Raw genomic sequence first — 72,089 nt, forward strand, 5'->3', positions numbered from 1 at the left:
GAAGCCTCATACCATGCAAAAGTGAAGTGAAGTTGCTCAGTCATGTCTGACTCTTTGCCACCCCATGGACTGTAGTCTGCCAGGGTCCTCTATCCATGGGATTTTCCAGGTAAGAACCCTGGAGTGGGTTGCCACTTCCTTCTCCAGGGGACCTTCCTGACCCAGGGATTGAACCCATGTCTCCTGCACTGCAGGCAGACTCTTTACCATCTGAGCCACCAATGCAAACCCACAGGTTATTACGCCAAGTAAAACCAGAAATTAGATGCAAGCTTTCTACTGGGAGAAGATCCTTTCTTGTTGCACACCTGGGGCCAATATGAAGACACTCTGGCCACCAACAAGTGGGGGGGAAGTGCATAGGATCGACTTCCTGGAGGTGAGTCAGAACACCAAGTAATGGCTATGTCCCAGCCTTTCAGTTGCAGGTTTTGAAAAAATAAGTGAAGACCAACCAAATGAGAAAAGCAAAGGATAGAGCAAAGGAGTCGGTGAGTCACCATCATCTGAGTTTGCCAGAGACTCAAAGGCAGGCAGAAGAGAAGAGATTTATAATGGAAAACAGAGAGGGCTTCAGGGGTGCCTTGTTGGCCTGGGGAGACTGGGGGTGGGTTCACTGGAAGTGGGGTGTCCTGTGTGGTTGCATAGGTGTACATATTTGGTTTTCTCTGGATGGTTCTGAATTGGAATTGGGGACAAAAATTAGGGAAACTGTCGGTTATTAATCAAGGCCTGGCCAATTTTGGCTGATTGTTACAGAAGTTGTTCAGCTTCCTGGGTTGTCACAGTAACTAGAGATGGAAGACTGGACTCCAGCAAGTCTGACTGACAGCAGGCTGATTCTTTGGCTGGTCCCAGTCCACCAGGGCCTTGGTCAGTTAAGCTGTGGGTCCAAGTTTTATTTTTACTATATGGTCTGGTCTTTGTCCCTTTCTATTTTCAGTTTCTCAGTTTGGAACACACAATATAAACATGCTGCTTAGAAGCACAGAATTAGGTAGCTGAAAGAAAACCTAGAATCCTGTGCTGCAGCCCCAGTTGTTGTGTGAATACACACACACACACACCTCTGTCTTCATGATTCGGGGGGATGTTCTCTCAGGCAGCCTCTCTTCCAAAAATTACATAAAATCCCCACACATCCGGGAAAGTCCTCAAAGGCAGACAAGCTATCCTAAATGAAAGTTACTCCTCCAGCCCCACAAGCTTTCTCAAACGGGGGACAGAATTCAGCACTTCTTGGACTGTATTCTCTCACCCCACTCGGCATCCACTCCATTTAAATCCCTCTGTCTTTTCTGGGAGTCTTGTGTGTACTTAAACTGTGGGGGTGGGGGGAGTGACTTCTTAGAAGTCAGACAGGGGGTCTTTTTGGTCTTCTGGTATCTGTCTTTCCAGACAAATTTCGAAATCCATAAACACAAGAGCTACGAATTAGCTTGCGAAACCCGTAATCGAGGGCTGCGGATTCTGGGCACTAACACGGCCAAGGCTGGCCCTCGCTCGCCCCCAGCACCCCCCTCCTGGCTCAAGCCAGTCCAGATGCACTAACTGGGCCGGCCCCGCCTGGTCCCTGCGTTGGTGGTGCTCCCAGGCGCCAGCCGCCGGCGCTGCTGTTTTCTGCCCCCCAGCGCTGCGGTCTGCGCCGGAGATGCCGTCTGCGCGTGTCCCACCAGCCCCGCAGGGACGCAGACCCTCCGCGCCCAGAGAAGGCTTTCCGTAGCTCTGTCCGCTCCCTCGGGTCCCAGAGAACGCGCATGCTGCCTGAGAGGGTCAGTTTTGTCGTCATTTCATTTTAAAGCGATTTTATCAGACTCAGAGGGAGGGGCGCCGGGGAGTAGAAGGGCTCTCTCCCACTGGAGCCCTGGCGGAGCTGCAGGACAGGGCTTTTCCAGGAAGGGTGAGCACTAGGAGTCTCGCCCTCCGCAGCCGAGGGACCCCGTTTGCCTCTCTACCGGTCTCGCTCTTACAGGCAGGGTTCCATCGGCCACCTGGAGGCGCCCTTGATAGGTGGAAGCCGTCCCCTCCGCTCGCCTTCCCGCCTCCTGGGGCTCCCCCTACTGTGTCCGAAGGCGTCCCCCTCAGCACTCAGATCAGGATGCTAAGCTCTGCCCCAGCCTGACCTGGAGGCCCACACACCACATTTTGGGCTACGGTCTGCTGTGGAAACTTAACTGTCCAAGTCAAATATCATTGACCGGGCAAACAAAACCAAACTGTGCCATGTCCTCTAAGGTCATTTGGAAATGTTTTGTGAATCTGCTACAGTTTTGCATGATCGAACAAGTGATAGTTTGGGAGCATAGATTGAGATGGCCTATGAATTAAAAGGTTTTACAGGTATGTAATTTTTGGCCACATCCTCTCCAGCTTGTAAGATCTTAGTTCCCCAACAAGGGATGGGAGGGCACCCTCTGCAGTGAAAGCACAGAGTCCTAACCGATGGACTGGGAGGGAATTCCCTAAAGAGTTTTGTACCGTGTTTCCAACAAGCCAGATTTTATTTTTAGATATTATATTACTAAATCTAGGGACCTAGAAAGCAGAGGAAAATTGTATGTCGGTGGGGGGTTGGCAGGAGGGTTACAGTTACAGAATGCAGGGTTGGTAACAGCCAGCAGATAAAGATGCCAAGGAGCCATTGCTCCTATGTCCAGCTGTGTATGAGACCAGCCTGGGTGGAAGGCTCTGGCGGAATTTGGAGATAACGTGGCATACCATTTTGTACTTTCTATTCTCCAGAAATTTAATGACTAAAAGGAAAGACTGATGGAGGGATATTTGGTCTCCAGATGCATGAGTGTTGGAAACACATGGGCAATAATTCTGTTAAAGAGAGATGGTCTTAATGTGTGAAACGCAGACTGTCAGGCTGGCTACATAATTTGTATGGCACAGTCCAGTGGTTAAGAATCTGCTTACCAATGCAGGGGACTTGGGAAGATTCCTGGTCCTGGAATATTCCATGTGCTGCAGGGCAGCTAAGTTCAGAGAGCCACGACTACTGAAGCCCGTGTGCCCTAGAGCCCTGTTCTGCAATGAGAAGCCACTGCAATGAGAAGTCCACGCACCACAATTAGACAGTAGCCCCTGCTTGCCACAACTAGAGAAAGCCTGCATGCAGTGAGACCCAGCCAAAAATTAATTAAGAAATCTGTGCCGCACAATGCAGAGTAAAAGAGGTAGACAAACCCCCCATCAAAAATTATTAAGAATTTCAAGATGGTGACAGGAAAGTTTTAAACCTAGGGTGGACCCTGTGTGACTACCCATGCCACAGCCTGTGAAACCACCCTAGAAAGTATGGAAATGCTAGAAATGCAAAGAATTCACCAGTGTGGTTACAGGGTACTGTGCTATGCTTAGAAGGTATCAAGAAGCAGTTATGTTCAGAGAAATATTCTAGCAGCTCTAGGGAGAGACGTGGAAAGTAAAACTTATTTCAAGGTATATTCACCAGGGAAATATGGTTCTGCTGAGATGTCCAGTGAGGGTAACATCACTTGTCTTTTTCCTAGTAGTCCCGGGGAGACTACATGTATGTGTGTGGCCAAGCCCCTTTGCTGGTCACCTGAAACTGTTACAACATCGTTAATCAGCTACGTGCTGTGCTGTGCTGAGTCAGTCAGTCATGTCTGACTCTCTGTGGCCCCGTGGACTGTAGCCCACCAGGCTCTTCTGTCCATAGGGGTTCTCCAGGCTTTACCTGAATACAAGATGAAAAGTTTATAAATGCAAAAAAAAAAAAAAAGAATACAGGGCACAAGGACACACACCAAACCACTGAAATAGTTTTATCTGTTGCTTTATTTTTTTAATATTTCAAAAGAATATATTTTATAATTCTAAAATATTAAAGCACCCTCTTCCAAAAAAAAAAAATGAGGTATGGCAAGAAGAGAGGGATGAGACTGTCACTATGAGTGGATGCAAAGAAGCCTTCCCTATAAACTCACTCCTACCTAGAAGTTTCCAGAACTTTCTTTCACCTCCAAATGCTGTTGTTCTGTTCTGATGGTCGCAGTTTTTCAATAAGCTGATAGAAGGAGCTAACATGGGTGCATTCTAATGCTTATTCCCAAAAGAGCAATGGAACTTGCTATATAGTCTCTGGTCTTTCATTCAGTATGTTAAAGATGGACTCTGAAATACCCTATTGCATTTTGTTTATACTGATACAAAAGGCCCATTTCTTCACATCAATTATATGCAGAAAGCAACTTTGCTTTAAAAAGTATTTGACCCATTGCTTTTCCCATAACCAAAAACATGAGAATAAGAATTTAGTTTAAAAGAATGAAAAAATGCCAATTACAGGAACATGGATGAAAAGTTTATTAGTATGATAGAGATTATCATACTAAGTGGAGCAAGCTAGGAGGAGAGAGACAAATATTATATGTAGAATCTAAAATATGACATAAATGAAGTTCTTTACAAAACAAAAATCGACTTACAGACAGAAAACAATCTTATGGCTACCGAAGGGGAAAGAAGAAGGAGAAATAAATTAGGAGGTTGTAATTAACATATAAACACTACTATATATAAAGTAGATAGCAAACAAGGGCCCATTGTGTAACACAAGGAAATGTACTCAATATTTTTCAATTGCCTATAATGAAAATTAATCTGAATATATATATGTATTACTGAATCACTTTGCTGGACACCTGAAACTAACATGATATTGTAAATCAACTATACTTCAGTTTAAAAAATAAAAAAAATTTGTTTAAGAAGAAATTGGCAAATATTGGCTCTTATAAGTGTATGAAAAAACTATGCAAATGGTTTACTTCTAATACCTCTAAAATAGCTAAGTTAAACCTTTGGGCTAAAAGCTTCCTGTAGATCACTCCTGACAGCTGATGGAGGAAAGTCCAAATACCTATTTCCCTCCACAGCATTTACTGAGCAGTCATTTATGAAGGTTCCTGAGAAATAATGAATTCTCACTTAGTTGCTCACTTCTAGAAGACTGGATTTTGCTGAGTGGACAAAAAAGTTGAAAGGTATTTATGAAGGTCTGTTGGAGAAAACATTATGAAGGTCTGTTGGAGATGAAAAATTTGTTTATGTCAAATGTCTTCATAAGGTTCATTATTCAATACAAACATCCAAATGGACAAAGGTGGTGACCCACCATCAATTTCTAGGCTGTTCTTGAGAATCTTCTGCTTCTGACAATAAAATATCCTTGATTTAATGCTTTATTTCACCTGATACTTCCTGGCTTAGACTTTGTGTTAGTTTAGAGAGGAAAGAGGCAAAGTAGTAACGGAATGAGAGGCTAGAGGGTCATGGAATTAAAAGAAGAGGATCTGAAAGGAAGAAAGTATTCAGATTTAAAATCTGCCTGTGATGCAGGAGACCAGGGTTCAATCCCTGGGTTGGGAAGTTCCTCTGGAGAAGGAAATGGCAACCCACTCCAGTACTCTTGCCTGGACAATTCCATGGAGAAGCCTGGTGGGCTACAGTCCTTGGGGTGGCAAAGAGTCGGACACGACTGAGCGACTAACACACAAAGAGGCCAAGAAACAGTCATAATAATGGCAATTAAGCTATAATACTTACTCTGTCAAGCACTTTCTAGCAACATTATTATCCCCATTTTACAAATGAGGAGATTGAGGCAAAGATAGGTTAAGTAACTTGCCTAAAACCATGGGCAAGTAAGTGGGAGGGCCAGGAGGTAGAGCTGGACATTCTAATCTAAACCACCAACTGCCCCCACGCCCAATCTGGGGTCGCAGCACAAAGACCAAGAATTCTGGGATGCAATGAATGAAGAAAGGGATTTGTTTCCAACCCAGTTGAAATGTCAAAGACTGATAATTTTAGCCCCAGATGGAATTTTTAAATGTCAGTACCTGATTACTTCTGGTCCCATCAAAGCAGAGAAACCCCATCGCTTCCAAGTCTTCCCCTCACAACTGTAAATCCCTGGATGTAACCCAACGAGTGCACCTGGAAAAGCTGGCAAGTGGGAGGAGAAGTGTTGCTGCTTCCCAGAGTCCTGGTAGGGCTGCAGAGCCTCCCCAGAGCCACTGCAAGCACAGACACAGAGAGCCTTAAGCAGGCTGGCCCTCCAAGCCAATAGCCAGAAAGGCAGAGCTAAGGATGGAAAATCGTTTGGCACTATCCACCCTCCATCAGCCAAGTGCCAAGGGAGAGAACTGCTCCTTCCCTGGCTTCAGTTGGCCTTCCACCTACTCCCTGCACCGTGGAGCAGGTGACAATCTTCCTGTCATGGGGCTGAGTGGTGAGCTCACTCTCCATCTCTTACCAGAAACACAGGTGGACACCAATTTCCCTCACCACAATCTCTTCAGAATAAGCTGTCTGTCGCTTTCCCGGTGACTCAGACAGTAAAGAATGTGCCTCCAAAGCAAGAGACCTGGGTTTGATCCCTGGGTCGGGAAGACCCCCTGGAGAAGGGAATGGCAGCCCACTCTAGTATTCGTGCCTGGAGAATCCCATGGACAGAGGAGCCTGGTGAGCTGCAGTTCATGGGGTCACATAAAGTGGGACCACTGAGTGACTGGCACCCCAACAGGGCGAGTCAGCCCTCTGCTTCCCTCCCTCAGCCCAGCAGGGGCTGAGCTGATCCCACCACCACCCCAACTTGGAGGCAATGTGCTGGTGTGTCATACAACGTTTCACCCAGGAGGGGTCAATAGCAGAAGGAAGGCCAAGCGTTCACCTGCATCCCCACAGGGAGGCAAGTGAGTCAGCGTGCTCCACTTTTGTAGTGAAGCATTGGTAGGGCTCAGTGGAAAGATGAATACATACACCCAGGAGGATGTTGCACCTCTGTGTTGCACCTCTACAGGCAGATACCTGCTAAAAAGATGATTATGTAGGATCAAGGCTCATACTATAATATCCCAAAAGGCTAGGATGCAAGTGAAAGTCATGCATCAAGCTAAGAACTGGGAGGATAACAACATGAATGACAAAAGGCAATCAACAGACCAAAAAACCAAATGTTGAAGTTCTCTGACAAGGATTTTAAAGCAAACATCATGAAGATGTTTTAATAAGAACTTACTGATTCTCTTGAAACAAATTGAGAGAAATGGAAAATTACAGAAAAGAAATAATAGTTATCTTAAAAGTATCAGGTGCAAATTACAGAACTGAAAAATATAATAACTAAAATAAAAAGCTACCTGGATAAATTTAATAGCAGAGTGGAGATTGAACTCAGGCCATGGCAGGAGAGTGCTGAGTTCTAGCCACTCGACCTCCGAGACCAGTGGCCAGTGACAAGGCCTTGACCTATCAGCTTTTTAGAAATGAATTCTCACAAAGAGACAGAAAGCAGTGAAACAACTCAAGTGTTTATTAGGAGGAAAATAGTATCCGTGAATAGGTACATATGGGTGGACTCAGAGAGAGGTGCCCTCATGGCTGTTTGAATCATTTATGTGAGGCATTTCTTCCAGGTTTCCCTTGGCCAATCATGTTGCTTTACCTGACAAGATCCATTTTCAAATTAAGGCATTGTTGACTGGTTCCCCAAGGTTTGACGGAGCTATTTTTTGGATGGGGGGCATTTGTCAGTCCCCCATGCCTACAGATTCAAGAAGTTGAATGAACCTCAAGTAAGAAAAAGCCAAAGACATGCCAAGACACATCATAATTAAATGTCTGAAAACCTAAGACAAAGAGAAATCTTCAAAGCTTCAAAGCAAATGACATGTTGTTTTAAGGGAAAACAATTTGAATGACAGTGTATTTCTCCTCTGAAGTCATAGAAGCCAAAGTGAAGAATTCAATGTGTGAAAGCCAGAAGTGTAAAACAGCAGGGCTGTCCTTGCTTTTTTCAGAGTAGATGCCACCTTCCACTTGATCACCTACCCAATTCTTACCTCCCACAAGCAAAGAATGTCACCAAGACCTCTTTACAAAACATAACATTTAGTCAAGCACTTTTACCCGAGTATCCAAAAATATAAAATTTTAAACCATCTCCATTTCTTTTTTCAAGATCTGCTGTTACAAGTGACTTTCATTCATGCTTTAATATACCAACTCTATCTCATGTGTAGCGTCATACACACAGTGTATGGAATTCACACACAGTGAATATGGAATTGATAGAAACAACACATTGGACAATGAGCATAGTGCTTCTCAGACTTTAATTAGCAAAGCAGTTCCTGAGTCTCTGCTAATTCAGTGGGTCAGGATGGTGGTGGAACTGAGAGCTGAGTCTGATTTCCTTTTTTTGAACAATCTGCCTTTTATTTAAATGTAGAATTAGAGTTTTATTTTACTTACTTTATTTTGTATTTTTAAACCCAGTAAAGTGAGAAACGTTGTATACAAGTTAGGAATAATCCAAAATTAAAGCAGAAAGCCACAACTGGAAAAATAAAAGTGGTCTTTCTTTGATATTAACTATATAATATAAACCTATCAACTCCATATAAAAAGTTATGGCTGATTCATGTCAATGAATGGCAAAAACCACTACAATATTGTAAAGTAATTAGCCTCCAACTAAAAATAAATGGAAAAAAAATAAAAATAATAAAAATAGAAAATCAACATTTAACACACACACACACACACACACACACACACAAAGTTTACCAACAACAAAAAAGGCCATATATATTTTTGCTACAATTTATACCTTAAGTTCATTACTTGAATGCCAACAATTAAATTAAAATCTCTTGAGAAGTTGTTATCATATTTTAAATTCCATAATATTGGTATCTTTGATTTTGTCTTGCATAATTTTCTAATTTTATAATGCAATGTTGCTTGTTTCTATGTACTTCTAGCTTTACTGAGATATAATTGGCAAATACAGTTATAAGATATTTAAAATGTACATTGTGATTTTTCAGTGCATGTATGCATTATGAAAAGATTCATCTCATCTGATTAGCTGACACATCCATCACTATATATCTTTGGTGAGAACATTTAATTCTACTCCCTTGGGGAATTTCAATTATACAATACAGTGTTATCAACTATAGTTGTCAGAACTTATTCATTGTGTAGCTACAATTTGTATACTGTTGCAAAGGCAGTACAAACATTTCATGTACCATTAACCCAATTTTCCCAAATGGTCATATCTTACATGATTACAGTGTAAAAAAAGTCCAAGAATTTAACAGTGATATGATGTGAGCATATAATCCGTGTCATTTTATTGCATATGTACTTTTGTATAACCATTATCACATATAAGAGACAGAATTTTTCCATTAGTACCAAGATAATTTTTTTTCTACATTTTCCTCACCTGTAGTTTGTTTACTATCTCTATAATTTGCTCTTGTTTCAAGAATGTGATATATTAATAAATGGTATTATATGGTGTGTAACATTTTAATGTTGGCATTTTATACTCACCACAAAGTGCTTGATATATATCCAAGTTATTATATCAATAATTCATTCCATTTATTGCTAAGTAGTATTCCATAGTATGGACTTACTCTAATTTGTTTAGCTATTCACCCATTAGAAATATTTTGATTGTTGCCAAATTGGGGCTATTACAATATAGTAATATTGCTAAGAACAATTATGTGCAGATTTTTGTGCAAATATGTCTCCAATCCTCTGAGATAAATCCTAAGCATTGTATGATAGTATATATCAATTTTTTATATCAATTTTTTAAAGAAATTGTCAAAGTGTTTTCCATAGTAGTTGTACTATCTTGCATTTCTACCAGCAACATATGAGAAATTCAGTTTCTCTGCATAAATTGTAGGTTTGGTATTGTCATTTTTTTTTTTTCTTACTTTAGCTGTTCTAATAGGTATGTATGTGCATGCATGCTAAGCTGCTTCAGTTGTGTCCAGCTCTTCGCTACCCTATGGACTATAGCCCACCAGGCTTTTCTGTCCATGGGACTCACCAGGCAAGAATACTGCAGTGGGTTGCCATGCCCTCCTCCAGGGATCTTCCCAACCCAAAGATTGAACCCACACCTCCTGTGTCTCCTGCATTGGCAGACAGCTTCTTTACCACTAGTGCCACCTGGGAAGCCCAATAAGTATGTATTGACATCTAACTGTGATCTTAATTATCATTTCCCTAATAGCTTATGATAAAAGTGAAAGTCGCTCAGCTGTGTCCAACTCTTTGTGACCCCCATGGACTGAATTCTCCAGGCCAGAATACTGGGGTTGGTAAACTTTCCCTTCTCCAGGGGATCTCCCCAACCCAGGGATTGAAACCAGGTCTGCCACATTGCAGGCGGATTCTTTACCAGCTGATCCACAAAGGGAGCCCAAGAATACTGGAGTGGGTAGCCTATGCCTTCTCCAGCGGATCTTCCCAACCCAGGAATCAAACTGGGGTCTCCTGCATTGCAGGGGATTCTTTACCAGCTGAGCTATCAGGGAAGCTCCTAATAGTTTATGATGTTGAACATCTTATGTGCTTATTTGCCATCTATATATACCTGTATATCTTTTTAAGTGAAACATCTCTTCAGGTCATTTGCTAATTTCCTGACTGGTTTCTTTGTCTTTCAGTATTGCATTTTAAATATTCTAGATATGATTCTCTTGTCAGATACATGATTTGGGAATACATTCTCCAGTCTTTACTTCATCTTCTCATATTTTTAACAAGGTATTTCCCAAATTAAAAAAAAATAATTTTAAGAATTTCTATTCATCAATTTATGTTTGCGATACCCTACAATTTTGCTGAACTCAGTTCTAGGACTGTTTAGTATATTCTCTGAGATTTACAATATAGACAATGTCTTACACAAGTAGAACAGTTTTTTTTCTCCCTTTCTGATGTACATAGCTTTAATTTCTTATTCTTGCATTATTGTGCTGGCTAGAACTTTGAGTACTATGTTGAACAGCAGTGGCAAGAGTGAACATCTTTGCTTTGTTCTCACCTTAGAAAAAGAATTCAGTATTCATCATTACATATGATATTAGTTGCAACATATTGTAGATGATTTTTAATAAGTTGAAGAAGTTCCCTTCTATTCCTATGTTTCTGAGGGTTTGTAACAAAAAAGTGTATTGAATTTTGTCAGATGCTTTTTTGTGTGAATTGATATGATTGAGTGATTTTTCTTCTTTAGCTTATTGATATGATAATTTTCAAATATTGAACCAATCTTGCATCACTGGAATAACTCCCTCTTGGTTATGGCTTATAATGCTTTTATATATTGCTGAAATATATTTGATAATTTTAAAAGAATTTTTGTGTCTATATTCATGAAGGATATTGGCCCATAACTTTCTTTTTGAACTGTGTTTGCTTGGTTTTGGTAGCAATGCAACACTGGCTTTATAATTTAAGCTAACAAAGTTTCTAAAAAATATTGTGTAGCATTGGTATTATTTCTTCATTAAGTTTTCAGTAGAATTCTGCAGTGAAATCATCTGTACCTAGAAATTTGTTTGGGGGATGTTTAAAATTATGAGAAAAAGCAAGAGAATTCCAGAAAAACATCTACTTCTGCTTTATTGATTACACCAAAGCCTTTGACTGTGTAGATCACAACAAACTCTGGAAAATTCTTCAAGAGATAGGAATACCAGACTACCTTACCTGCCTCCTGAAAAATCTGTATGCAGGTCAAGAAGCAACAGTTAGAATTGGACATGGAACAATAGACTGGTTCCAAATAAGAAAAGGAGTACATCAAGACTATATATTGTCACCCTGCATATTTAACTTATATGCAGTGTACATATGAGAAACGCTGGGCTGGATGAAGTTCAAGCTGGAATCAAAATTGCTGAGAGAAATATCAATAACCTCAGATTGGCAGATGATACCACTCTTATGGCAGAAATTGAAGATGAACTAAAAAGCCTCTTGATGAAAGGGGAAGAGGAGAGTGAAAAACTTGGCTTAAAACCCAACATTCAAAAAACAAAGATCATGGCATCGGGTCCCATCACTTCATGGCAGATAGATGGTGAAAGAGTGACAGTCTTTACTTTCTTAGGCTCCAAAATCACTGTAGATGGTGACAGAAGCCCTGAAATTAAAAGATGCTTGCTTCTTGGAAGAAAGGCTATGACCAACGGAGACAGCATATTAAAAAGAAGAGGTGTTACTTCGCCAACAAAGGTCTGTCTAATCAAAGCTGTGGTTTTTCCAGTAGTCATGTATGGATGTGAGAGTTGGACTATAAAGAAAGCTAAGCACCGAAGAATTGATGCTTTTGAACTGTGGTGCTGGAGAAGACTCTTGAGAGTCCCTTGGACTGCAAGGAGATCCAACCAGTCCCTCCTAAAGGAAACCAGTCCTGAATGTTCATTGGAAAGACTGATGGTGAAGCTGAATCTCCAATACTTTGGCCACCTGATGCGAAGAACTGGCTCCCTGGGAAAGACCCTGATGCTGGGGAAGACTGAAGGCAGGAGGAGAAGAGGACGACAGAGGATGAGATGGTTTGATGGCATCACCGATTTGATGGACATGAGTTTGAGCAAGCTCCGGCAGGTGGTGATGGACAGAGAAGCCTGGGGTGCTGCAGTCCACAGGGTCGCAAAGAGTCAGACACGACTGAGCAACTGAACTGAACTGAAAATTATGCTTACCTTTTTTACTAGCCATGCTGCTGCCGCCAAGCCGCTTCAGTCGTATACAACTCTGTGCAACCCCATACATGGCAGCCCACCAGGCTCCTCTGTCCCTGGGATTCTCAAGGCAAGAATCCTGGAGTGAGTTGCCATTTCCTTCTCCAATGCATGCATCCAAGCTAAGTCACTTCAGTCGTGTCTGACTCTGTAATAAGGCTATTCAAATAATTACTTCACTTTGGGTAAGTTGTGGTAGTTTCATATGGCCTGTATCAGATTTTGGTTCTTTTGATTTTCCCAACTGTTTTTTCTGTTTTAATTTTATTGCTGTCTTCTTTTATCTTTATTATTTTCTACTTCTGCTTCAGTTCAGTCCAGTTGCTCTGTTGTGTCCGACTCTTTGCGACCCCATGAACCGCAGCACGCCAGGCCTCCCTGTTCATCATCAACTACTAGAGCTTGCTCAAACTCATGTCCATCGAATCAGTGATGCCATCAAACCATCTCATCCTCTGTCATCCCATTCTCTTCCTGCCCTCAATCCTGCCCAGAATCAGGGTCTTTTCAAGTGAGTCAGCTCTTTGATGCTCACCAGTCGCATTAGGTGGCCAAAGTATTGGACTTTCAGCTTCAGCATCAGTCCTTCCAAGGAACTCCCAGGACTGATCTCCTTTAGGATGGACTGGTTGGATCTCCTTGCAGTCCAAGGGACTCTCAAGAGTCTTCTCCAACACCACAGTTCAAAAGCATCAATTCTTCAGCACTCAGTCTTCTTTATAATCCAACTCTCACATCCATACATGACTACTGGAAAAACCACAGCTTTGATTAGACAGACCTTTGTTGGCAAAGTAACACCTCTTCTTTTTAATATGCTGTCTCCGTTGGTCATAGCCTTTCTTCCAAGAAGCAAGCATCTTTTAATTTCAGGGCTTCTGTCACCATCTGCAGTGATTTTGGAGCCCAGAAAAATAAATTCAGCCACTGTTCCCACTGTTTCCCCTTTTATTTGCCATGAAGTGATGGGACTGGATGCCATGATCTTAGTTTTCTGAATGTTGAGCTAAATTTAAGCCAACTTTTTCACTCTCCTCTTTCACTTTCATCAAGAGGTTCTTTAGTTCTTCTTCACTTTCTGCCTTAAGGGTGGTGTCATCTGCATATATGAGGTTATTGATATTTCTCTCAGCAATTTTAATTCCAGCTTGTGCTTCATCCAGCCCAGCATTTCTCATGATGTGCTCTGCATATAAGTTAAATAAGCACGGTGACAATATACAGCCTTGACATACTCCTTTTCCTATTTGGAACCAGTCTGTTGGTCCATGTCCAGTTCAAACCGTTGCTTCCTGACCTGCATACAGGTTTCTCAAGAGGCAGGTCAGGTGGTCTGGTATTCCCACCTCTTTCAGAATTTTCCAGTTTATTGTGATCCACACAGTCAAAGGCTTTGGCATAGTCAATAAAGCAGAAATAGGTGTTTTTCTGGAACTCTCTCACTTTTTTGATAATCCAGTGGATATTGGCAATTTGATCTCTGGTTCCTCTGCCTTTTCTAAAACCAGCTTGAACATCTGGAAGTTCATGGTTCACGTATTGCTGAAGCCTGGCTTGGAGAATTTTGAGCATTACTTAGTAGCGTGTGAAATGAGTGCAATTGTGCCGTAGTTTGAGCATTCTTTGGCATTGCCTTTCTTGAGATTGGAGTGAAAACTGACCTTTTCCATGGCCACTGCTGAGTTTTCCAAATTTCAGGGACGGCGGCTGAGAGGAGCTACCCCATATCCAAGGTAAGGAGCAGCGTCTGCGTTTTGCTGGAGCAGCTGTGAAGTCATACCCCACGTCCAAGGTAAGAGAAACCCAAATAAGATGGTAGACGCTGAGAGAGGGCATCAGAGGGCAGATAGACTGAAACCACAATCACAGACAACTAGCCAATCTGATCACATGGACCACAGCCTTGTCTAACTCAATGAAACTAAGCCATGGCGTGTGGGGCCACCCAAGATGGATGGGTCATGGTGGAGAGGTCTGACAGAATGTGGTCCACTGGAGAAGGGAATGGAAAACCACTTCAGTATTCTTGCCTTGAGAACCCCATGAACAGTACTTCTGCTTACTTTGAGCTTATTTTGGCCTTTTTGTAATTTCTTAAGGTGGAAGGTTACATTATTGATTTGACTTTTCCTCTTCTCAAAGTATTTAGTGATATAAATTTCTCTCTTCTTGCTGAATAGCTGAGTTTCACAAATTCTGATGTGTTGTATTTTCACTTCTATTCATTTCATTTAGTTGCTAAGTCATGTACGACTCTTGCGACCCCATGGACTGTAGACCACCAGGCTCCTCTGTCCAGAGGAGATTGCCTGGGATTCTCCAGGCAAGAATACTGGAGTGGGTTGCCATTTCCTTCTCCAACATTTCTGTTAAGTTCAAAGTATTTCTAAAATTTCTGTGAAATTTCTTCTCTTTTAAAATATGTATTTATTTATTTTTGGCTGCACTGGGTCTTCATTGCTGCAAATAGGCTTTTCTCTAGTTGCACCCAGCAAATGGGGGCTACTCTGTAGTTGTGGTGCATGGGTTTCTCGTTGTGGTGGCTTCTCTCATGGTAGAGCACTGTCTCTAGGGCACATGGGCTCAGAAGTCATGGCACACAGGCTTAGTTGCCCCACAGCATGTGGAATCTTCCCAGACCAAGAAACCAACCTATGCATTGGCAGGCAGGTTCCCATCCACTGGACCAATCGTCTCAACATCTGTTGCCGTTTTGTCAACTAATTTTAGGTAATATTCTAAAGCTTTTGTTGTCATTCCATTGACTTCACAGCATCCTCATCAGAAGTAAATTCTATTTCAAGAAATCACTTTGCTCATCCATAAGAAGAAAATTAAAATTTTATCTTTATAGTATAGCAATTCAGTCACAACTTCAGGGAAGTCTGAAATTTCCTCTTTAGCCAGCAGAATATTGAAGAGTGTGCTAGTTTTTTTCTATGTCTTGAGGTTTTCCTGTTACCTCTCTGTTACTGATTTATAGTTCTGTTCTCTTGTGGTCAGAAAGCATACAGCTACACCTTAGTTCCAGACCACCGAAATAAAACCAGTATTGCAGAAAAGGTAGTCATATGAATGTTTCTGTTTTTCCAGTAGACATAAAAGTTGTGCTTATGCTATTCTGCAGTCACTTAAGTGCACAATTGCATTATGTCTAAAAAATGTACATATATACAAATTTTAAAATATTGTATTGCTAAAATGTACTAACCATCTGAGCCTTAAGCAAGTCATAATCTTTTTAATTGTGGAGGATCTTACCTTGATGTTGATGGCTGCACACTGATCAGGGTGGTGGCAGTTGAAAGTTTGGGTAGCTGTGACAATTTCTTAAAATAAGATAATAGTGAAGTCTGCTGCACATAATTTCTTTGCAGCATGCCATACTGTTTGATAACATTTTATCCACAATAGGACTTCTTCCAATATTGGAGTCAATCGTCTCAACATCTGTTGCTGTTTTGTCAACTAATTTTAGGTAATATTCTAAAGCTTTTGTTGTCATTCCATTGACTTCGCAGCATCCTCATCAGAAGTAAATTCTACTTCAAGAAATCACTTTGCTCATCCATAAGAAGAAAATTAAAATTTTATCTTTAGATTGCAGCAATTCAGTCACATCTTCAGGTGCCACTTCTAATTCTAATTCTTTTGCTATTTCCACCATATCTGCTGTTACTTCCTCCCCTGAGGTCTTGATCCCCTCAAAGTCTTCCATGAGGGTAGGAGTCAACTTCTTCCAGACTCCTGTTAATGTTAATATTTTGACCTTTTCCAATGAATCACAAGCATTCTTAATGTCATTTAGAATGATGAGTCCTTTCTAGAAGATTTTCAATAGACTTTGCCCAGATCCACTGTCTACAGCAGTTATAGCATTATGAGATGTATTTCTCAAATAATAAGACTTGAAAGTTGAAATTACTTTTTGATCTATGGGGTGCAGAGTAGATATTGTGTTAGCAGGCATGAGAACAACATTCATCTCGTTGTACATCTCCACAAGCATCCTTGGGTGACTAGGTGCACTGTTGATGAGCAGTAACAGTTTGAAAGGGATCTTTTTTTTAACTGAACAGTAAATCTCAGCAGTGGGCTGTGGGGGAGTGGTGAGCTGGCTCCCTGCTTGGCCATCTTGACACCACTCTGGTAGGGGAGGAGTAGTTGGAATGCAAGTGAGGAAAGCTAGACTCTTCATTCTATATTTGCTGGTGATGGAGGGGTTATGGCCTCACTTTTTTTTTTTTTTAATTTTGTAGTGTGTGGCCACAGTAGAGTGTTTGTTTTCTAAAAGTTTTTGTTCTGGCAAGGTTCTAATTCTTTGCCTAGAAATAAAGTTTTCTTTGGTGATTGTTTTGTGACAGTTGGTGTTTCTGGGTTTCCAGCATCTCTAGTTTTTAGTCTGGGATATATGAGGCAAAAATAAAACCCACGTAACTAACTATCATGTTAGCTTTGCTGAGTTTTAAGCTGTGCTTAGCAGGAGAAATACAGAAACATATATCTATCCCATCATTCAAGAGATGGAAATCATCAACGGTTTGAGATTGATTGATTGGTGCTGGAACAAGTGGACATCAAAGTAAAAACTAAACCTTGGCCCTTACAACACCGTATACAAAAATTAACTCAAAATTGACATTAGACTTAAATTTAAGAGCTCAAATTATAATATTTCTTGAAGAAAAACTGAGACAATATTTTGTTGTTGTTGTTGTTCAGTTGCTAAGTCATGTCCACCTCTTTGAGACCCCATGGATTGCAGCTTGCCAGGCTCCCCTGTCTTTCACTATCTCCTGGAGTTTGATCAGACTCATGTCCATTCAGTCAGTGATGCTATCTAACCATCTCATCCTCTGCCCACCATCTTCTCCTATTGCCTTCAATATTTCCCATGATCGGTATCTTTTCCAATGAGTCCACTCTTTGCATCAGGTGGCCAAAGTATTGGAATTTTAGTTTCAGCGTCAGTCTTTCCAATGAATATTCAGGACTTGTTTCTTTTAGGATTGACTGTCCTTACAGTCCAAGGGACTCTCAAGAGTCTTATCCAGCACCACAATTCAAAAGCATCAGTTCTTTGGCATTCATCCTTCTTTATGGTTCATCTCTCACATCCATACATGACTAGTAGAATAACCATAGATTTGAGTATATGGACCTTTGTCAGCAAAACGATGTTTTGCTTTTTAATATGCTAAGTTTGTCATAGCTTTCCTTCCAAAGAGAAAGCATCTTTTAATTTTATGATTGCAGTCACCATCCACAGTTGATTTTGGAGCCGAAGAAAATAAAATCTGTCACTGCTTCCACTTTTTCCCCTTCCATTTGCCATGAAGTGATGGGGCCAGATGTCATGATCTTAGTTTTTTTTGAATGTTGAGTTTTAAACCAGCTTTTTCACTCTCTGTTTCACTTTCATTAAGAGGCTCTTTAGTTCCATTTCACTTTCTGCCATTAGAGTGGAGAATATTTTAGTAACTGTGAATTTGAGATTTAGTGGATACAATACAAAAGTCCAAATGATAAAAGAAAAAAAAATCAGTAAGTTGTTTTATTCAAAGTTCTTAAAAATTTTTGCTATTCAAAGATACAGTCAAAAAATGAAAAGGTCATCCAAGTCTTCACAAAACTATCTAAAAACCTTTTATTTAATATATACAGAACTCTCATAATTTAATAAGAAAAGACAAACATCCCAATTAAAAGTGAGCAAAATATTTGAGCAAATACCTCACCAAGGAAGATACACAAAATGGCCAACATTCACATGGAAAGATGCTCAGCATCATAAATCATAGAGAAATGCAAATAAATATCACACAGAGATAGTACTACATACTCACTATAAGTGCAAAAATAGAGAGAACTGATCACAGCAAGTATAAGCAGGCTGTGAATCAACCAGAACTCCTCATACGTTGCTGATTCAAATGAAAAATTAAATAACCACTTTGGAAGACATTCTGGCTATTTCTTAAAAACTTCAATATGCCCCATCCCTATGACCCAGAAATTCAACTCCTAGGCATTTACCCAAGAAGAATGAAAGCAAATGCTCACAGAAAGAAAATGCAGAAACATTCATAGAAGCTTATTTATAATAGCCCTAAACTCGAAATAACCCAAATGCCCATCAAGAGGTGAGCAGATAAAATTATGGTGCATCCATATGACAAAAGGGAAATGAAGTTGCCTTCTTGGGAAAGGGGGAATTTATTGCTAGAAGAGGCAAGAGGAGGTTTACCCAGAAACATGAAGAAATTTCTGTGGATGGATATGTTCATAATATAAATTTAGCTTGTTTTATCAACCTCGTCAATTTGTACAATTTAAATTTGTGCAGCTTAATATCAGTTTATTATACCTCAATAATGCCAACTATAACAGTTAGTTGTGCGTTTGGGCTGAGGATTAAATGTGACAACATGCAAAGAAACTAGCTAAATGTTTCATGTCTCTTTTGATTTTCATTCTCCTTCTTCCTCTGCTCTTTCTTCCCCTCTCTCTCCATATTGGAGATTCAGTAAAGTACAAGAGGAATGTATTTTCCTTTCCTTTTTGCGGGATCTAACAGAATGTTCTGAATACCACAGATATTACATCAAAGCTGAAACAGCTGGGTCAGTGAGAGCTCTTTTGTTATATTGGTTTATAATAGGAGTCACAGAGTAAGCAAAACGTCACTGTTAGGACTTAGTCTTTTACTAAATCATTTTATTTATTTATTTAAAACTTTTATGATCTTTAATACTAAATCATTGTAATTTAAGAACTTATGTTTCCTTTTTCTTACTTTTAATTCTTTTCTGCTGACTTAACTTCCTTAAATCCTCATCTTCATTTTTCTTTCCATTTCTATATCTATGCTGCTGGGTTCTATTGGGGCTTGTCTTGAAATCCTTTTAAATTACTCATTCTTGATCTATTTTCCACATGCTTGTCACAGGAGGCTTTAAACAAATTACATCTAACCTTACAAAATGGTACTAATATCTTATTCACTGACATTCAACCTTTTGTACCATACCATTCATTCTTCTCCTCTCTTGGCTGTCCTCTACGTCCTAGTGAAGCATCAGATGGATGCCCTTAGAAACCGCAGAAAACAGCAGCATGTGGGAGGAAGGACAGTGACTCATCGGCCCATGAATATTGACTTCTAAAAAACCATGTGAGTTTGCTTTTTAATATGCAGTCTAGGTTGGTCATAACTTTCCTTCCAAGGAGTAGGCGTCTTTTAATTTCATGGCTGCAGTCACCATCTGCAGTGATTTTGGAGCCCAAGAAAATAAAGTCTGCCACTGTTTCCACTGTTCCCCCATCTATTTGCCATGAAGTGATGGGACCAGATGCCATGATCTTAGTTTTCTGAATGTTGAGCTTGAAGTCAAATTTTTCACTCTCCTCTTTCATTTTCATCAAGAGGCTCTTTAGTTCTTCTTCGGTTTCTGCAATAAGGGTGGTGTCATCTGCATATCTGAGGTTGTTGATATTTCTCCCGGCAATCTTGATTCCAGCTTGTGCTTCATCCAGCCCAGTGTTTCTCATGATGTACTCTGCATGTAAGTTAAATAAAACGGTGACAGTATACAGCCTTGATGTATTCCTTTTCCTATTTGGGACCAGTCTATTGTTCCATGTCCAGTTCTGACTGTTGCTTCCTGACCTGCATACAGGTTTCTCATGAGGCAGGTCAGGTGGTCTGGTATTCCCATCTCTTGAAGAATTTCCCACAGTTTGTTGTGATCCACACAGTCAAAGGCTTTGGCATAGTCAATAAAGCAGAAATAGATGTTTTTCTGGAACTCTCTCTTTTTCAATGATCCAACAGATGCTGGCAATTTGATCTCTGATTCCTCTGCCTTTTCTAAACCCAGCTTGAACATCTGGAAGTTCACAGTTCACGTATTGCTGAAGCCTGGCTTGGAGAATTTTGAGCATTACTTTACTAGCCTGTGAGATGAGTGCAATCATGTAGTAGTTTGAGCATTCTTTGGCATTGCCTTTAGTTGGAATTGGAATGAAAACTGACCTCTTCCAGTTTTGTGGCCACTGCTGAGTTTTCCAAACTTGCTGGCATATTGAGTGCAGCACTTTAACAGCATCATCTTTTAGGATTTGAAATAGCTCAACTGGAATTCCATCACCTCCATTAGCTTTGTTTGTAGTGATGCTCCCTAAGGCCCACTTGACTTCGCAATCCAGATATCTGGCTCTAGGTGAGTGATCACACCATTGTGAATATCTGGGTCATGAAGATCTTTTTTGTACAGTATTCTTGCTACCTCTTCTTAATATCTTCTGCTTCTGTTAGGTCTATACCATTTCTGTCCTTTATTGTGCCCATCTTTGCATGAAATGTTCCCTTGGTATCTCTAATTTTCTTGATTAGAAAAAAATCAAAATCTAGCCTATCCCATTCTATTGTTTTCCTCTATTTCTTTGCACTGATCACTGAGGAAGGCTTTGTAATCTCTCCTTGCTATTCTTTGGAATTCTGCATTCAAATGAGTATATCTTCCTTTTTCTCCTTTGTGTTGGGGTCCTTTAATGGACCGGAACCTTGTGGTGTGGAGTCGACGATAAGAAAGTGAAAGAGAGAAAGAGAGAGAGAGAAAGAGAGAGAGAGAGACAAAAAAGACCCGGGGACCTAAGCTCTGATGGAGCAAAAGTGCTTTAATGATTTTTCTATGAGTATATATAGGCTGCAGTACAAGAAACTTCTTTCGGGAATGATAGAGATCAGAAAACCAAATGTACAGCAACCATTACCAAGGGAACAAGGGGTAATGTTAGTCACAAGGTCAGGAGACAATCTATATCTCAAGTAAGGGGAAGGAGATTGAGCTGTTTTGTCCTAAGGAGAATGTTTACTAAAGGAGACTCATGCTTGCCTCACACAATGACCTCAGTCCCTGGGAGCAGCGTGCTGTTCCGCTTGAAGAGGGACAAAGGACTCATGAGAGACAGCACGTAGGAATCCTCCCGTCAAACATTCCCTGACAATTCCCCCTTATTTATTGATAATATTTGTAAGAAGAGTTCTGACCATCAGAGTTTGTTTAGTTTTGACAATCTTTGCATGAAGGCAACAGTAGACAACAAATATAATTGTTAAGACAATCACCAAAATTATAGTTCTAGACCCAATGCTATGAGTAAGGCTTTGAAACCATCTATGTGGGTCTAGCCCAGATAATTGATTGGCCAATTGTATAGCTAAAGTTCCCATACTAGTGGAAGAGGGCAGATTATTAGAAAAGGTTTTACATATTTCTTTTTTGTAATAACTGTACATTCAGAAAGGCATTATCATGTATGTTTTGTAAATGAAACTTGATTTATTCCCAGTTGTAGGCACTATTATTAAAATGAACAGGAGTAACACAAAATTGAGTAGAATTCCAGTCACATTTTAGCATCACCTGTTTTTGTACATCTGTTAATTGATCTCTAACCCATTCGATGGCTGTTTTCAGTTCCTGTATTTCTTTTTGAATATCCTCATCTATTTGAGACTGAGTGGCCCACATAGTATGAGCATTTTTAGTCCAATTTTGGATAAAATTATGTGTTTGAATTGAGGTTTGTAAAGTAACGCTAGTGATGACAGCAATGGTGCAAATAGTTATTAATCCTATAATGCCAAAAATCAGCCATCCAATGAATCGTTTACATCGCTAGAGCAATTTAGTAAGCAACCGGGAAGCAAGTCCAGCCATGGGACCTTCTTCCCAGGGCCGTTGGAGATTTATTGGTAACCATAGACTAAGTCGAGATCGAAGAATTAAAAGAGAATCATATCTTAAGGAAATAGAGGAGTTAAGACAAGTATATAATCTGCAATTTATGCAAGTGACAAAACGTATAGTCTTATTGAATTGTAAGTTTCCTATAGCTATAACAAAAGGAAATGGAACATAGGCTTGTATAAAATATGATCGATTATAGCGAAAGAAATAATTGCTATAGCTATGATTGGTCCCTGTGGAATGTCTGGTCCAAGTCCCAAGTTCTTCGGTGTTTGCAGCAAGTTTTCAGATGTCCAATTGTTTAGGCCCAATCTGTTTATCAAAGATGATTCGAGGATGAGGTGGGGGCCATTCCATCATCAAGCTAGCCAAGAAGTCCTCTGTCATGGTAATGTTCTATTGTAGTATTAGTAACCTTCTATGTTACTTGAGTAATATAATCATACATAGTATTGTTAATATCATCTGAGCAGTTCAGTAACCACATACTATGGGTTCCCCAATTGACAATTGTATGATTAGCTATAAACATTAATTTTCCTGGTTTGGCCTGACATTTGTCCCAGTGAACAGGAACATATTTAAAGTTCTTATTAGTAAACCCTTGGCATGTTGTTCTTTGTTCTTTCCCTAATTCTTTCTCTAAAGTTTCAGTAGTATAAACATGGTTCACTGACAAAGAAAGGGCAGTAAATAATCCAAGTAGTGTCCGAAAATCCTTTTCTGGAGGCAGGACGAAAGCCCAAGTTTTTCGACTAACGTTTATACATAATTCTGCTGGGCCCATACATAAAGGAAGGACTTCATAACCTAGAATGATATTAATTAGTTTTTCTTTTTCTTCAGGATGAGAGGGCCCCTCCAAGTTCTAAGGAGGAGGCATATGTGTTGACTCATTAGTGGATATGATTGGTCTTATATCTGTCCATTTTACAACCTACAATAAAAAAGGGGGGTTAGGTATATAAGCCCAGTAAGTGTGATCAATCAGGTCAGCCTGAGCGGGGGAAGCAAAAGCAAGCAAAGCAAGCATAGCGAAGAAAAATATTTTTAGGATTCCGAGGCATTCCCTGTTGAGAAATCAGGTTTTCAGTTTAGTTAGTAAGGGTTTTTATCTGTCCCCAAGTAGAGAGATCATAAGGTCGATGACGTCGAGTGCAGCGTTTTTTGGAAATTTTTAATGTCGCCATGGCTTATATTGGAATTCTTTCTTCCTGGGTTTTTTGCTGTTTCATCTCTAGTCTCAATGCTGGGGGCCCCCTTAGGTTGAATCTTCTGAAGAGAAAGTCATGTGAGCTCGTTGGATCCATCTGGAGAAATAGAAGCATATCTTTTCCCTGTAAGATTAGTTTCTTAGATTTCTATTGATTAGTTAACCCGTCTTGATATCAAATGGGCAAAGGAAAGGAAGTGTCCTATAATGTTTTAAAACTTCTTTTTTTGTTTGTTTGTTTGTTTTTTGCTTTTGTCAAAACATCTCTTTGTGGTAAGTTTAAAAACTATAAAACAAATTAGGCTATATTAACAATAGTTATAAAAAGAGAGAAAAGCGATAATGATGAAAACATTCTTAGGAAATATTTCAGTCCAAAAGAAAAAAAAATCATTCAGAAATCTGTTTGGGACTGGTATTTGGCTGTGGTTTGTGTTATTTGGGGCAAAGGATTAGGAGTAACCATTCAAATATTTTTTCCTAAGTGAAATTATTGAAAACGTGATGTAGAACAACTTGACAAATGAAATGTTCCTCACATCCAAATATATTTGACCTTGTCCTTGAAAAAGAAATGCAACTTAGCAACTGTTGAATCTCACTGTTCAGTGTGTTAAAGAGGATGACTACACTTCCAAGACAGACCTGAAAAGAAGGCAAACATTCCACATTTCTGATATTCTTAGGAACTAATAATCCATTCGGGAAATGGTGTCTTTTTTTTTTTTTTTTTTTAATGCCGTTTTTGTCCTGCTTTAAGAATCTTACAGATTGGGAACAGAAATAAAGTCACATCAGCAATAGTTATAGGCTTAAAGACTACACTACACCAGAATCTAGCAAAGTTTGCTCTGGACAAGGAAGACAAAAGTGTTCTTGTGTATTTTCTCTTATTTAATTTTTTATTTGCAGCTACAGTGTGTAATGTGTTTGTCCAATCATGTCTTGTGTTTGTGGGCTATAAGGAATGTCTGCAATCTGTTTAATAGAGAATGAATGTAAAAATTGTTTGAACTGTTTAGAAATATAGGCAGAGTCATTGTCTGTTTTTATAGAGTTAGGTGTTCTCATTATTGTGAAGTAAGGTGGGTTATAACATGTTGTGTAGTCTTACCTTAGAGAGGTGTTGCCCCTAGAAAAGAAGAATTTGTATTGATAGAGACATGTAAGAAGGAAGAGGAAGAAAGTTCAGGACAATGAGTTACATCAATTTGCCATAAAATTTTCCTTCATTTGTCATAAGCGTTTTTTAAAATTCTAGCACTAAATATCTTTAAAAGTTAAAAGGCCAAAACAAAGTATGATAGCATAATAAACAAATCCAATGTTTATTTTAAATAAACATACCATACTTTGTGGTTTTCATTGTGATCCACCCAAGCATTTCAACTGCATTTTCTAATATAGTTGCAGTCTGAATGTATCTGCTGACCAAAGTTAATCCTGTTAAATATTGTTTTCCCAGAATTTTTCTCTTGTTTCCAATTTGGTTTAATTTGGAGAAAGAACATTTGCTGTAGCTAGAACGACAATGAAAAACTAGTCTAGTAAAGTTTATGTGAATACCACTTTATTCTATAATAAATGTTTCAACAATTAAAAAAATATTTTTGTATTCATCATTTTATTTGCCATTTCTTATATCTTTCTATTAAAAGCATATATTTTACTTTTCTATAGCAACCATGAAATGTCTTGTATGTTAGCATTTTATAGACCGTTGAACATATTTCTCAAATCATATTATATTATATATATATCCATTCATATGTAAATATATATTTATATTCATTAACAGCTCAAAATCTCTTCAGCTCTTCTGCAAGAAAAACCCCTTTTAAGAGTAAGCCAATGTTCAGCAATTAATGCTTCAAAATCCTAGTTCATTTGGAAATGACCCAGCCATTCAACAAACTTCTACTACTTAGTTCAGCACAACTCTAGAAACCTAAGTCACTTCAATCCCAAGAGACGGCTCCAGATTATAGATAATAGATCATTCTATCAAAAATACAATTATTTCTAAGAGCTTATCTAAAAGTTTTATCTCATCTATATATTTGTGTGTGTGTATATATATATATATATATATAAAGAGTTACCTTTTTGTTGACAAACTTAGTTTACCTTAAACCAAGGCATAATAAAAGTATTATATAATGTTGATGACTCAAGACATGTCCCAACTAAATTAACAAATAATTATATTTAAATCACATTCACATTTAAATAAACATTATACCCAACATTGAACATCCTTCAGTTCATGTAAAGCTGAATCCAAATAAAGCTCATTAATTCCACACTATCCAAAAACAAAGACATACATTGAGATATAGATAATTTTAGATACATAGGCATAGTTCTCTGTTTGAAATTTAAAATATCCTTTTGTTTTATTTATTTTGAGTTCCACCAATTTGTTAATGGCTGGAGTCCTAGATAGAGTGGGCTGTGTATCCCAAGGACATGATAAGAGTTAACTTAAGGTTTTTTCTTAGGCCTATTTTTGTTTCCCAGGCAGAACTGTAGCTTAAAAAAAAAAATATTTTAACAAGTTAACCTTTTCCTAACTGCACATGCAAGAAGAACCGGTTTTGCAATTTCAAAAAATATTTTATTTTCATCAGTTTCCTCCGGAGTCTAAAGAATATCATAGCCATTCAGTGTCAAAAATGTCATTTCTCCTTTTTGTAGCTATAGTATATTATTAATGATATATGCATGAGGGAATTGTTGTCACATAGGAAGTAAAGCCCTGGCTACAAAATTCTGACAAACACTAGGACTGTTATGGAGACGGCAATGCCACCCTATTTCAGTACTCTTGTCTGGAGAATCCTAGGGATGGGGGAGCCTGGCGGGCTGACATCTATGGGGTCGCATGGAGTAGGACACTACCGAAGTGACTTAGCAGCAGCAGTAGCAGGACTTTTAAGCATACCTTGAGGTAACATAGTCTGCTGAAATCTTTTATGAGTCCCAAAATGATTAGGATAAGGGAGAGAGAAAGTGAATCTCTGCCGGTCTAAAGGGTGTAAAGGTATATTTAAAAAGCAATCTTGTGAATCAGTAATAATAATGTGCCAATTTTGAGGAACAGTAATTCCTTTAGAAGTCAGACTACATCGGCCAAGCAAAAGACCAAAAGTTTGTGGGGGCAGGGGTCCAAAAATTCTGGTAGGCACTCTAGCAGGGACTGCTTGAGGGTAAAGGAAAAAATCATTTAGGGCTGGTATATCGACGGCAGCACTGCTTGATGTTGAGGGTTTGAGGGAAAAGATAGAATTTGCCCCTGGTTTTTGTTGTAGGGGACCTGGGGGGTCCCCTGTTTGGAGTTTCCTAGAATAGGTTTTCCATCAATATCAAATTTAAATTTACAACTTTTGGCCCAGTGCATTCTTCTACGGCAGCGAGGGTAAATTTTTTGGTATTTTATTAGCCTTCTTAGGGTAGCCCCTTTCTAAATGATTTTTATCTCCACAATTAAAGCATCTTTCATTTTCCTTTCTAAAGGTAGTAGCCATTGCCTCAATCAGCATTTGTATCTTTTGAGTTTCTGATCCTAGATTGCAATAAGCTTTCAAATAATCAATAATAATCTTAGTCTCACAAATTGCAGCTATAGCTCTTTGACATTTTTGATTTGCATTCTCATAAGCAAGTAATTTCTCTAGCTGTTTTTTGGTTTCTTCTCTGATTACAGTGCGGGAAATAGCAGCTTCTAATCTAGTTTAAAAATTAGCATAACTTTTCATTAGGTTCCAACAAATGAGAGACTTTTGGAGTTGTGACTGTTGGCAGAGGAGAAGCATTTGGAGCAGCCGGGGCAGGGCTAGTAAGAAAATTTTGAGATAGTTTGTATTGTTTTAATTGGGCCTTTTGTAAAGTTTAATCATTTAATTTATATTTATGTAATAAGTGTTCTGTCTGTTGCTGAATATTGGAAGGGCTAGAATGTACCTTGAAATGGCAGAATTATAGCTTTAATAAGAGCCCATAGGGGCTAGAGATCAATTGGAATATTTTTTTATTGTTTGACTGCTCATTCAACATGTTCTTTGACCTGGAGTCAAATTTCTAAATCAAAACTGCATTTATCAGGAAACTAAGGATTATGTTCAACTACTGTTTAAAGGCAAGCCTCTATTCATTGCCGTGAAGCCAGAAGTCCCTGAAATTTAAGCAAATGGTGAAGTAAAGTAGAAAAATAATGGGGCTGGCCAGCCGTTTAACCCATGCCTTAGTACTTACCGACCTCAATAGGTCCCTGAGTCACTCCGCCCGATATGCCACGTACACCAGTGTCCCTGTTCTTGGCGCCACTTTGCTTTTCACTTCTCTTCTTTTCACAGCTATTTGTAACAGACAACCTCAGACAACCATTTTGCCTTTCTGCATTTCTTTTTCTTGGGGATTGTCTTGATCCCTGCCTCCTGTAAAATGTTACAAACCTCCTTCCATAGTTCTTCAGGTACGCTATCAGATCTATATTTCAATTTTAAAAAATCAGCTATACTTCAATTTAAAAAAAAGAAAGAAAGAAAAAGAGTTACTTTCTCTGGAAGGATAGTAGGACCATCTGAGTCCAGGTTCTTTTCAGACCTTTCTAAAGATTTCAAAAGATGGATAAAGTCTATACAGTGTGAGTATATTTAATGACTTGTAGAAAGTCTTAACTCATTATTTAAAAAGTCATATAAAGAATTTTATGTAAAATTCTGAAGGTGACCTCAGGTCACCTGTGAGAGAATATAATTAAATTGGGATCCTTCCTAGATCTCCTCTATCCTAATTTAATTGCAAACTTTTTGGCTTAGAATTGTTTCTTGTTGCTTGTGATAATGATCAAATCATTGGACATTTGCTGAAATCATTTAATGACCATATCTGTCAACATTACATCCTACACCTATTGTCTTTCTTTATTTAAAAAGCATGAGAATTGCCACATTAACAACAAACTTAACACCCTTCCAAAGGAAGTGATTTCTTCATTTCTGTATTCCAATGCCTGGTACAGAGTCTGGAAGAAACAGGACTCAATCAGTATTTAGTAAGGGAAATTAATGAAACAAATTCATGAATCACAACTTTGATTCATTGTCATAATCCTTCCAGTGGCCTGTCTTCATGATGCTTGTCTGGGCTTCATGATCTTTTGGTTCTTGTTCCAAAGCACCAGGTAGAGGCTGATTTAACTATTTCCAGAGGTCTCTGGTGATTCTGAGATTCCATATTTCCTTTTAAGTTCATGAAAGATACTAGCTGCTATAAGGCACAAACAGAGAAAAGATCAAAAAGCAAACGAGAAAAACAAAACCAAGAGGAAGGGCCATGAGGAAGAAGGGGAAGGAAAAAAAAGACCAAAGACAGGGGGAAGGGGGGCACTGAACTCAAGAGATTAATGGGAAGAGGAAAGGAAAGGCAAAAACAGGTTAGATACTGGCTTGAAGGATGAGAAGTTGAAATTTGATATGAGGCCTGTTTACTTCAGTTCAGTCGCTCAGAATTTTCTCTTTGTGACCCCATGGACTGCAACACGCCAGGCTTCCCTGTTCATCACCAACTCCCGGAACTTGCTCAAACTCATGTCATCCTCTGTCATCCCCTTTTCCTCCTTCCTTCAGTCTTTCCCAGCATCAGCGTCTTTTCCAAGGAGTCAGTTCTTCGCATTAGGTGGCCAAAGTGTTGGAGTTTTAGCTTCATCATCAGTCCTTCCAATGAACATTCAGGACTGGTTTCCTTTAGGATGGACTGGTTTGATCTCCTCGCAGTCCAAGGGACTCTCAAGAGTCTTCTCCAACTCCATGGTTCAAAAGCATCAATTCTTCGGCACTCAGCTTTCTTTATAGTCCAACTCTCACATCCATGCATGACTACTGGAAAAACCATAGCTTTGACTAGATGGACCTTTGTCAGCAAAGTAACATCTCTGCTTTTTAATATGCTGTCTCAGTTGGTGATAGCTTTTCTTTCAAGGCACACGCGTCTTTTAATTTCAGGGCTGCAGTCACCATCTGCAGTGATTTTGGAGTCTAAGAAAATAAAGTCTGTCACTGTTTCCATTGTTTCCCCATCTACTTGACATGAAGTGATAGGACCAGAAGCCATGATCTTCAATTTTTGAATGTTGAGTTTTAAACCGGCTTTTTCACTCTCCTCTTTCACTTTTATCAAGAGGCTCTTTAGTTCTTCTTCACTTTGTGCCATAAGGGGATATGGGGCCAAGGAAAATAAAAAATTAAATGGGTGGTTTAGGAAGAAACCAGTGGGTGACTGGGTAATGGAAAGGTCCCATTGGCTCCTAAGTAGACTAGGGTTCCTTGTTAGTTCTATTTCAAAAGCTAGCAGCACAGCAGATAAATGTGTTCTCTTTGCCTTAGATGCCACTTACAGCCTGACCCAAATGAACAAAGAGGAGGAATGAGACTCTTTCCCCTTGAGTTACATTTTACCAAACCCTGGCTCATAGCCTAGATTTTAGAAATAGGTCATCTTTGATAAAGCAATACAACTTGCAACCATAGAACACATCTGAGGATCTGGCTAAACTCAGTTCAGTTCTGTCCAGTCACTCAGTCGTGTCCAACGCTTTGCGACCACATGAATCGCAGCACGCCAGGCCTCCCTGTCCATCATCAACTCCCAGAGTTACCCAAACTCATGTCCATCGAGTCAGTGATGCCATCCAGCCATCTCATCCTCTGTCGTCCCCTTCTCCTCCTGCCCCCAATCCCTCCCAGCATCAGGGTCTTTTCCAATGAGTCAACTCTTCGCATGAGGTGGCCAAAGTATTGGAGTTTCAGCTTCAGCATTGGTCCTTCCAATGAACACCCAGGACTGATCTTTAGGATGGACTGTTTGGATCTCCTTGCAGTCCAAGGGACTCTCAAGAGTCTTCTACAACACCACAGCTCAAAAGCATCAATTCTTCAGCGCTCAGCTTTCTTCACCATCCAACTCTCTGGCTAAACTAGAGGGATACAAAACAAAGACAATAGGGGTATGCAGTCAGTCATTCAACCAATCTGTATCCCTCAAGTAGTTCAGGGCACTGCTTCCTTTGAATAAATTCAGAAAGAAGTGCTCCTGCTCCTACGTCAACTCAGGCATTGGGAGGTGGAAGGTCAACCTAAAATTTGTACAATTAGTGATGAAAGTGGAAAAGGAAGTCAAGGTCCTCAATTCTAAGTTATGATTTTTTCCCTTTCCCTTTCTTCCTTTCTGCCTTTCTTCCATCCCTCCTTTTCTTCCTTCCCTTCCTCCTTCTTTCTTTGTGGCCTTTCTCTCCTTTTTAAAATTAATCAATTCTGTCTCATCACAAACTCATGTTCAGTTTAAAATCACCACCATCAATTTATCCACTTCATGAAAAAACTCAGAGAATTTTGAGATATCACCATTGACTCCATGTTACCACCAGGCAAAGACTCCTTCTCAGTGTTCTTGTGTATTATGCAATCTAAATTATCCTTGTGCCCCAGAAGCTGGTGTGAAAAGCATGTTGAAAATCCAGTGTGAACAGTCCCACTCCAGTTCTGCCTATTTATACCCTGCTCTATGGAGGGAAAATTTATTCTTTGAAGTAGTTGCTACTCATGAGACCAAATCCTTGATTGAAATGAAAGGTGGGGAGAAAAGATGGGAAGTGCTATGCTGATGATCAATTACCTGAGCACTGAGAAACTAGTTGATCTACAATTTGTTTGCCACTTTATATAGTTTTTATGCTTCCTATTGACTATTTTTATCCAATGTCAATATCAAAGACATCATTTCCTTGCCCTACTTCTATGTCAATGCAAATCAATAAATGTTAACTGATTCTCTCTTCTATCTAGTACACTGTTATGCTGATTTTGTGGTGAATAACAGAGATAAACATAAGAAGTTCTCTGTTTTTGGAGTATCAGAAGCAAATTCCTAATGCAAATTTCTGGTGGATCAAATTAAATTTAAATAAAGAACCAAGAAACTTTTAACTTTTCACTTCTGGTAAAAGAGTCTAAAAATTTTTGAAAAGACTTAAAAGGAAATGGTAGTTTTCAGTGATCATTGCACTACAGCTCATTTTAATATCATGTTTCTTTGTGGTGTTTCTTTGCCAGAGACCTAGCCCAAGTCTGAAAAGTTGAGACTGACTCTGTGGAGAGGCTCGCTCAACATCATCTCCCCACTACAGTCTCACTCATCCACCACTACTACAAAAGGGCAACTTTTCTGGCAGAGGAACATGTTTACCTGTTGCAGATAGTGTGGGTGGAGAAAAGCATCCCTCTTAGCAGAGCAGACACTACTGGTGCCACCCTTTCCCCCTCTTTGTCCTTCCTGCCATGCAGTTGAGATGCATACATAGAGCCTGGCAACAGTCTTGTGACTATGAGAGAAAAACCAAGAGAATGACAGAGACACAAACTGTGACCTGGAAATTCTGAACCATTGCCAGCAGTTGTCTACTTCCAGATTCCTTTTTCATTAAGAAAAAAAAAATTCTTAATTTGTTTAAAAAAAATGTTAAGGGAAAACTGGTCAACCACTTGTAAAAAAATGAAACTAGAACACTTTTTAACACCATACACAAAAATAAACTCAAAATGGATTAAAGATCTAAATGTAAGACCAGGAACTATAAAACTCCTAGAGGAGAACATAGGAAAAACACTCTCTGACATAAATCACAGCAAGATCCTCTATGACCCACCTCCCAGAATATTGGAAATAAAAACAAAAATAAACAAATGGGACCTAATTAAACTTAAAAGCTTTTGCACAACAAAGGAAACTCTAAGCAAGGTGAAAAGACAGCCCTCAGATTGGGAGAAAATAATAGCAAACGAAGCAACAGACAAAGGATTAATCTCAAAAATATACAAGCAACTCCTGCAGCTCAATTCCAGAAAAATAAATGACCCAATCAAAAAATGGGCCAAAGAACTAAACAGACATTTCTCCAAAGAAGACATACAGATGGCTAACAAACACATGAAAAGATGCTCAACATCACTCATTATCAGAGAAATGCAAATCAAAACCACAATGAGGTACCATTACACGCCAGTCAGGATGGCTGCTATCCAAAAGTCTACAAGCAATAAATGCTGGAGAGGGTGTGGAGAAAAGGGAACCCTCTTACACTGTTGGTGGGAATGCAAACTAGTACAGCCGCTATGGAGAACAGTGTGGAGATTTCTTAAAAAACTGGAAATGGAACTGCCATATGACCCAGCAATCCCACTTCTGGGCATACACACTGAGGAAACCAGATCTGAAAGAGACACGTGCACCCCAATGTTCATCGCAGCACTGTTTATAATAGCCAGGACATGGAAGCAACCTAGATGTCCATCAGCAGATGAATGGATAAGGAAGCTGTGGTACATATACACCATGGAATATTACTCAGCCATTAAAAAGAATTCATTTGAATCAGTTCTAATGAGATGGATGAAACTGGAGCCCATTATACAGAGTGAAGCAAGCCAGAAAGATAAAGACCAATACAGTATACTAACGCATATATATGGAATTTAGAAAGATGGTAATGATAACCCTATATGCAAAACAGAAAAAGAGACACAGATGTACAGAACAGACTTTAGGACTCTGAGGGAGAAGGCGAGGGTGGGATGTTTTGAGAGAACAGCATCGAAACATGTATATTACCTAGGGTGAAAACAGATCACCAGCCCAGGTTGGATGCATGCGACAAGTGTTTGGGGCTGGTGCACTGGGAAGACCCAGAGGGATCAGGTGGAGAGGGAGATGGGAGGGGGGATCGGGATGGGGAATACATGTAAATCCATGGCTGATTCATGTCAATGTATGGCAAAAAACCACTACAATATTGTAAAGTAATTAGCCTCCAACTAATAAAAATAAATGGAAAAAAAATTTAAAAATGTTAAAGGCAATGTTCTGTAGATGGTTTAGTACAGCCACTCTTAAACTAGACTTCCAAGCATTAAATACCAGCACCATGATATTCATGGATCTATTTGAAAAGTCAGGATTTCTTTTAGTGATTTAGAATTGCAGTATTTTAGATGTTACTGAAATTTTCCCCTTTATTTTAAAATAATCTCATACTGGAAAAATACATTTGTAAGTTCTTCCTAAACTGATTTATGCAATCTCAATAAAAATCCCAGCAAATTTCCTGAAGGTCATTGATAATATAATTCTGAAACCTAAATGGAAATGAAGAGTCAAGAACAGTTAGGATACTCTAAAAACAAACAAAAAATGAGGCAGAATTTCCTTTTGCACATTTAGTAATTTACTATAAAGTTGCCGTAGTTAAGACAGAGGATAGACAAACTAGTGAAGCAGAACAATCGAGAAATAAACCAATGCATATTGTAACACTTGATTTTTGAAAACCTAGTATACAAAGCAATGAAAAAAAGCATAGTATTTTAAATAAATGGTGCTGTCAACTACATATCCTTTAGAAGAAAAAAATTAAAGTTGACCCTCCTAACACAAAAATCAACTTTTAGTATATTGCAGACCTAAGTAGAAAAGGCAAAACAATAAATCATCAAGAAAGTAATAAAAGAAGACATTTTCATGAACTTGGGGGTGGGGTAATAGTTCCTAAATAGGACATAAAAAGGGCTAATCATACAGGAAAAGATTGATAATTCAAAGTACATTCAGATTGAGTGAAAAAGCAAGCCAAAGACTGACAGAAGATATCTGCAATTCATGTAACCCACAAAATAATCATACCCAGAATACCAAAAGCATTCTTAACAAATCAATAATAAGAAGACAGATGAGTCAAGTGAAAAATAGTAAAGTGATTTACACTGGGATTTCCCAAAAGATTTATTGTTCCAAATGGACAGTAATGTATGAAAAGGTTCTCAACTCTATTAGTAACCAGGGAAGTACACATTTATAAAAAAGAGATTGCTCATAAGTGTTGGGGAGGATATGGAGCATAAATTATCATCAGATTGGAAACTATCTGGCATCGTTTCTTTGAGCTGAAATAAGTATTCACTATGGCTAGTGAATATTTTGGAGAGCAAATGGAGGTTCTAACCAGGTAGGATGTCAGGACAGCAGGCATAAGTCAGGACTGTCCCAGGCAAATCAGGATGTATGTTCACATCAGTTGTGGTGCTTTCTCTCACCACATTCTCTAGTAATACCACTCATAGAAACATCAAAACACAGGCTCAAAAGGTGCAGTGTAAATAAAAGCACAGAACTGGGCACAACTCAGACATCCGTCCACTTAGAGTGTGTACATAAATTGTGGTGTACACAATTGTGGAATACTATAGTAACGAATCAGTGAACTAGAATTACAGAATGAAGCTCACTTCATGTTGAGGGGGGGGAAATACAGACACAAAAAAGAGCTTACAGTTTAATTTCAGACAACACAAACCTATAAAGCAAAAAGTTATCAGTGAGTGAAGTAGCTCAGTCGTGTCTGACTCTTTGGGACCCCGTGGACTGTAGCCTACAAGGCTCCTTCCTCCATGGGATTCTCCAGGCAAGAATACTGGAGCGGGTTGCCATTTCCTTTTCCAGGGGATCTTCCCAACCCAGGGATCGAACCTGGGTCTCCCACATTGCAGGCAGACTCTTTAACCGCTGAGCCACCACGGAAGTTAGGATAGTGTTAATGCAGTTGGCAGAACCACGGCTCCCCAAAGATGTCCATGCCCTAAAGTTCCAACGTCTGTGCATATATAAATATGGCTAGAGGGACACTGTGGATGTGATTAAGGTTAAGGAGCTCCAGGTGGGGATATTGTCCTGAATTATTCCGCAGGCCCAGTATAATCGCGAGGGTCCTAAAACGTAAAAAAGGGAGGCAACAGAAGTCAGAATCAAAGAGGTTGCAACAGAAAGAGTCAGAATGATGTCATGTAAAAAATACTCAACTGAACATGGCAATAGCTCTACAAATGAAGAAGGAGCTATGACCCAAGGAATGCAGGTGGCCTCCAGAAGTTGAAACAGGAAAGAAATGGATCCTCCCCTAGAGCATCCAGATGGGAAGGTCGTTCTCCCAACACCGTGATTTTAGGACTTCTGACCTTCATAACTGTAAGATAACAAACGTGTGCAGTTTCAAGCCACTGTGTTGGGCATGATCTGTTATAATCTAAGTAGAGCTTCATTTCTGAAGGAGGGAAGGTACAGGAAGGAGGTTTGGGGTGTTGTGGAAGCATTTTATTTTTGGATTTAGGTGCTCCTGAGAAACTTTTGTTGAATCCTACGTTTGTTTTGTGTGTGCTTTTTTCCAAGAGTGTTATCTGTGCCTCTCTGTCTCTCTCTCCGTCTTTCTCTCTCTCTCTCACACACACACATACACACAAACACTCCACTACTTAATGAGGAAAAGAAGCAAGATACTCAGAGCCACTGCCACAAGAGGCTTACTGCCTGAGGCATATATTCCATGCCTAGGAAGACACAGTTTCCTCAAGGATTCAAATTAGATGAAAGCAGCTCAAACCTGCCTCATAGACAGAAGAGTGTGGATGCCTCACTTCAGCGCCTCCAGCCAATGACTACCTCATAATAAGATCCAGATAATGCTGTTAAAGTGCTGCACTCAATGTGCCAGCAAATTTGGAAAACTCAGCAGTGGCCACAGGACTGGAAAAGGTCAGTTTTCATTCCAATCCCAAAGAAAGGTATGCCAAAGAACGTTCAAACTACCAAACAATTGCACTCATTTCATATGCTAGCAAAGTAATGCTGAAAATTCTCCAAGCCAGGCTTCAATAGTATGTGATCTGAAAATTTCCAGACATTCATGCTGGATTTAGAAAAGGCAGAGGTACCAGATATCAAACTGCCAACATCTGTTGGATCATAGAAAAAGCAAGAGAATTCCAGAAAAACATCTACTTCTGCTTCATTGACTACGCTAAAGCCTTTGACTGTGTGGATCACAACAAACTGTGGAAAACTCTTAAAGAGATGGGAATACTAGACCATCTCACTTGCCCCCTGAGAAACCTGTATGCAGGTCAAAAAGCAACATTTAAAACCGGACATGGAACAACGAACTGGTTCCAAACTGGGAAAGAATTATGTCAAGGCTGTATATCATCACCCTGTTTATTTAACTTATATGTGGAGTACATCATGAGAAAAGTTGGGTAGGATGAAGCATAAGCTGGAATCTAGATTTCCAGGAGAAATATCATTTACTTCAGATATGCAGATGACCCCACCCTTATGGCAGAAAGCCAAGAGGAACTAAAGAGTTTCTTGATGAAAGTGAAAGAGGAGAGTGAAAAAGCTGGCTTAAAATTCAGCATTCAAAGAACAAAACTCATGCTTGCTCAAATTCATGTCCATTGAGTCGGTGATGCCATCCAATGGACACAGTGACAAATTTTATTTTCTTGGGCTCCAAAATCACTGCTAGAGGTCACTGCAGCCATGAAATTAAAAGACACTTGCTTCTTGGAAGAAAAGCCATGACAGACCTAGACAGTGTATTAAAAGGCAGAGACATTACTTTTCCAACAAAGATACATATAGTCAAAGCTATGGTTTTTCCAGTAGTCATGTATGGATGAGACAGCTGGACCATAAAGAAGGGTAAGCACCAAAGAATTGATGCTTTTGAACTGCTGTGTTGGAGAAGACTCTTGAGTGTCCCTTGGATGGCAAGAATATCAAACCAGTCAATCCTAAAGGAAATCAGTCCTGAATATTCATTGGAAGGACCGATGCTGAAGTTGAAGCTCCAATACTTTGGCCACCTTATGTGAAGAGCTGACTCATTGGAAAAGACTGGGAAAATACTGGGAAAGATTGAAGGCAGGAGGAGAAGGGAATAACAGAGGATGAGATGATTGGATGGCATCACCGACTCAATGGACATGAGTTTGAGCAAGCTCTGAGAGTTGGTGATGGACAGGGAAGCCTGGTGTGCTGCAGTCCACGGGGTTACAAAGAGTCAGACACGACTGAGTGATTAGCAACAACAAAGAAGATCCAGAGTCTTGTCTTTCTGTTTTTAATCGGCTCCCCTCTGTAGGAGGTCAGGTTGAAGTGCTCCTCACACACTAACTCCCAATGGCCAATGCAAGAGTGTGGATATTTTTATTTACTGGCTGTACTGGGTCTTTTTGCTGCATGGGGGCTTTCTCTAGCTGTGGCAGTCGGGGGCTACTCTGAGTTGTGATGCTCGGGCTCCTCGTTGCCTGAGCAATGAGGTTTCTTTTGTTGAGGCTCAGGGGCTCTGAAGCACTGGCTCAGTAGTTCTGACTCACAGGCTTAGCTGCCCCATGGCATGTGGGATCCTCCCAGACCAGGGATCAAACACACAGGACTTTTTACCACTGAGCCACCATGGAAGGAAGCTCTTGGAAATTTTTTTTTCACTTTGGAATTTTTTTTTTTCCCACTTTGGGATCTTATACAGGAAATCAGCACTTAAACCTCAATTTAACAACAAAACAATAAGTGCACTATGTTTGCCACATAGGTTTCTAAAAACCCAGCTCTGTGAAAATTACCTGACTCATGCACATTCCACATAGAAGATACCAAATGGGAAGGTTCATAAGAGGCCATTCTTATGAACCAGAGGAAGGCATACAAACAGGAACTAGAAAGCATTATGCCACAGCCACTGGCCCATTGAAATAGACTCAAAATATAAAAATTATACACATTCAGATAGGACATGAGATGTTGTGCATTGATAACAATAAAGGGATTCTCTGGCCTAGCATAATTCTCTTGGGAATTTAAGAAGCTTATTTTACAGAAGACTTTAAAAGGATGGGAAGTCTTTTCATTTGCAGCCAAATGTTTCCTACATATCATCCTGGTGCCCCACTGAGTATTGTCAGTATGTGCACGGAATGACCATGCTGACCCATTGCTTCTGTTGTGAACTAATTACTGTGAGGGAGGTTGGCGGGTTCAAACTATTCATCACATTTACTACCGCTAGAACAAGTTCGATGTATAATAGTGAAAAAATGGATGCCATTTGAGAGATAATGAAATGCAGTGGGGAAAAGAAAAACCTGATACTAATCAATTGCATCATTTCAGTGAAGTAAAATATGTACATCTAATACACAGAAGCTAGAAAAAAAAAAAGCATAACTGAGATGAGTCCCATCTGAATTAGGTGATGGCAGATGATTAGTTTTTATCATTTTGACATTCCCATAATTTTCTTATATAGATTTTACAGTCAAATAAACATAAAAGATATATTGCTTTATAAAGAGATGTTATCATAAGATTTACTTCAATAATAAGCTCCCCATTTGAAAAATAATTTAATGGCAAACCTTTAAATTAAAAAAAACAGTATTTAAGCTGTGCATATACCACATGCAATAAGGGGTATATGTCCCCTGCTTAGTTCTATAAACAGAGAATTTGATAGAAGTGATACTCTAGCCATCACACACTTTGCTGTTAAGTTCCAGAGCTTAAATACGTTGTTTGGGACTTAGGGGAAAGACATCTGCTTATCTTGGCTTGGCCTGTTCTCTATTTTTGGCGCTTAGGAGAGAATTGGGGACTGTATCATTTGCAACCTACACAGAAGAAAATGTGCTTCTATTGCCAGCAATGGAACTGGCAATTTTTTTGTAAGCACTCTAGTCCAAAAGGGAAAAAGTCCTGCATGATACACACTATATGCTCTGACTATCCGTAGACTTCAAAAGGGACAAAAGGACTCAAGTCAGCAGATGTGCTTTGTAATGCACAGCCAGCTCTGTAAATATGTTGACACTTTTCTGCAGGGAAATGAAGACAGCCCTGTGGAGAGGCATTTCCTGCTCACCCTCTCTATTCAATGGCCTGACGTTATTTTTTGCTTGACTGTGTGGAGGCTAATGGCATGATTGCCTTGAGGAAATTAGGAGCATAATGTGGAGGATGGGGAACTAATTAGCCAATATGCAAGCAAAGTGCCTATGGCCAGCTCCTTACTAACAGCCAGAAGGGAGACCACAAATCAAAAAGAAAACAGTTCAGGAGTTTGTTAGCCTTCTAGTTTGTATGTCTTCTTTGGAGAAATGTCTGTTTAGTTCTTTGGCCCATTTTTTGATTAGGTCACTTATTTTTCTGGAATTGAGCTTCAGGAGCTGCTTGTATATTTTTGAGATTAACCCTTTGTCTGTTGCTTCATTTGCTAGTATGTTCTCCCATTCTGAAGGCTGTCTTTTCACCTTGCTTATAATTTCCTTAGTTGTGCAGAAGCTTTTAAGTTTAATTAGGTCCCATTTGTTTATTTTTGCTTTTATTTCCAATATTCTTGGAGGTGGGTCACAGGGGATCCTGCTGTGATTTATGTCAGAGAGTGTTTTGCCTATGTTCTCCTCTAGGAGTTTTATAGTTTCTGATCTTACATTTAGATCTTTAATCCATTTTGAGTTTATTTTTGTGTATGGTGTCAGAAGGTGTTCTAGTTTCATTCTTTTACAAGTGGTTGACCAGTTTTCCCAGCACCACTTGTTAAAGAGGTTGTCTTTTTTCCATTGTATATTCTTGCCTCCTTTGTCGAAGATAAGGTGTCCATAGGTTCATGGATTTATCTCTGGGCTTTCTATTCTGTTCCATTGATCTATATTTCTGTCTTTGTGCCAGTACCACACTGTCTTGATGACTGTGGCTTTGTAGTAGAGCCTGAAGTCAGGCAGGTTGATTCCTCCAGTTCCATTCTTCTTTCTCAAGATTGTTTTAGCTATTCGAGGTTTTTTGTATTTCCATACAGATTGTGAAATTATTTGTTCTAGTTCTGTGAAGGATACCATTGGTAGCTTGATAGGGATTGCATTGAATCTATAGATTGCTTTGGGTAGTATAGCCATTTTCACAATATTGAGTCTTCCAATCCATGAACATGGTACATTTCTCCATCTATTTGTGTCCTCTTTGATTTCTTTCATCAGTGTTTTATAGTTTCCTATGTATAAGTCTTTCATTTCTTTAGGTAGATATACTCCTAAGTATTTTATTCTTTTTGTTGCAATGGTGAATGGTATTGTTTCCTTAATTTCTCTTTCTGTTTTCTCATTGTTAGCATATAGGAATGCAAGGGATTTCTGTGTGTTAATTTTATATCCTGCAACATTACTATATTCATTGATTAGCTGTAGTAATTTTCTGGTAGAGTCTTTAAGTCTACAAGCAATAAATGCTGGAGAGGGTGTGGAGAAAAGGGAACCCACTTACACTGTTGGTGGGAATGCAAACTAGTACAGCCACTATGGAGAACAGTGTGCAGATTCCTTAAAAAACTGGAAATAGAACTGCCATATGACCCAGCAATCCCACTTCTGTGCATACACACCGAGGAAACCAGATCTGAAAGAGACACATGCACCCCAATGTTCATCGCAGCACTGTTTATAATTGCCAGGACATGGAAGCAACCTAGATGCCCATCAGCAGATGAATGGATAAGGAAGCTATGGTACATGTACACAATGGAATATTACTCAGCCATTAAAAAGAATTCATTTGAAGCACTTCTAATGAGATGGATGAAACTGGAGCCCATTATACAGAGTGAAGTAAGCCGGAAAGATAAAGACCAATACAGTATACTAACACATATATATGGAATTTAAAAAGATAGTAACAATAACCCTACATGCAAGATAGAAAAAGAGACACAGATGTACAGAACAGACTTTGAGACTCTGTGGGAGAAGAAAAAAGTGGGATGTTCTGAGAGAATAGCATTGAAACAAGTATACTATCAAGGGTGAAACAGATCACCAGCCCAGGTTGGATGCATGAGACAGTGCTCAGGGCTGGTACACTGGGAAGACCCAGAGGAATCGGAGGGAGGTGGGAAGGGGAATCGGGATGGGGAACACATGTAAATCCATGGCTGATTCACGTCAATGTATGGCAAAAGACCACTACAATATTGTAAAGTAATTAGCTTCCAACTAATAAAAATAAATGGAAAAAAAAAAAAAAAGAACTCATCAAAAAAAAAAAAAAAGAAAAGAAAAGAAAACAGTTCAGGAATTTCTAGGTCCCTTTAAAAATAAAGGGAAAGCAGTGGTAGCTTAATGAGCACCAGCCAACTATTTTACATCTGAGGGGTTTCGTTCTTAGAGGCAGATTCAGTGAAATGAATGTGAAAATGTAGACTTTATCAGGGTGGGCTGGCTGGGTGCTGTGTTCCTCAGTTCCTCACAAGCTCCCAGCTGAGGTTGTATTATGAAGACACTAAATAGGAGCTCAAAAAACAAGAATAATAAACAAGAATTTTTTTTTAAGTATGAGGCATTTCTTATGGGGAAAAAATGAAGATATTTTGAAAATGTGCTTAACACAAAAAATGAAGAGGATTAAATACCCAGAAGTGGGATTGCTGGATCACATGGTAGTTCTATTTTGAATACTCTGAGGAACCCCCTGTTCTAAATAGGGTCTTTTTTCTTAATATTTACTTGGCTGCATCAGGTCTTAGTTGCAGCATGTGGAATCTTTTGCTGCATTATGAGGAAGTTTTGTTGCAGCACACTGATGCTCTGGTTGTGGCTTGTGGGCCATGTAACTGAGGCTTGCAGGCTTAGTTGATCCTAAGCATGTGGGATCTTAGTTCCCCAACCAGGAATCAAACCTGTGTGCCCTGCATTACAAGGTAGACTCTTAACCACTGGACCACCAGGGAAGTCCCTCTCCATAGGATGTTGAAGAGATTTCTACACACCATGTTCACTGCAGCACTATTAACAACAGCCACAGTGTGGGAACAACCTAAATGTCCATCAGCAGATGGGTAGGTAAAGAAAATATGGTATACAGGTACATGGAGTATGACCCAGCCTTAAAAAATAAGGAAATTCTGCAATATGTAACCACAAGGATGAAACTCGAGGACACTATGCTCAGTGAAATAAGCCAGTTACAGTAGGACAAATGTTGCATGTTCTACTTACATGAGGGATCTAAAGTAGTCAAATTCATAGAATCAAAGAGTGGGATGGTGGCTGCCAGGCCCTTGGGTGCTGGTGGGGGGAATGGGGAGTCGCTAAGCAAGAGGCATAAAGTTTCAGGCAAGCAGGATGAATGAGTTCTGGAGACGGGCTGCACAGAGTCATACCTGACACAGCAACTGTATTGTACAGTGGAAAGTGCATTAAAAGGGAAATCCCGTGTTAACTGTTTTTACCACGATAAAATACGATTTAAAGGGAGGGAGGGAGGGAGGAAAGGAGGGAGAGAACAAGGGCACGCAAGAAAGAAACTTAAGGGTTATGATGGAGAAACTTGTGGGTTGTCTTTCAGCAAAGAGCAAATTGCTGAGTCCTCCAGTCAGGCAGGAGCATGGGGAAGGCCAGTGGGGCCCGTATGGAAATGCTGAAAGGGAGCTGACATGTAGAGCCTCCTCCAGGGCATTAATTACACGTACCCCAGTGCTGTGTGCCTTCAGCCACTGTGGTGGATCACTCAGAACCTACAGAGGTTTGTCAAGCCTGTCTCTTAAAATCCACCTCAGAGTTCTCCCCAGGAGTCTAGCTTCTTTCCACTGAAGGTTGAGTTTCTTTTCTTTTCACACCAGGCTGCAGGACCTATCTTCTGCAAGGCAAGAAAAGAGGGTCAGGCAGAGAAGTGCTTATTTCAGCCCCTGTTTTGGCTCTTTTCAAAGGAAAGAAACAAATAGATAAAATGAAATGGACCCAGCATGGAATAGGTTTCAAATAGCATCCTAAAATAGGAACAGATTGTACTTTATCTGGGTTATAGAGTTCATGTATTTAAAAAAAATTTTTTTATTCTATAACTACTTGAAAATGTGAGCAGAAAGAAATCCATTTCTCTCACAGGTCTCTCTCACCAAAGGCTCTATAGTTCTTTGCTTTTCGTCCACATCTGGCATACGTTTCTGAAACTTCATGGGTGGTACAGCCCCCCAGAAATCAGAGATGAACAGAGAATAGACAGTCAATTTATGTTGCCTGTGGCTCATCTCATCTGAGAAATGGAAAACATACCATGCTGTCTTGGGTCAGACTGGCTTAATTATCCATTAATCTAAACTGATTGTGCACCCAGCAATAATAGACTGGATCCTGAAGGGTCTGCAGAGATGCCCAGAGACAATGTGCTGGTTGGAAAAAAGGACAAGAGCTGAAAGAAAGGATGGTTGTATTGAGAGGAGATATGAGTCAAACTCATGTGATGGGCCAACGAATCTGCACATTGCTGCGCCACCTGGGCCTTTCCTTTCTGCCCCTCCTCCGTGAGGCTCCAGGACCACCATATTACACTACACTGGGATTTGCCCGGGTACTGTATGAGACAGCCTCCCCCATCCCACATCTATCCTTGCTGTTGCCCACCTGGCCTGACTGCCCCCATCTCTGTTACATTTACTCACCAACATCTTCCTTGCTTCCTTGCCCATCTCCTTCCCCATTTTCCATTTTATTAATAACTTTTCATTGTTCACATATTATTCCAGCTGGTTTGGAAGCTATATATCCCATTTGTATTCTTTGAGAGATTATTTTTTACTGTTTAACATGATTATTTAACACAATAGATATCTCAGTTCTGGTCCCACAGAATATAAGACTCTCAGACTGCTCCCTATAAAGTCTTGTCATCTTCTATAGTTATTGCTTCCTAATATTTTAGATTTACCACCTCTTAAAAATCTATCCAGATCAGTCTTTCATGTTATTATTTAATACATATTTGGATTTTCCAATATGTTCATGGAGTTCTTTCTTCATCATAGTTTTCAGTGTTCCACTCTCTCCTTTTCAGATGAATTTCTTTCTTTGCTGAAGTTCAAGCTATAGTTTTTTTTTTTTTTATTCAAATAGAGACTTGTCTAGCATTCACACTTGAAGAATCTCTGTGCCTGAAAATACCTTTTGTGCCCAGCAGTTAGTTTTGCCCCGGCAATTGTAAGGTCTGATTCCATTTTTCTTCTTGAATTTCTAGTTGCTGATCTTCTAAGAGTCACACCTTGAAAGCCCTTTGAAAGCTCACCTGCCTCCTTTCACCAACCTGTCATGTATCTCAGTGGTTTTTCTGATTTTCTGTTTTTAAAGTTTAAACTCCACTACAATATATCTAGGTAGGAATTTGTTTTCATGCATTGTGTTCAGGACAAAATGCATTTGTTTTTTTAATATTCTGTTTCCATGATCTCAGTTCTCGCCTTCCCAAGTCTCTTTTAGATCTTAAATCTGAGTCTTAAGATGCAAATTCTCCCATTTGTGTTGTCTACTGACTCTCCTTCATATATAATTCATTTCCTACTACAGCTTGTCACTATTTTATTGTGAGTGCATACTCAGTGGAGACAGTGCTCTATGGCAGTGCACCCTGAGCACAGAGGATCCCTTCAGGATTGTTTTGGGTTCATTCTGCTGCAGTCTAACAGGTTACATCTCTACCTTCAACAGCATCACCACCTTTACCTCCACCTCTGCCAAGCCCATCACCCCCATCACCACCACTTCCACTACCTCTACCATTATCTCTACCTCTACCAACTCCACTTACATCATCACTTCTACCACCAATTCCACCAATATCACCACCATCTCGACCACCTCTCCTTCTTCTCCAACCACCAACACTTCAAATACCAGCACTTTCACCAACATCTCCACCACCAGTACTAGTGTTTCCACTGTCACCACCACCCAAACATTTCGCTCTTGGTGAGTTCAAAGAAAACCAAGATTCAGTAAATTGTATGACATAAGAAATCTTTATCACTTCTGGTTAAGAAAAAGTGTGACAACCAATGTGGTTGCTAGGTCAGAAATTGATGGAACTATGACAAGAGATGGGTAGAGCCCAGCCCTGAGCAATGAGGATAACAAAAACAATGACTAAATTAGGGGTGAAGGGAATACTAGCTAGGGCTTTCCAGAGGTAAGTTTCAGCAGTACAGGCCAGTAATATTTGATATAATGTTGATTGAGTGAAAGAAAAAATGGATATAGATAATGTATGTTTCTGTGATACGATGTTAAGCTGGAACTGCTTTCATCTTAGTTTCAGCTGAAGAAAATAGAATAAAATGGTAAATACCCTTATAACCTAGACTGATGTGCTAAAAGCACCAATACTGAACTTACTAAGTGATTTTAAAATCAGTTCTCCTAGCAGGAATCCTTCACCTTTCTACTGGCTATGAATGTCTACAACTAAAAGGAGAGAAAAAAAGAGCATTCCTATGAGGATGTTAGGGTACTCCTCTCTATCACATGGCAGGAGAAAGTTTTATCTCCCCATCTCTTGCCAAGTGAGAGGTGCTTGGCACCAAGGATATCATAGATAGCATATATCTTCTGGAGTATGGGAAAAAAGGACTTACACAGGAAAGAGGTTGTCTATTCAAAAACCTGAGATGAGTGCGAGAGAGAAAGAGGTTTCTCATTCGCTTATTTGGCCAAGTTGTGTGGCTTGCTTGCAGAATCTTAGTTCCCTGACCAGGGATTGAACTTGGGGCAACAGCAGTGAGTGACCTGAGTTCTAACCACTGGACCAGGCAATTCCCTGACAGAGGTTTCAATGGGAGCAGCTTACTCTTCCAATGTGCCCCTTTCCCAGGGACTAAGCATGGTTCCACAGAGGCAACTGATATGAAGCCACTTGAAGGACACTTTGCCCAAGAAGGACACCTGGAGGGGTAAAATGACCTAGAAGGGGATAGTAGTGGAGGTGGTTGAGAAGCTCAGAGAACAAAGCTCTGAAAGTGACTGCCTTGTGGATGTGAATCCTACATTACAATGTGCTCTGAGAGTTCTCCAAGTTAATACAGAATCACCCATGTCAGCAAAGCACACCTAAAACATCTAACACCAAAGTGACACCTGCAGCCAGGCAAGTAACATGTTTTCTATCTCCCCGGGGCACCACCCTGGAGGAGTCAGAAATTAGATCTTAACAAAAAAATGAGGCCCCTGCCCACTGTGCAGATTTCTAAGCCTCAAGCAGGTATGAGCTCTAGCTTGGATGGAGTTCACAGAGTTGACTCCTACGCAAGATTAGACATTTTAATTATTGAAACTGTTCTAGGTGTGGTCAGAGGACATATCATAACAGAAACACATTCAAGTGTTCTCAACAAGAGAAACATGTGGGCAGTGAAATGTTCAGAAATAATTCTGAGCATAGTGAACATAAGAGTCTATTACCATAGACAAAGTCAAAATAGAATGTCTCTTCTCTCAGAAACATACTTGATAAGGAGCATAAACCAGATGGTTTCTTTCTTTCTTTCTTTCTTTTTTCTTTTTTGAAAGGAATTGTACAAAAGAGAATCCCTTTTTCAATCAGTACTGGAAACAGGGTACGTCTGTACGTAGAGCTGCATGTTTTATGCATCCTGACTATCAATAATAAATTAAAATGTAAATCAATCAAAAGAAAGCCTGAATCATCATTTTAATACAAATGGCATTACAAAATTGATCAAAGAACATGTAGTCAAAAATGCAGGAAACAAATATGATAGAGGTATGACAGGGAGTTATGGACTTTGTGATACTTTTTCCAACTTCTTTAAATGTATAATTTGTTTAGATTTATTTTCTCATTATAAACAAATGTTCTCTTTTATGCCTAATTTTGTATTTATAATTTTCTATTCTGTTAATAAGGATTACAAAAATAATGTGAGTTTCAGGATTCCCAAAACTTGGATCCATCTTGAATAAAAGCACTGTAGTACATGAGGTATTACATTACACATTTTCAAATAAAGAAAAGAAGTTACTATTCAATAGAAGAATATGCTGAGTAAAGCTTCAACCAGAGCATCTCCAACCTTCTGGACTAATAAGTAGACCCTGGCTTAGAGCCCTTGGCAGAGAAAACCTGCATCCAGGCAGCTGCATCTTTCATATTACAGGTCTGCCCAGGCACCTGTATATGAGCTAAGTTGTTATAATAGTTCTTCACAGTAGCTATACACACATCAAGCTACAATGCAATTTTATCTAATGTTTTAATTAGAAATGAATGCCTAGCTTATTTTCCTGTAAAACCAGCACTTAAAAAATAAAGACATAGTTTATTTAAATTGATAAAAATAATTTTATGTACAAAATATGCAGATACAGAAGGCTTATCAATTTCCCTTGACTTTTTTCTTTTCTAAACAAAACATTCTTTTCTTATATCGCTGCCAGTTCTTGGTCCAGTTAGAATGTCTACCACATTGCTCTGAATCATTGGCTCAGAATCATTGAGAAGCAGTCTTCCTTAGCAATGCTTGGACTGAGATAGTACAGTCTGTATACATACGACTTAAATAATGACTGAATTGGACCAAATTATCTTTAGGGGGATCTATTAAGAATCAGTGGTCTATCATTGCTTCTTAACATTGTTTCTGGCTATTTTCATTGTTGTTCAAATAGGTATGTATTTACATTACATATTTACATTAAAGTTTGTTGAAGAAATATAACTAGCACAGCAAACCAGTGAATTTAAAGATATTGATTTAAATGAAAGTACTAAATAATGATGGGTAGACATCAGGTGGTACATAGAGGGGGCAAGCAACTATGCTGGTAGTACAGGAAGAGCTGAATCATGGAGAGCAGAAACAACTGGAGTCTGCCTGGGTCTATCATGGTGACACCTTTTCTATCTTAGACATACATTAGTAAAATTTACTTTTGGGGGTTACAGTGCTGTGAATTTCTACACATATATGGATTCTTGTAATCACTACCACAGACAGAATACAGAGTCCAAAGTGTCTTCTCATGATATCCCTTTGTATTTATACCCTCAACCTACCTCCAACCCAAGGAAACTACTGATCTATTTTCTATCTCTTTATTTTTTTTCCTTTTCTAGAACACTGTATAAATAGAATAATATAGCTTGCAATATTTTGAAAATGATTTTTTTCACTTAGAAAATAAATTTTAAAATTCATTCATATTATTCTAAGTATTAGCAGTTCATTTCTTTTTATTGGTGAATAGTTTTCCATTGTGTGGATGTACCAAAGTTTGTTTAGTCAGTGGATGTTGACAGACAATTGAATTACTTCCAGTTTGGGGTGATTATCCTTTGTTTTGCAAGCAAAGTTATTTTTTTCCCTTTTACTTCTTTTCCTCCTCATTGCTTAAGTGCCAAAACACCCTTCTTTCTTCCATTTTTCTTTTAATCTCCCCAGTAGCTATATATTTGGAAGACTGTCCCTTTAATCATGTCTTCTCCATTAAACTGAATCTTTTTAAGTCATTTGCCTAGCCTAATCCATTAAATGGTAAATACTTTGTGATTCCTTTCTTACATCTGCTTTGATTTGTTTCCTAGTTTCTTTTTAAAGTATTTTCCTCGTCAGAGTGGATTTAGTCCCTCTGTCAGTGGGCTCCAGTTGAGGAGCTCACTTCTGATGGACTCCCTCAGACCCCTGTCTGCATCCCTCCTTTGTCTCTCTAGCAGTTTATCTTATCTGTCTGACGGTATTCTGCATGTTTCATTTGATTTCAGTGAAAGAGCTGATTCCTAAAATGTAGAGGCTAAGACTGCTTCTGGTTCTCCTCTAGCAGCTCATGTAGTTTTATGCAAAAAGTTAGTAGAGGACTTCAAAAAAGTATCTTTTCAACTTAAACAAACTCTTCATTCTGAGAACAGATAATCCTTTTATATCTCTACCACTCTCTGCTGTAAGAAAACTATAAACAGTTGAAAATATTGTCCCTTTAGAGTTAACAGATGCAGAAAATATTGTGCCAGTTTGGGGAGAAAAGTAAATGGGAGGTTAGATTGAATACTGAGTGCTTCATTTTGATAAAAGCCTAGGAAAATTATTTTTACCTTTCTTCTGTCTGGACCCTAAGTTGGAAGAATCACAAAGAAACTGGTTATTTGGAGAGCAATTTTAAAAAATGAATCTTCACTAGATTTTATAAGAACTGAGATTTTGGTAACTCATTGGTAATTTTCTGTGCAATGCCCTAAATCTCTGCTTGTACAGAGATGAAAAATCTGAAGTTGGAAGAGAAACAATTTTTATAAGTCAAAGTTTTAGAAACATCTTCCAGCCTTTCCTAGGTGATCCTCTGCACAGCATTAAGGTCTGAACTGCAAAAGAATGAATGGTAAATCTCTGCTCCAAACTCATTTCTCACCAAGCCCCCTGATTTGAATTCTCATTAGCTAGTCCCACCTCTTTATACATTCAATTTTTAAAAATACTTAAGTCTACACTTCTAAAGTAAGATTAAAGCCAGAAATAAACCAGGAACCCACTCAGGATCAGAGTTTTTAAAGCTGTTACTTGCCCAAGTATCAGGAATTTAATCTTCTGAAATCTGAAAAGCTGTTAGAATCACAGACAAATTTATCAGCTTTATCCTGGAAAATTAACCTGGCAGTTTGAACTGTCCCTAGCTAGCTGGGGCTATATCCACCTCTTAACAGTAATTCCTGCACAGAGTTGTTTCACATCCATAGTCTAAAGTAGACCTCCTCAAAATCTAAATGCAGTTGAGCATGGATGCCTGTCATTCTCATGCTGTCAGCTGATTTCAGAGCAAAAAATTAGGAAAATGTCTTTTCTTTTGTGTGTGATTATATTATCTCTGATTCCAAGTTCAGCCACTACCTTGTAAATAATGTGCCTGGGACACAGTTCCTGTCTGTAGTGAATAATATTGACATTTGCCCTTTAACTGATAACTTTGTTGACACCCATTCATTATAATCTCTAAGAATAAATTCATCTAGCTGGGTGTGGAATGAGTCCTTCCAAACCAAAACAGTGTGTTCCCAATTTCTCACCCAGTAATTTGCTCTTTCTTATGAATTATGAGTTTAATGCGAGAAGCAGATTCAGTGTCAGTGAATTTCACAAGAGGAAAATAACAGAAGTGATATATGCCAGTTAGCTGCTGCTTGCTGCTGCTGCTGCTAAGTGGCTTCAGTCGTGTCCGACTCTGTGCGACCCCATAGACGGCAGCCCACCAGGCTCCCCCATCCCTGGGATTCTCCAGGCAAGAACACTGGAGTGGGTTGCCATTTCCTTCTCCAGGGCATGAAAGTGAAAAGTGAAAGTGAAGCTGCTCAGTCGTGTCCGACTCTTCGAGACACCATGGACTGTAGCCCACCAGGCTCCTCCGTCCATGGGATTCTCCAGGCAAGAGTACTGGAGTGGGTCGCGTCGCCATTGCCTTCTCCAGCTGCTTAACAGGTTCTAAGTCAGAAGATTGAAAGGCAGTAATATTAATGTAGGAGATGTGGTAAAGAACCTGTCTGCAAATGCAGGTTCGATCCCTGGGTTGGGAAGGTCCCCTGGAGGAGGAAATGGCAACCCACTCAGATATTCTTGCCTGGAGAATCCCATGGACAGAGGAGCCCAACAGGCTATAGTCCAGAGAGTCGCAAAGATTTGGACACGACTGAAGGGACTTAGGAGAAGGCAATGGCACCCCACTCCAGTACTCTTGCCTGGAAAATCCCACGGACGGAGGAGCCTGGTAGGCTGCAGTCCATGGGGTCGCTAAGAGTCGGACATGACTGAACGACTTCACTTTCACTTTTCACCTTCATGCATTGGAGAAGGAAATGGCAACACACTCCAGTGTTCTTGCCTGGAGAATCCCAGGGACGGCGGAGTCTGGTGGGCTGCCATCCATGGGATCTCACAGAGTCGGACAAGACTGAAGTGACTTAGCAGCAGCAGCAGCAGGAGGGACTTAGCATGCATGAATGCAGGAGATAGATGGGCTCCAGACTAGACATTTACAACTAGCCTCCTATTTGCACTTCCTGAGACAAAAGCTAGGTAGGTTCCAGTTGAGAAATTTACCAGCCTCCTGCTTGCATTTCCTGAGACAAGAGGTAGATGGGTTCCAGCTGAGGCATTTACAGTCAACCTCCTGTTTGCCCTCTGAAATGGAAGTAACAACAGAAACAGGGTAGATAGCCCGTGTTTGTCTCTTATAAATACCTTAATGTAGAGACAAGATGGCGGAGGAATAGAGGGACGTGGAGTACATCTCTTTCCCCAAATCAGGAATGCACCTTCAGACACAGAAGCACCTGCAGAACATCAGCTGAGAGTGAGCAGGAGTACCTGAACGCCAGAAAAGAATATATAGAACCATGCAAAACCCAATAGGGTGAAGGAAGTAGGGGGAAAAGAGAATAAGTAGGATTGGACTTGCCCTTGGCAGGCAGGAGAACTGAAGCAGGGGTCTGATCCCCACATCAGGACAACTGTTTGGGACAGAGGAGAAACATTTGAGGCTGAGAGTGAAGCAGCTGATCTATAACAGTCTAAACAGAAAAGAATCACACAGACAACCCTTGCCACAGCCATACATACTCCAGAGAGCAATGTGAGTCCCCTAGAAGGCGCAAAGGCTGGGAGCTGGAGTGTGGGGATTGTGGAGGAGTCCAGTGAGGTCAGCTGAGGACTGTGGGGAGACAGCCCGAGGGGACAGGAGATTGTGGTGGGAAATGCTTGTGGAGGAAAACCAGGCAGCCATGGAGGCAAGATAATACTGCTGAGTCATGTGTAGAGAGTGGAGCCAACATTGTAGCCTCTCTATCCCCACACACCAGCAACAAGCAGCTGAACAATAGAGAAGCTGGCCCTTCAATCACTTGGGGCAGGGAACAGCAGAGTAGGACCCCAGTCAGGGGGCCCCTTTACATGCCTGAATAGGTGGAGTAACAGATAAGGGCCAGCCAAATAGGCCTTCTGATTGCCAGCTGCCAGAGGCTAGAAAAAGACTCTGATAGTGCTATAGCTCCTGTGCCTGAAGCAGTTAGTGTTCCTGCACACTTGGCACCGCCAGGGTCCCCATGACCCGAGCAGCTGCATCACCTTCATGCTCAATCCTCACTGGGGCAGAGCTGCCACAGGCTAGACAAAGCCCTAATAGCACCACATCCCCTCTGACAGCCACCAGCTCTCCTGCATAGCCGGCATTGCCAGGGTTTCCATGATCCAAGCAACTGCGCCTCCTCTATGCATGATCCCCACTCAAAAGAGCTGCCAGAGGCTAGAAAAAAATCCTGCGTCCATTCATGCTGGGTCATTTTGGTCATGTCTGATTCTTTGTGACCCTGTGGACTGTGGCCTGCTGGGCTTCTTTATCCATGTGATTCTCCAGGCAAAAATACTGGAGTAGGTTGCCATGCCCTTCTTGAGCACCATATTTCCTGCTGCCCTAGCCGCCTGCTACCCTGAGTACCCAGTGATGCCAGGTCCCCTGTGACCTAAGCAGCTGTGCCACCTCCACACCTAGCCCTCACTGGAGCAGATCCAAGTCCCCCAGGGCAGCCTCAGGAGCAAAGCCCTCTGGATGACTCATATGCAGAGGTGGAGATTGAAACCCAGGGGCAGTGCAGCTAAGGAAGAAGACCTAACACCTTCCCACCAGCTGTACAAGCTGCAGATTAAATCCACACAATCAACTAGGCAGACTAAAGGACAATAAGAGTTTCCACAAAAGAAAACACACGGGTTCTGACAGTGGACACTGTGGACCCTGGAGGCAAGGCCACACGGGAGTAGGACCAAATTAGAGTCTGAGCTGCTTCCACAGCAGGTCCAGGGACATGCCCAGTGTCAGAGGGCCTCCTAAGGAGGCAAGGCGGACTGTGACTCCAGTGAGGAATAGGACGCTGACAGCCAAGATTCAAGAAAAACATGTATTATTCTTATATTTTGACTTGTTCTGTTGTTGCTTCTGGATTATTTTTTCTTTTCTTTTTTAAATTTTCTTTCCTTTTCTCCCTTTTCCCCCTGCTCTGTTGGTGTAGCTGTTGATTTTATTAGTATTATTAAATCTATTTAAGCTTTTTTTAAATCACACTTTTAATTTCTTTTATATACTTTCATCTCTACAATAGCCTTTCGTGGTTCTGTGGGGTTTTCCTATTTTTCTTTTGTTTTCTCCTTTTTTTTCTTTACTTTAAAAAATTTTTAAACTTATTATTATTTTCTCTACATTTACTCTTTTGTTTGTTTTTCCTACTGTTCTTTTCCCATTGTAATGTTGAATATATATATATATCTTCTTTATCTACCTCTATTTAACTTTGCATTTTTATTCTTTCTTTTCCTCACATGTTGTTAGTTTGCTTTGTTTCCATTGCTTTTTCCCCCAGTTGGCACCTTTCTATAGCCTTTCCCCCCCCCCCCCCCCCCCCCCCCCCCCAATTTGTGCTTTAGTTAACAGCTGGATATCATTTTTGGTTTCCTTTGTTCACTGGGTCAAAATATTGTACTTTATTATTATTTTTGGACTGTTCTGGTTTTGTTAATCTTTGGAAGCAACGTTATGACCAACCTAGACAGCATATTAGAAAGCAGCGACATTATTTTGTCAACAAAGCTCTGTCTAGTCAAGGATATGGTTTTTCCAATAGTCATGTACTATTGTGATGTACATGTTGAGAGTTGTATGTGAGAGTTGGACTGTGAAGAAAGCTGAGTGCTGAAGAATTGATGATTTTGAACTGTGGTGCTGGAGAAGACTCTTGAGTGTCTCTTGAACTGCAAGGAGATCCAACCAGTCCATCCTAAAGGAAATCAGTCCTGGCTGTTCATTGGAAGGACTGATGTTGAAGCTGAAACTCCAGTACTTTGGCCACCTGATGCAAAGAGCTGACTCATTTGAAAAGAGCCTGGTGCTGGGAAAGATTGAAGGCAGGAGGAGAAGGGGACAACAGAGGACGATATGGTTGGATGGCATCACCGACTCTATGGACGTGAGTGTGAGTAAACTCCGGGAGTTGGTGATGGACAGGGAGGCCTAGTGTGCTGCAGTTCATGAGGTTGCAAAGAGTCGGACTCGACTGAGCGACTGAACTGAACTGAACTGTACCTGTGTATATTCATTATTTTAGTTATTATTTGCCTAATTTTGTAATTGCCATTTGCCTCTTTTGAGTGTGACTTTTGTTTCTTGTTTTTGTGTTTGTTTTAATCCCATTTAATGCCACAAAAAACTACCTATGGAATCTCTGCTCCCCAGCCAGAGATCAAGCCCTGAGCCTTTGTAGTGGGAGCACTGACTTCAAGACCCCAGACTAACAAAGAACTCCTAAAGCTAGGGAGGATGAATTAGTGAGAACTTACACAAAGGCAACCACTTGTATACAACACCCAGTAGCACACAACTGCCAACAGCACCCTGTGCAGGATGCCTCATTCAAACAACAAACAAGACAAAAATACAAACACAATCATCAGCAGACAGGATTACCACCTCACACAGCCCTGCCATGAGAATTAAAAAACCTCACCTCTTCCCACTAGAATACAAGCAAAAATCACACCCAACATGAAGTTTACACAAACCACTGAACCAAACTTACGAAGGCAGAAACCAAAAGGAAGATAGAATTCAAACTCAAAGCCTGAGAAAAGGAGACCTCGAACACAATAAGTTAAAAAAAAATGATAAAAAGGCAGAGAAATACTGTGCAAATTAAGGAAAAACCTAGAAACACATAAGTCCATATAAATGAAGAGGAAATAGGCAAACCACTGAAAAAATATTCAGAATAATGATAGTAAAGATGATCCAAAACCTCGAAAATAGAATGGAGAAAATGCAAGAATCAATTAAGAAAGACCTAGAAGAAATAAAGGATAAGTAAACAGATACAAACAGCACAATTACTGAAATTAAAATTACTTTAGAATAAATCAACAGGAGAATTCTTCTGAGGTAGGAGAACAGATAAGTGAGCTGGAAGACAGAATGGTGGAAATAAATGCTGAAGAGCAGAATAAAGTAAAAAGAATGAAAAGAACTGTGAATAGTTTCAGAGACCTTTGGGACAATATTAAATACACCAATATTTGAATTACAGAGGTCCCAGAAGAAGAAGAAAAAAAGAAAGTGTATGAGAAAATCTTTGATGAGATATAGTTGAAAATTTCCCCAACATGGGAAAGGAAATAGTCAATCAAATCCAAGAAACACAGAGTCCTGAGAGGGTAACAGATAGGAAGGTGTCAACTACAAATTGGCACTTACCAAGGGCATTGCCAATAAGTGAACAACAAAGACATTTGCCATCTGCCTCTATGGAGATTGAACCTCATGCTGCTGCAGCTGTTGACCTTCAACAACCCCCGAGGGAGTTCAGGGTGGATTGAGGCACTCTGTGGTCCAGGGAATCTAGAGGGACAAGTCTTTAGATCTTTGGATGTTTTTAGGAACAGATATTATGATCTCAATCCTTGCATCTCCTCATATCTAGAGAAGCACTTCAGACCTAAAGACACATATAGACTGAAAGTCAGAGGATGGAAAAGTATATTCCATGCAAATGGAAATCAAAAGAAAGTTAGAGTAGCAATCCTCGTATCAGACAAAATAGATCTTAAAATAAAGAAGATTACAAGAGATAAGGAAGGATACTACATAATGATCAAGGGATCAATACAAGAGGAAGACAAACAATTTTTAATATGTAGGCACTCAACATAGGAGCACTTCAATACATAAGACAAACACTAACAGACATAAAATGAGGAATTGACAGTAACACAATAATATTAGGAGACTTTAACACCCCTCTACACAGACAGACAGATCATCAAAACAAAAAATTAATAAGGAAACACAAGCCTTAAATGACACACTAGACCAGATGGATCTCATTGGTATTTTCAAGACATTCCATCCAAATGCAGAAGAACACACTTTCTTCTCATGTGCACATGGAAATTCTCCAGGATAGACCACATCTTGGGTCACAGATCAAGCCTCAGTAAATTTAAGAAAATTGAAATCATATCAAGCATCTTTTCTAACCACAAAACTATGAGACTAGATATCAACCACAAGAAAAAAAAAAAACACTGTAAAAACACAAACATGTGAAATTAAACATTACATTTCAAATAACAAACAGGTTACTGAAGAAATCAAAAGGGAAATAAAAAATTTTCTAGAAACAAATGAAAATGAAAAAGCAACAACTGAAAACCTATGAGATGCAGCAAAGGCAGTTCTGAGAGGGAAGTTAGCAGCAATACAATCCTACCTCAAGGAACAAGAAAAACATCAAATAGACAACCTCACTTTACACCTAAAACACCTGGAAAAAGAAGAACAACTACAACAACAGCAATGACAACAACTACAAAAAACCAAAGTTAGCAGAAGGAAAGAAATCATAAAGATCAGAGCAGAAATAAGTGAAAAAGAAATGATAGAAACAATAGTCAAGATTAATAAAACTAAAAGCTGGTTCTTTGAGAAGATAAACAAAATTACAAACCTTTAGCCAGATTCATCAAGAAAAAGGAGAGAAGAATCAAATCAACAAAATTAGAAATGAAAAAGGAGAGGTTACAACAGACATTACAGAGATACAAAGGATTATAAGAGACTATTATGAGTAACTAAGTGAAAAAGCTGGCTTAAAACTTAACATTCAAAAAACTAAGATCATGGCATCCAGTCCCATCACTTCATAGAAAATAGATGGGGAAACAATGGAAACAGTGACAGACTTTGTTTTCTTGGGCTCCAAGATCACTGCAGATGGTGACTATAGCCATGAAATTAAAAGGCACTTGCTCCTTGGAAGAAAAGTTATGATCAACAGAGACAGCATATTAAAAAGCAGAGACATTACTTTGCTGACAAAGGTCTGTCAGTCAGAGCTATGGTTTTTCCAGTAGGCATGTATGGATGTGAGAATTAGACAATAAAGAAAGCTGAGTGCTGAAGAATTGATGCTTTTGAACTGTGGTGCTGGAGAAGACTCTTGAGAGTCCCTTGGACTGCAAGGAGAACAAACCAGTCAATCCTAAAGAAAATCAGTCCTGAATATTCATTGGAAGGACTGATGCTGAAGTTGAAGCTCAAATACTTTGGCTACCTGATACAAAGAACTGACTCCTTGGAAAATACCCTGATGCTGAGAAGGATTGAAGACAGGAGGAGAAAGGGAGACAGAAGATGAGATGTTTGGATGGCATCATCAACTCGATGGACATGAGTTTGAACAAGCTCCAGTGATGGACAGGGGAGCCTGGCATGCTTCAGTCCACGGGGTCACAGAGAGTCGGACATGACTGAGTGACTGATCTGAACTGAACTAATATGGCAATAAAATGGACAGCCTGAAAAAAATGGACAGATTCCTAGAAAAATCCAATCTTCCAAGACTGAACCAGGAAGAAATAGAAATTATGAACAAGCCAATTAAAAGCACTGAAACTGAAACTGTGATCAAAAAATCTCCCCAAAAAACATAAGTCCAGGGCTAGATGGCTTCACAGGTGAATTCTATCAAACATTTAGAAAAAAAAAAAGTAATCCCTATCCTTCTAAAACTGTTCCAAATAGTTGCAGCAGAAGGAATACTCCCAAACATATTCTGAGGCCAGAATCACCCTCATACCAAAACCTGGCAAAGAAAATATAAAAAGAGAAAATTACAGGCCAATATCACTGATGGACATAGATGCAAAAATCTTCAACACAATCCTAGCAAAAAGAATTCAACAACACATTAAAAAGCTCATACAACATGATCAAGTCAGGTTTATCACAGGGATACATGGATTATTCAACATAAACAAATCAATCAATGTGATACACCATATTAACAAGTTGAAAGTTAAAATACATATAATAATCTCAATAGATTCAGAAAAAAACCTTTGACAAAATTCAGCACCCATTTATGATTAAAAAAAAAAAAACTCTTTAAAAATGGGCATAGCAAGAACCTACCTCAACATAGTAAAGACCATGTATAATAAACCCACAACAAACATTATTCTCAAAGGTAAAAAACTGAAAATATTCCCTCTAAGATCAGGAAAAAGACAAAGGTGCCCACCCTCACTACTATTATTCAACATAGTTTTGGAAATCCTAGCTACAGCAATTGGAGAAGAAAAGGAAATAAAAGGAATCCAGATCAAGAAAAAAGAAGTAAAACTCTCACTGTTTGCAGATGACATGATACTGAGAGAGAAATTCTTAGGTTGATAAGAAGTCCAGGGTCCCTGAGGAGGAGAAACGGGTCTGGGGATCTTGAGAAGGAGAAAAGAACAAGCTTTTTTTCCTACATTCCTTCATGTTAATCACATAAAACATTTTTTTTTTTCTTTAAGCCCAGAGCTGATGATTACACAACAAAGCAACTCATCTTAAACTCTCTACCAATGATTATATAACAACAATGTATCCTGCTTGGGGACACTTTCTCCTTCTTGAGAGCCTTCTGATTAACCCTGTCATCTTAAAATATATATTATGGAAGTGGGTTTGGTAAGACCTTTCTATTGCTACTTCTAATCTTATTAATTTAAGATGTATGTTGCAGGAGTGGCTCTGGTAAAAGTATATAAGGCCTTAATAAGACTAGCAAGGGGGGTACTCTCCACCCCCTTCTGATGTCTCTGTCAGAAGCTCTCTCTGGCCCTTTTCACTTTAATAAAACTCTGCTCCACAAAAGCTCTGAGTGATCAAGCCTGGTCCCTGGTCCTGAAGCTAAATCTTCTTCTTTGGAAGTCACAAATCTGACATCATTCACCATAAGCTATCAATGCTATATGTAGAAAACCCTAAAGATACTATCAGAAAATTATTAGAGCTAGTCAGTGAATTAGCAAAGTCAAATGATACAAAATTAATACACAGAAATCACTTGCATTCTTATATACTAACAATGAAAAATCAGAAAGAGAAATTAACAAATCAATTTCATTCACCATTGCAACAAAAAGAATAAAATATCTAGGAATAAACCTACCTAAAGAGACAAAAGAGCTATATATCTAAAATTATAAGAAACTGATGAAAGAAATCAAAGATGACATAAACAGATGGAGAGATATTCCATGTTCCTAGGCTGGAAGAATCAATAATGTAAAAATGACTATACTACAAAATGCAATCTACAGATTCCATGTGATACCTATTAAATTGCCAATGACACTTTCCACAGAACTAGGACAAAAATTTCACAATTCACACGGAAAAAAAAACCCCAAATAGCCAAAGCAATCTTGAGGAAGAAGAATGGAGCAGGAGGAATCAAGCTTCCTGACTTCACACTATACTACAAAACTACAGTCATCAAGACAGTATGGTACTGGCACAAAAGTAGAAATACAGACCAAGTGGATCAGATAGAAAGCTCAGAGGTAAACCCACACACCTATGGGTACCTTACTTTTGATAAAGGAGGCAAGAATATACAATGGAGAAAAGACAGTCTCTTCAATAAGTGGTGCTGGGAAAACTAGACAGCTATGTAAAAGAATGAAATTAGAACACTTTCTAACACCATACACAAAGATAAACTCAAAATGCATTCAGTTCAGTTGCTCAGTTGTGTCCGACTCTCTGCGACCTCATGGACTACAGCACGCCTGGCCTCCCTGTCCATCACCAACTCCCAGAGTTTACTCAAACTCAGGTCCATTGAGTCAGTGATGCCATCCAAACATCTTATCCTCTGTAATCCCCTTCTCCTCCTGCCTTCAATCTTGACCAGCATCAGGGTCTTTTCCAATGAGTCAACTCTTCACATGAGGTGGCCAAAGTATTGGAGTTTCAGCTTCAACATCAGTCCTTCCAATGAACACCCAGGACTGATCTCCTAGGATAGACTGGTTGGATCTCATTGCAGCCCAAGGGACTCTCAAGAGTCTTCTCCAACACCACAGTACAAAAACATCAATTCTTTGGCGCCCAACTTTCTTTATAGTCCAACTCTCACATCCATACATGACCACTGAAAAACCATAGCCTTGACTAGATGGACCTTTGTTGGCAAAGTAATGTCACTGCTTTTTAATATGCTGTCTAGTTTGGTCATCACTTTCCTTCCAAGGAGTAAGCGTCTTTTAATTTCATGGCTGCAATCACCATCTGCAGTGATTTTGGAGCCCAGAAAAATAAAGTCAGTCACTGTTTCCACTGTTTCCCCATCTATTTGCCATGAAGTGATGGGACCAGATGCCATGAACATAGTTTTCTGCATGTTGAGCTTTAAGCCAACTTTTTCACTCTCCTCTTTCACTTTCCTCAAGAGGCTCTTTAGTTCTTCTTCACTTTCTGCCGTAAGAGTGGTGTCATCTGCATATCTGAGATTATTGATATTTCTTCCAGCAATCTTGATTCCAGCTTGTGCTTCATCCAGCCCAGCGTTTCTCATGATGTACTCTGCATATAAGTTAAATAAGCAGGATGACAATATACAGCCTTGATGTACTCCTTTCCTGATTTGGAGCCAGTCTGTTGTCCCATGTGCAGTTCTAACTGTTGCTTCCTGACCTGCATACAGGTTTCTCAAGAGGCAGGTCAGGTGATCTGTTATTCCCATCTCTTTTGAATTTTCCACAGTTTATTGTGATCCACACAGTCAAAGGCTTTGGCATAGTCAATAAAGCAAAAATAGATGTTTTTCTGGAACTCTCTTGCTTTTTCAATGATCCAGCAGATGTTGGCAATTTGATCTCTGGTTCCTCTGCCTTTTCTAAAACCAGGATGAACATCTGGAAGTTCACGGTTCATGTATTGCTGAAGCCTGGCTTGGAGAACTTTAAGCATTACTTTACTAGCGTGTGAGATGAGTGCAATTGTGCGGTAGTTTGAGCGTTCTTTGGCATTGCCTTTCTTTGGGATTGGAATGAAAACTGACCTTTTCCAGTCCTGTGGCCACTGCTGAGTTTTCCAAATTTGCAGGCATATTGAGTGCAGCACTTTCATAGCATCATCTTTCAGGATTTGAAATAGCTCAACTGGAATTCCATCACCTCCACTAGCTTTTCGTAGTGATGCTTCCTAAGACCCATTTGACTTCACATTCCAGGATGTCTGGCTCTAGGTGAGTGATGACACCATCGTAATTATCTGGGTCATGAAGATTTTTTTTGTATAGTTCTTCTGTGTATTCTTGCCACCTCTTCTTAATGGAATATTCAGTTCAGTCCAGTTCAGTTCAATCACTGTCTTGTCTGACTCTCTGACCCCATGAATCGCAGCACGCCAGACCTCCCTGTCCATCACCAACTCCCGGAGTTTACTCAAACTCATGCCCATTGAGTCGGTGATGCCATCCAGCCATCTCATGCTCTGTCGTCCCCTTCTCCTCCTGCCCCCAACCACTCCGAGCATCAGGGTCTTTTCCAACGAGTCAACTCTTCGCATGAGGTGGCCAAAGTACTGGAGTTTCAGCTTCAGCACCAGTCCTTCCAGTGAACACCCAGGACTGATCTCCTTTAGGATGGACTGGTTGGATCTCCTTGCAGTCCAAGGGACTCTCAAGAGTCTTCTCCAACACCATAGTTCAAAAGCATCAATTGTTCGGCGCTCAGCTTTCTTCACAGTCCAACTCTCACATCCATACATGACCACTGGAAAAACCATAGCCTTGACCAGACAGACCTTTGTTGGCCAAGTAATGTCTCTGCTTTTTAATATGCTATCTAGGGTGGTCATCACTTTCCTTCCAAGGAGTAAGCATCTTTTAATTTCATGGCTGCAGTCACCATCTGCAGTTATTTTGGAGCCCCAAAAAATAAAGTCTGACACTGTTTCCACATTACTCAGCCATAAAAAGGAATGAATTAGAATCAGTTCTATTGAGGTCGGTGAACCTAGAGCCTATTATACAGAGTGAAGTAAGTCAGAAAAAGAAAGGTAAATATCATATACTAACACATATATGTGTAATCTAGAAAGATGGTACTGATGAAATTTTATGCAGGGCAGCAGCAGAATCACAGACATAGAGGACATACATGTGGACATGGCAGGGCAGGGAGGAAGGAGAGGGTGAAATGTATGGAGAGAGTAACATGGAAACTTACATTACCATATGTAAAATAGATAGCCAATGGGAACTTGTTGTATGACTCAGGAAACTCAAACAGGTGCTCTATAAGAAGCCAGAGTAGTGAGATGGGGAGGGAGATGGGAAGGAAGTTTAATAGGAGGGGACATATGTATACCTATGGCTGATTCATGTTGATATTTGGCAGAAAAGAACAGGATTCTGTAAAGCAATTACAATTCAACTAAAAAAATAAATAAATTAAAACACACACACACCTTAAGGTAACAGTCACAGCAAGGACAAAGAGGACAAAAGCCTGTTTGAGTAAAGGATTAGGAGATATCCTTTCCCCTGCTTTTGGGACAAGGGAGACACTACACAAGCACAGAATGGCTCCTTGTGGGTCAAAATTCAAGTGAGGATGCCTGGCCATAACGAGTCTTGCTCCTCCCAGAAGCCTTCACTTTGAGACCCATTTTGGCTGAGGAGTACATATGCTCCCCAGGGGAGGGACCCAGGGTAGGTCAGGTGTGAAAAAAGAAATCAGATAATTGTCCTGAAGGAAGACAAAGGCCTAGAAGAACTGATCTATATAAATGACTTAACTGCCTCTTTACCATGCTCCTCCTTTCTAGGGCCCTTCCTGGATATATTTTGCAAGACTCCTCACAATCTTTCTCTCAAGGTGTGCATCTCTGCCTTGCTTCTGTCTTAATTAAACAAGCTGCTTCTTTGTGTGCACTCCCACTTATTGTTGTGCTATGTCTCTAATAACAAACTTTGTACCTGCATTTACAGTTTCTGCCTCTGTGACAAATGCATTTTTCACTGGGGGCAAAGATCCAGGGAAAAATAGCTTCCAGCCTCTACCCCCTTGCTGGTCTAGTGGCTGGGATTTCTGGTTCTCATCCAGTATATCCAGATTCAATTCCTGGGCAGGAAATTAAGATCTTGCTTCACGCCACTGCTTGCTGCTGCATCATTGAAATCAATATCACTTAACCATTCATTCTATTCTAGCATTTTTAAGGGATTTAAGTTCTCTTTACATTGAAGAGTGAAGTACTCACATCAAGAGAGACAAACCCAGAAAAATATTCCAGTTGTGTTAGATTTGAATGCTTCAGAGATGAACAAGAAAAGCATTATTATGGACTGAATGTTTCTGTACCCATCAAATTCACATGTTAAAAGTCTAACCCCTGATATGATGATATTAGGAGGTAGGGCCCTTGCTGTTTTTCAGGTTATAAGGTGGAGCCCTCATGAATAGGGTTCATGTCCTGTACCTTTAAGATTCTTTGGCCTAAGAATTAAATTGATGTGAGTCAGATTAACAGGAGAATATCAAACAAATTTTAATAACATGTATACATGGGACAGACCCAGGAAAACTGAGGAACTCAAGCAAATGACTGAAGTCCTCCCTTTAAATACCATCTTCAATTAAAAGTGACAAAGGATTTGGGCAGTAGGGGGTGAGGGTAGATGTTTGGAACTTCAAAGGGGAGGCACACAGTTGACATGGAGATGGAAAAGTAATATTTTGTAAACAAGTATTTGTTGGGACAGGCAGAGACAATGGGCTGGTTGATGAATAAGGAGTCAGTCCCTGGCTCCTTACTTCTCGAATGATAGACTTTGCTGCAGCTGCGAGAACACCTTTGAAAGAGATAACCCTATTTCTCCAGTAAAATGTTTAAGATACCTTAAGAAGTCACTGAGTTTCCCAGGGAAGTAAGGCATTATGACTCCCCCCATTAGCTTAGGACATGACCGCAAGTTGTATTGATCACAGAGGCTGCATACCTTCCCCAGGCAAAGCTGCATACATGCTGTTCGCCCTGTCCTATTCAGCCCTGCATCCCCAACACTGAGAAGATGGCCTGACACATGATATTGTTACTGAGTCCAAGGTAGCTCTGATCACTGCACAAGAAGCCAATGAATCTGAGGGATGACGTGTTGAGGCAAGGAATATGATTTAATTTGGAAAGCCAGTGGACCAAGAAGATGGCAGACTAATGTCTCAAAATAACCATCTTCTTGGGGTTTGGATGCCAGGTTCTTTTATGAATCAGAGATTGCGGGAGATGTGTAAACAAAGTAAGAAGACCATTTAATTCTTGCAAATATCTCCTAGAATGGCAAGCTTCAGGAAGGGGGATGTTTCAGTTCCTTGTTTCTTACAGTCATTCACAGGGGGTCAGAGTTAGATTACCTCCCTGTGAGCTAAACAAAGGTTGTTCCCTGTGGTGTACAGTATGACTGTTGCAGAGAAGCCAATTCTGACTCCATGTTGGAAACTGTTTCTTTGACTTGCATTTTGTTGCTTTTGTTATTACAATCATACATAATAGCCTGCCTCAGCAGACCCTGACACTCTATCTGTTCAGCTCATAGATGACCTAAACTTGCCCACCTATTAATGTTGTTTTTCAGTCATCCAGTCATGTCTGACTCTTTGTGACTCTGTGGACTGCAGCACTCCAGGTCTCGCTGTCCCTCATCATCGCCCAGAGTTTGCCCAAGTTCATGTTCATTGCATTGGTGATGCCATCCAGCCTTCTCTTCCTCTGACACCATCTTCTCCTTACCCCCTCAATCTTTCCCAGCATCAGGGACTTTTCCAGTGAGTCACCTGTTCACATCAGGTAACCAAAATACTGGAGCTTCAGTTTTAGCATTAGTCCTTCCAATGAGTATTCAGGATTGATTTCCTTTAGGATTGACTGGTTTGATCTCCTTGCTGTCCAAGAAACTCTCAGGAGTCTTCTCAGCACCACAGTTCGAAGGCATCAATTCTTTGGTGCTCTGCCTTCTTTATGGTCCAGCTCTCACAACTGTATGTGACCGCTTCTCAGGGCCACCTATTAATCGCTACAACAAAAAGAAGAGATTAAGACACCCTTCCAAAGTCTGGCCCTTCCTGGATATATTTTGAAAGACTGAAGACCCTTTTTACTTCCTCACTGCCTCTCCCTCTCTATTGTGCCTTTTGACTTCAGTTCCTCATTGCTTCTCTCTCTCTCTGACTCTTTAAGAGACCCTGGAATCCAGACCCCAACAAGATGGATACTTTAAGATATTATTCTGCCATCTTCTCAGTCAGCCAGCTTTCTGAATAAAGTCAAATTACTTGCCTCAACAACTGGTCCCTCGGACTCATTGGCCTCTTGTGTGACGAGCAGAGTAAGCTTAGACTATCCATCCTATATACATTGATTGTTTACTTAACAGAGAGATGTGTAGAAGAGGGTGGCCAGGAGAAGCCCCTTCTCCCCATTTCTAACTATGAATGAAATGGATCAGGAGTGACTCATCTCCTAGGGACATTAAGGAAAGCTATCTGACTCACATGTGTTTCGAGGGGTTGGGGAGTGTGGAATGGGCAGGTCCTGGTTCTGAGTCTCACAAGTGGGCTCCCTTGTGCACATTTCACTCTCTGGGTGTCCTTGGCTATTGCTAACAAACAAGGACTGGACCAATTACCACACCTACCTGGGTCCGAGGCATGAGAATGGTGGCAGCATCTGGCCTTTAGGAGCAAGGCGTGGCAGGACACAGTGGCTTCTCCCTACAATTTTTCCTCACAGAAAGTCCTTAAAGAAAACTACCATTTGGAACCCAAAGAACTAGCCACTTGCCACCCACACACTTTTCACTGTCCCCTACTGCAAGATGCATCAGGGCAGATATGTCACATAAGGAAAAGGCATCTGGCATGATTTGTCATGGGCACTTACCCCCAGGTCACCATCACAACCGCTGTTGGCCAGAGAGGGTGAGAAGCTACAGCTGAAGCAGAACCATGTGTGCAGAGGCCCCTGAGCCAAGCTTGAGAAAACAGGAGACCTGGGGAGGGTCAGTGCCTGTGACAATCCGGGTATTGGCCTGGCCTAGTTGCTCTGGGGAGAAGGAAATGGCAACCCACTCCAGTACTCTTGCCTGGAGAATCCCCTGGACAGAGGAGCCTGGTGGGCTACAGTCCAAGGGGTCACAGAGTCAGACATGACTGAGCGGCTGACACACACACACAGTTGCTCTGGATCCCACACTTTGAGTCAGGTTTTGTCCTGTCTTAGGGGAACAAATAGCACTACCCTAGTGCACCAGCATTAACAGGGTCATAAGCATGACCCGCACCTCTAAACCCTTGACTGTTGCCAGGAAAGTCATTTGAGCACAGACCTCAGCACATCCCACCCCGCTAACCCTGCTGGGTCTCCAGGAAAGGTGCATTTTCAGCTGGACTCACAACTTCCTCTCTTGTTAGGTAGGGCCGAATATTGACTGCAGACACTTGATTCCAATTTAATATCTTTTCCAAGTGCAGCTTGAGTTTGACAGGAAACAGGAAAAGCGAGTTAATCACAGGCATGTCCTCATTAGCATATTCTTCCCCTAATAACCTCGGTGCTACCACCGCAGCTGTGCCCGCCCCACAGGTGCAGCACAGAGAAGGGTCTCCAGAGGGGCTTTCGGAGGGGGTTCAGTTGCCTGGGGGGCGGCGGAGCTCATTCAGAACTCTTCTCAGGGTCAAGAGCAATGCCCAGGAGTACAGAGACCTGTGTCTGCCAGGCTTGAAGAGGAAGTTGCTTCCAGTGCCCTTAGGAGGTGGGGGTGGGGGGGACTCAAGGCCCACCTGTATTTGCAACCCCGGGGAGCCCACTTGCCCCTGTTCTCCTGGTGCTGAGGAAGCAGTCTCGTCAGTTATCTCTGCTCCACTTTTGATCCCATGGTTAAAAATCTTTTGATTAAAACACACACACACAGACATACCCGACACACACACTTTAAAATAGTTTCAAGGTATAGAGAAGAAACTAGTGGTTTCCACTGAGGAGAGAGAAGAGGGGAGGGGCAAGATAAGGGTATGGGATTAAGGTGTAGGATCTACTGTGTGGTCTGTGCTAGGTCGCTTCAGGGTATCCCACTCTTTGCGATCCCATGGACTGTAGCCCGCCAGGCTCTTCTGTCCATGGGATTCTCCAGGCAAGAATACTGGAGTGGGTTGCCCTGCCCTCCTCCAGGGGATCTTCCCAACCCAGAGATCTAACCAGCCTCAATTATGACCACTGCATTGCAGGTGAGTTCTTTATCACTAGCACCAGCTGGGAAGCCCCTCTGGAAACTACTATGTATAAAATAAAATAAATTACAAGTGTATACCGAACAGCACAAGGAATATAACCAATAGCCAACATTTTATAATAATGTTTAATAGAGTATAATTTATTAATATATTCATTCACTATGTTGTACACCTGAAACTAAATAATACTATAGATTAAACTATACTTCAAATAAAAAAATCTTCATGTCTGGCTTTTTCCCGCATGCTTGGTGATTCATGTGGACCCCTGTTACCTCTTGCCTTTTCCTCATGGCTACTGCAACTAGCCTCCTGACTCCTCTTCATCTCACTTTCTGGTTATTGATTCAATGCCTCATCCTGAAAGTCTTCCTTTCAGTGCCTCACTCCTGTCTCTTGATTCCTTGCTCCTTTAAAAAGGAGTATCTGGGATTTCTCTGATGGTCCAGTGGTTAAGACTCTGCATTTCCCTGCAGGGGACACAGGTTTGATCCCTGCTTGGCCCCACCTGACCTTCCTGAGCTCATCTGCCATTACCCCACATCCCACACTTGTGGGATGCACAGGAGTCCTGTTATTTGGCAACAAGCTACTTGAAGGTAGGATGTTTTGATTTACTCATCTTTCTTTCTGCAGAATGCTGGCACAGCTCTGGGAACATAGATGGCTCTGAAGCCCTCTGGTTGAATGAAGGAATGGATGAACAAACTGCTGGGGTGTTTGTCCACTGCACAAAAGTTTAGGCGTAAAAAAAAGAGGGTGGATCCCAGGCTGCTCCCCAGTCCCATGGTTATTGTGAGGAATCCAAACCTCTTCCAGAGAAGGCAATGGCAACCCACTCCAGTACTCTTGCCTGGAAAATCCCATGGATGGAGGAACCTGGTAGGCTGCAGTCCATGGGGTTCTGGAGAGTCGGACACGAATGAGCGACTTCACTTTCACTTTTCACTTTCATGCATTGGAGAAGGAAATGACAACCCACTCCAGTGTTCTTGCCTGGAGAATCCCAGGGATGGGGGAGCCTGGTGGGCTGCGGTCCAAGGGGTCGCACAGAGTCAGACACCACTGAAGTGACTTAGCAGCAGCAGCAAACCTCTTCATTAGCCATGTTATCTTTTGAACACAATTGCAATAGTTTGCCATGGTTTAGGAAAAGAAAGATATTCTAAGCTTTTGTAAGTATTGTTTAAAGTCATCCTGTCTGTCAAAACAGAAGCATAGTCAGTTACCTTAATAATTCCTGGTTTTGGACAAGTTAAATCAAACTGTGATAGTTTCATATAATCAAATGTTTACACAATTGTTTTAAAAAATGAGAAAATATCTGTATAAACATATGGAAAGATCTCCCAAATTTTATTTTTAATGAACAAAAAGGAACAGTGTGATGTGAATGAATGACATAGTTTGTGTTAAAATGAGTAGATGTAAATATACTCTATTCATAATTTAAAGAAGAATATAAATACAGCTAGAAGACTGCCCTGGAATATGACCTCTAAGAGCAGAGGTCACATTTACTTTATACTTTACTGTGCTGTTTTGACTTCTTTTTCTATGATAAATGTATTTTACTTTTATAATAATTTTGAAAACTATTTTTAAAGATTCTCTTCTTAGCGAATAGTACATGAACAGAATGTAGTTCAGTAGAATCTGTGTAGGACACAGGGCCCTGTCTGATATTGTAACAAGGAGGACTTTGGTTGTTGATGAAGAAATGGCTATGTCTTCTGTATTTGTTTTCTGCAGCTACTCTAACAAACTACTGCACACTTGGTGGCTTACAGTAGCAGAAGTTTACTCCTCATAGTCCTTCAGGCCAGAAACACATCACTGATTTCACTATTATAAAACTAAGCAGGTAACCTTCCCTCCTGGGACTCTGGGAAGACTATCCCCCAGTTTCTGGTGGCTATTGGCAATCCTTGGCTTGTGCTGCATTACTCCAATGTCTGCCTCCTTTTCCACATCACCTTCTCCTCTTCTGTCTGTAGTTAAGTCTCCCTGTTTTGCCTCTTCTAAAAACATATGCAGCTGAACTTAGGACCCACTCCATAATCTAAGATAATTTTCTCATCTCTTGATTGCATCTCCAAAGACCCTTTTTTCAAAAAAGCCAATTATGTACCAATTACAAGGATTAGGATGTGGATATCTTTGGTGAGGGCAGCCATTTTTCAGCCTACCACATCTCCTGTTTGCTAGAGGACAGGTCCAAAGGCACGAATAAAGTCATTCATGACTTCCACAAATATTTAAATGCCTGCTCTATCCAGAAACTACAAAAACTGGGACCGTGGACTTCAAGGAGTTTGGGGATCATCATAGAAGGGAGTGAGCACAAGTAAACTTTCCTAAACTAGCATCCCCCCACAAATTTCCTGGAAAGGGTCAGCTTCTAACTCTAGAGGGACAAGGAAAAGGACATCTGATTGAATGAAAGCCACTGTCCCTTCTTCCAGCACAACAGAAGGTGACCAGGGACTTTTCAGACATCTAGCAAAGGAAGGTGCAAGAGCTCATCTTGATTTTCCTGGGGCTAGTCAGTCATTTCCAACCTAAAGTGGCTTCATGTACCCAATCATTATTAAAAGGAGCCAGCTACACGCTGGCTTCCCTTCACACATTCTCATCCTGCAGGGGCTGATTGATGCCAAGGTCTAAAAGCCACAAATACTCAGGGCTCATGTAATTATGGGATTTTTATTTCAACCAAAAAAAATCACTGTACTCTTCTGTGGGGGAAAAAAGAATGAGAGTTCCAAACAGGGTCTTATTATATCCCTAGCAACAATTTGCTATAAATAACAGTGCCCTGTTATTTTATTTATGATTAATAGCCCAACATTCTCACAAAAACATTGCCCTTGCTGATATCTGGATTTCTTATTTGCAGTGGGCTTGGATGATTCCTCAACCTTTCTCTGAATGCAAATTGTGTACACAGTGCTTTAAACAAAAGAAAGATGGTAATGATAACCCTATATGCAAAACAGAAAAAGAGGCACAGATGTACAGAACAGACTTTTGGACTCTGTGGGAGAAGGCGAGGGTGGGATGTTTCGAGAGAACAGCATTGAAACATGTATATTATCTAGGGTGAAACAGATCACCAGCCCAGGCTGGATGCATGAGACAAGTGCTCGGGCCTGGTGCACTGGGAAGACCCAGAGGAATCAGGTGGAGAGGGAGGTGAGAGGGGGGATCGGGATGGGGAATACTTATAAATCCATGGCTGATTCATGCAAATGTATGACAAAAACCCACTACAATATTGTAAAGTAATTAGCCTCCAACTAATAAAAATAAATGAAACAAAATTAAAAATAAATAAATAAATATACTTAAAAAAAGAAAGAAATGCTTCCTCTTACTACACACATAGGCTACGGGATCAGAGTTGTAGAATTCATGGCCATAAATTTCTTATCGCTGGTCAAATATTTAACTTGCATCTTCATTAATTATGCCAACTGAAGATTTACTCTGAGATTCTGTCATTTGCACTCTGCACTCCTTCCCATACCCACCCAGTGTGAAAACCAGGAAATTGATGCTAATGTATATGACTATAACAATGCAACTCCACTGGGCTTGGCATGTCTCACTCTTTTTTAAAAAAATATTTATTTATTTGGCTGTGCTGGGGCTTAGTTGAGGCATATGGGATCTTTGTTCCCTGACCAGGGATTGAACCCAGGCCCCCTATACTGGGAGCATGGAGTCTTAGCCACTGGACTATAAGGGAAGTCCCAATATGTCTCATTCTTTGCTTCACCTTGGGAGGTTGGTATTATTCTTCCCATTCTGCAGTTGAGGAAAGTAAGGTGCAGATCTATTCAGCAGATTGTCAAGTTCAGAGAATGAATCAGTGGAAAATGTAGGATTGGAGCTGAATTTCAATTCAGTTCTAACTTGAAGGCCCAGTTTCTCAATCATTGCCCCTACTGCTCCATCATCAGTGGTCACAAGAACCCACAGGCAATGAGATTCCCATTCTGTAATAAGAATAAGGAAACTTGAGATCCAGAGCAAATAGCTTGTTCCTCACTCTTTGAGTGGAGGAGCTTGATCACCTCACTTTACAGAAGGAAGAACATGTTTCTTCCAAGACAGAAAATATGCCTAATACTTAGTGAATAATTATAACTATAACATCAAGCGTATAATTTTAGGAAGTCTTTATTGTCCTTAGGGCTACTCCCAACAAAACCCTGGAGGTATAGTATAACTAGAGAATTATGAGCATTTTGTGGCAAAAGTTGACATAATATATGCATCCTATAGGTGTTAGCTGACACTGATTAAATACAGTCAGCCTTCTCATATCTGCAGATGCAGAACCCACAGATATGGAGGGCGAGCTGTAACTGACTTGAGCACTCATGAAGTTTGGTATCCATGGGGGATCCTAAAACCAATCCTCTGCATGTATCTGAGAGATGATTATACTAACAAAGCATTAAGTACCACAGGGTGGAGGAGCAGTGAACCTTTCTCAACAGCAGGGTCTGGTAACCATGGAAACAAACGTGGCCATCAATCCACTCACATTACTCCCTGATCACATGCTGAGTGCTGCTTCTCTGAAACAGAACCAGATTACGGGCTTCTCTTTACCTGCCTGTGAGTAGGATGTTTTTAACATTCAAACA

At 40.2% G+C, this 72,089-nt stretch overlaps 1 long non-coding RNA gene across 1 annotated transcript; it reads right to left on the bottom strand.

Annotated features, from left to right (window-relative positions):
* Nucleotides 1-27,739: 27,739 nt before the first annotated feature.
* Nucleotides 27,740-55,075, bottom strand: LOC122454742. The gene is made up of 4 exons (XR_006273514.1): nt 55,064-55,075; nt 43,118-43,123; nt 32,325-32,333; nt 27,740-27,906 (listed from the first exon to the last, which is right to left on the bottom strand). It is a non-coding gene; the product is annotated as an uncharacterized LOC122454742 (long non-coding RNA).
* Between the last annotated feature and the right edge of the window lie 17,014 nt (nt 55,076-72,089).

The sequence above is a fragment of the Cervus canadensis genome, chromosome 17 (genome assembly GCF_019320065.1).
Source record: "Cervus canadensis isolate Bull #8, Minnesota chromosome 17, ASM1932006v1, whole genome shotgun sequence".
Classification (NCBI taxonomy): domain Eukaryota; kingdom Metazoa; phylum Chordata; class Mammalia; order Artiodactyla; family Cervidae; genus Cervus; species Cervus canadensis.